The sequence below is a fragment of the Balaenoptera physalus genome (genome assembly GCF_965194825.1).
Source record: "Balaenoptera physalus genome assembly, chromosome: 2".
NCBI classification, from domain to species: domain Eukaryota; kingdom Metazoa; phylum Chordata; class Mammalia; order Artiodactyla; family Balaenopteridae; genus Balaenoptera; species Balaenoptera physalus.
Genome location: NC_138883.1, coordinates 3952128 through 4024216, shown reverse-complemented (window position 1 = coordinate 4024216; position 72089 = coordinate 3952128). Strand labels below are relative to the sequence as shown.

The window sequence follows — 72089 nt, the reverse complement described above, 5'->3', positions numbered from 1 at the left end:
TTCTGCCATAAAAACAAACACTGTAAAACTGGAGTGCTTAGGGCTAAATAAACTAATTCCCTAGCAGTACCTATTAGTGTCATGCTTTGTAGGTAAATTAATTAGTCAGTATTATTTAAACCATGTCATACCACAGCCAAAAAAAACAACAGATGTTTGAGGAATGAAGCGACTGGTGTATACAGGCCTAGACATCACCTTTTTCATTTTCTTTTTTACAAGAGGAAATAGTTCTGTCCAGCCAAGCACATTATTAAGGCATTCATATTTAATAAGTGTGTCCTGACAAATGGAAGAAGCCTTCAAGGCTACTGACTGGCTGTTAATGGATTCTCTATGCTTTCCCCAAAATCATTTGATCTCTAAGAATTAGTTACTTCCTCTGTGTTAAGTCTGTGCTAGAGGCAAGAATATAGAAAAGGAGAGTAAATACACAAAATCATTAACAAATAATACAATACAGTACATAACATGCTAAATTAACTTACGATTTAACTCAGCATTTGTTAAGCTAGACACTGGAAGCACAAATTAAGATATTATGGCTGCCTTAAAGAGCTCGTGGCGCTAAGCAGAATGTAGCAGGGATGCAGGCCCTTAGTAACTGTTTGCTAAACTGAATCAGACCTAGAAAAGTCAATGAGTTTACAGAGATGGTAAAAATTAGTGGTCAAGAAAGCTAAGATCCTTAAATGATGAGTTGGGTTTGGATAGGCATAAATAAAACAAAAGAATAGCCTTAAATATCACCTTTAATTTGGGAGAAAAACAACAGCAACAACAATATTGTTTGAGGTTTTAACAATAACCTGGCTGCCCCTGGGATGGAGAATAAACTCACACTATAGCATGAGGCTTTGCAGGGGATAATGTCTCTTAGGATGTGGCAAATAGGATGAGGATAAAGGATAAGTAAACCATCAACAACAATTTCTACACTCTCAACCAGTGTTCTCAGTGAAAGTCTGGGGGGCATTGTGGATAAGTAGGGGGGAACAATTTTGCAAACAATGTTGTTTGGGAGGGGCTATGTGAATTTTTAACAACCCTGTTGATATAAAATGGACATACAATAAACTGCACAATTTGAGATATATAGATATACATAGATATGCACACACACACACACACACACCTGTGAAACCATCACCACAATGAAGATAATAAAAATATTCATCACCCCCCCCCACGAAAGTTGCCTCGTGTCCCTTTGTAATGCCTCTGTGCCACCCCTCTCTTCCACCATCCTTAGGCAACCACTAATCTGCTTTCTGTCACTGTAGATCAGTTTGTATTTTCTAGAACTTCATGTAAATGAACTCATACTATATGTACTCTGCCTGGCTTCTTTCACTCAGTATAATTAACCTGAAATTTATCCATGTTGTAGCACGTGTTAATAGTCCATTTCTATCTATTGATGCGTAGTACTCCATTGTACGGATATACCACAGTTCATCCATTCACCTATGAAGAGACATTTGGGTTGTTTCTAAATACAGGTAATCACAAATAAAGCTGCTATGAACATTTGTGTACAAGTCTTTGTATGGACATATGTCCATACAGATGTCATTTCTCTTGGGTGGAGTGGAACAGCTGTCTAACTGTTTCCTTTCCAAAGTGGCTTCCTCATTTTACATTCCCACTTGCAGTGTATGAGAGTTCCAGATGCTCCACATCCTTGCCAACACTTGCTATGGTCAGTCTTTTTAATTTATCCATTTTAACAGATGTGTAGTGGTAGCTCATTATGTTTTTAATTTACAGTTCCCTAATGACTAATGATGTTGAGTATCTTTTCATGTCCTTATTTGCCATCCATATATCTTCCTTAGTCAAGTATCTGTTCCTGTGCTTGCCTAATTTTTAATTAGATTATTTGTTTTCTTATCACTGAGTTTTTAAAGTTCTTTATACATTCTGGATACATCTTTTATCAGATACATGACTTACACACACTTTCTCCAGCCTTCTCATTTTCCTAAAAATGTCTCTTGAAGAGTACAAGTGTTTAATTTTGATGAAATCCAATTTATCAACTTGTTCTTTGACGGATCATGCTTTTGTTGTTGGATCTAAGGAATCTTTGCCTAATCCAAGGTCACAAAAGTTTTCTCCTACTTTTCATCTACAAATTCTATAGCTTTAGTTTTATGATTAGGACTAGGATCCACTTTGAGTTAATTTTTTGTACATGCTTGTATCAAAGTCCTAGCACCAACTGTGGAAAAGATTATCCTTTCTCCACTGACAGGCCTTTGAACCTCTGTGGAGTTTTCCATATGTGGGTTTATTTCTAAACTGTATTCTTTTCCACGGATGTATTTGTCTATTTTTAAGCCAATACTGCACTGCCTTCATTGCTGTCATTTTATAATATCTTGAAATCAAATAATGTTTATCTTCATTTTCAAAGTCATTTTGGCTATTCCAGGTCCTTTACATTTCCATAGGAATCTTAGGATCAGCTTGTCAAGTGCTACAAAAGAACTTGCTGAGATTTTTTTGATTGGGATTGCATTTAATCCAAAAGGCAATTTTGGGAGAATTCAAAGGTGAACGATTGACTCTTCTGACCCATGGACAGTGTATGTCTCCATTCCTTTAAGTCTTCCTTGATGGCTTTCAGCAATGTTGCAGTTTTTGGTGTACAGAACCTGCACATCTTTTGTCAAATTTATCCTTAATATAGTTCATATTTTTCATGCTATTATAGAAATATTTCTAAATTTTGACTTATGAGTTTTCATTGTTAATATATAGAAATACAATTGATTATTACGAATTTATTTTGTATCCTTACAACCTTACTACACTAACTTATTAGTTCTAGGAGCTTTTTTGTAGATCCCATCAGATTTTTAAGGGACCATCACATCATCTGTCAGTAAGATCAGTTTTACTTCTTCTTTTCCAAACTAGTTGCCTTTTATTTAATTTTCTTCCCTGACTGCCCTGGCTAGAGCTCCAGTAAAAGAATGAATAGAAGTAGTGAATAGAACGTATCCTTGTCTTGTTCCTGATCTTATAGTAAAAGCATTCAGTTTTCGAAGCTGAAGGTTTTTTGCAGATGCCCTATATAACACTGAGGAAATCTCTTCAATTCATAGATTGCCAAGAATTTTTATAAGGAATGGCTATTAAATTTTGTTAAATGCTTTTTGAAAAGAGAGGAGGAGGGCCTCTACTGAAATGACCATGTGTTTTTTCTTTCTCAGTTGTTAATATAATGTATTACATTAGTTGATTTTCTAAGATTAAATCAAACAATGCATTCCTGGGATAAATCACACAGTGGTCATGATGTGTTATCCTTTTCACATAGAGTTTGAACAATTCGCTAAACATTTGTTTAGAAATTTTGCATCTATGTTCATGAAGGATGTTGGTCTATAATTCTCTTTTACGGTAATGTCTTTGTCTTGTGTTGGTATCAAGGTAGTACGGGCCTCGTAAAATGAGTTGGGAAGTAGCCCCTCCCTTCCCATTTTTAAAAAAATGTTTGTGTAAAACTGGTATTATTTCTTCTTTAAATGTTTGGTAAAATTGACCAGTAAAACCATTTCAGCTTGACATTTTCTTCATGGAAAGGTATTTAACTACAAATTCAATTTCTATAATACATCATAGGGTTATTTAATTAATTAGTGAACACTGGTAATTGGTGTCTCTCAGAGTATTTGTTCATCAAGTTGCAAATTTATTGGCATAAAGTTTTTCATATTAGTCTCTTATTATATTTTAAATGACTGTACAATCTATAATGATGTCACCTCCCTTATTTCTGATATTGGTTATTGTTTCTTCTCTCTTTTTTGCCTCATCAGTCTGCATCATAGCTTATCAGTTTTATTGATTTATTCAAAGAATTAGCTTTTGGTTTTATTGATTTTCTCTATTGTCTTTTGCAGTCTTTTTTGTTGATTCCCATTCTGATCTTTTTATTTCCTTTTTTCTACTTAGTTTCACCTTCTTTTTCACGTTTCTTAAGGCAAAAACTGAGGTCATTAGTTCGAGACCTTCCTTCTTCTCTAAGACAGGAGTTTCACGCAACATTTCCGCCTTACTACTTGATTAGCGGAGTCCCCACGAATTCTGATAAGCAGTATTTTAATTTTACTTCAGTTCAAAATACTTTCTAAGTTCCATTTTTATTTTTTCTTTGCCTCATGGGTTATTCAAAAGTGTGTTATTTCGTTTCCAAATATCTGGGCATTATCCAGGTGTCTTTCTGTTGTTGTCTTCTAACACTCTTCATTAATTTGAAACTTCCCTAATTTACTGAGACTTGCTTGTGGCCCAGAACATGATCTACCTTGGTCAATACGTCCAATTCAAAGAACGCACATTCTTGTATTTTTGGATGGAATGTTCTATAAATGTCAATGAGGTCAAGTTGTCCAAGTCTTATCAATTATTTAGAAAGGTATATTGAAATCCTTGACCATAATTGTGGGTTTTTCTGTTTCTCCTTGTGGGTCTATCAGATGTTGCTTCATTTGTTTTGAGTCCTGTTATTAGGTGCATAAATTGTTAAGATGTCCTCTTGCTGAACTGACTTCTTTCACTGTGAAATGACCTTCTTTATCCCTAGTAATAGTCTTTACTCTGAAATCTACTTTGTCTGACATTAATGTAGCCACTCCAATTTTTTTATTATTATTATCACGGTAAATTTTTTTCCATCTCTTTGTGTTTTCATCTTTAAGGTGTATTTTGTTTTATTTTATTTTTTGTAGGTAGCATAGAGTACTGTTTTTTAAATCCAATCTAACAATCTCTGCCTTTTAATTGGGGCATTTTCACCATTTACATTTTATGTGATTATTGGTATGGCTAGTTTAACTCTATAGACTTATTTGTGTTCTATTCATTTCATCTATTCTTTGTTCTTTTTTCCTTTATTTTTCTCTCCTTTTAAATTAATTGTATTTTTTTGTACTTCTATTTTATCTCTTTTGTTAGCTTATGTCTTTGTTTTGCTATGCTAGCAATGGCTTTGGGACTTATAGTACACATTTTTTTACTTATCACTACCTTCAGCAGATATTATATGACTCTTCATAGAGAATATGAACCTTAAAATAGTAAACTTCCATTCTTCCCCTCTTGACCTTTATGCTATTGTTGTCATTCATTTTACTTTTACACGTGGTATAAAACACTACGCTATTATTTTTTAAAAGTCAGCTATCTTTCAAAGAGATCTAAATAATAAGAATATTATCTTAAATATGTGCCCATGTACTTAGCATTTCCAGTGCTATTCATTCCCATATGTAATCCATATTTCTATATGGTATCAATAGCCTTCTGCCTGAAAGACTTCTTGTAACCTTTCTTACAATGCAGGTCTATTGGTGATGAATTCTTTCAGTTTTTGAATGTGTTTATATTTATCTGACTTTAGAATGTAACTAGACATATACCCAGACAAAACTATAATTCAAAAAGATACATGCACCCTATGTTCATAGCAGCACTATTTACAATAGCCAAGACATGGAAGCTACCTAAATGTCCATTGACAGATGAATGGATAAAGATGTGGTATGTATGTGTGTGTGTGTGTGTATGTGTATTTATATATATATACTTATATATAAATATATATATATTAAAAAATATATATATATATATAATGGAACACTACTCAGCCATAAAAAAGAATGAAATAATGCCATTTGCAGCAACTATGGATGGACCTTGAGATTATCATACCAAGCGAAGTAAGTCAGAAAGAGAAAGACAAATACCATATGATATCACTTATATGTGGAATCTAAAATACGGCACAAAGGAACATATCTCCCAAACAGAAACAGACTCACAGATACAGGGAACAGACTTGTGGTTGCCAGGGGAGAGGGAGGGTGGGGGAGGGATGGGTTGGGAATTTGGGATTAGCAGATGCAAACTAGTATATATAGGATGGATAAACAACAAGGTCCTACTGTATAGCACAGGGAACTATATTCAATATCCTGTGATAAACCATAACACAAAAGAATATGAAAAAGAATATATATATGTAAAACTGAATCACTTTGCTGTACAGCAGAAATTAACACAACATTGTAAATAAACTATACTTCAATAAAAATTTTTAATAATAAAATATAATTATTCTAAGCAAAAATATAAAAATTAAAATGAAAAAAAGAATGTAACTAGAATTAAAACTTTATAATTCTATGAATAAATACAAAGGGTTTGGGGGGTACAGTCTTAATGTAAAATTAATTCTCTAAGAATCTGACTGCTATGTCAATACAGGTAAAATATTACTTTTTGTTTTTCTGAACTCAGCCAAGAATCGATCGCCATTTCAAGAATCACATTACAATGGCAACGCCCTTGTGGTTTGTGATTCACCCCCACTCTAGCAGCCTGCACTTGAAGCAGATGAGTCCGTGGTGATTCTAGGTAACTTCTACTGCATCACTACAACTTCAAGGGTAGTTTGACCTCTAGCATTTGCACATCATTTCCTTACTTTCCTACTTTTCCTTTTGTATTACGATTAAGGTATTAACGTTTTTCTTTTTAATTTTATGCATAGTAGTTCATATAACCTATGACTTTCAAAGAAAACAAAGGATGAGTATCAGTTTTCTATTGGTGCATAACAACTATATGGTATCAATGGCTTTAAACAATAATCATTTTTCTTGCTCATGAGTCTGTGGGTTGGCAGTTTGGGCAGGGCCCAGCTGGGATGGCTCCCCTCTGCTCCACAGCACGCTGGCAGAGTGCACTTTGCCTTTGCCTTAGTTGGCCAATCAGCCCGGGACTGGAGGTCATGATGGCCACGTGTCTGGCAGTTGGCTAGGACTGTCAGCCTGAGCACCTAGCTCTCCTTCCTGCGGCCTCTCCAGGTGGCTAGCTCAGGCTTCCTCACACGGTCACTTGATTCCAAGAGGGAGAAGGTAGAAGCTGCAAAGCCTTTTGAAGCCTTGGCTCTGAAGTCACCCAGTATCACTTCCACGGCATGCTATTGGTCATAGTTAGTCACAAGACCAGCCAGGATGCAAGGGGGTAGAATAACAGACACAACTTCTTGATGAGAGGAGTGGTAACACCACATTGCAAAGGGAGAGCCTTCACGGATGGAGGGAATTTGAGCCATATTTTGTAACTTACCACAGAACATTACAAAATATGTGTTATAAAAGGGACCTCAGGTCTGTGTCCATGGAGAACCACCGCTGTAAACAACATTTTCTCCATTTCACCCCTCACCTGTCCCAAAGGACACACACCCTTTCTCAATTCCTCCTGCAAACAAATAAGAAAAAATTCTGTGTCCTCAAAAGACCCTTACCTCCACTGATGATGGCAGTGGTCTGCTAAGGAACAGGGCAACATCTGTCTGCACCAGTCAGTGTTCTGCACTGAGCACTTCTTAACCTGTCAAAAAGACACAAAGTTAAATGGGGATTAGGTCATTACCTTTTTCTTGCTTTGTTTGGTTTTTGTAGAAATAGATGAGCCAGGACCCTGATAGCCTATAGCAAATTTTCATGTAAGGGGTCTTCATTATTGAGAACTGAAAAATTGATTAGATAAATGACACAATTCTGTTGCACTGGGTGCCACACAGACTTGACCCTGACATTCAGCCAGTGGTACCCCCAGATCCTTCCTCTTGCATTAGGGAAAGCCAGAGACTGGCACCCAGGACAGCAAAGGGCCTGGTCAATGAACACAATGCATGACCCAAGGGATGGGTTTGGTCTGGGGAAGTTCTGGACATTGTGTGCCATGCTATGAGCAGCTGTAGAACTTTGAACTCCTCCAAAAGGACAAACTGACCAGACCCAGATTTTCCTAGCCTGGCCTTTCCTGATACACTTTTCTCACAACCGTGGGTTACAGTACACACAGCAAGAGTGGGTACCAATCACAATGAAAACCAACAGACATCACGCTCAGAGGGCACAAAGTCTCAGTGGTTTTAATTATTTATGCCCAGGGTGGGAGGGCTGGGCACGCCGAGAGTCAGGGTATTTTCTTTTCATTCAGGAAAGTTCTCCTCCCGCTACTGTAATGCCAACAGTCATTTCTGTTCGCATTCACTCCTAGGGAACCTCTCCTCGACTGCCTCCCGACAGGTCCTAGATGCGCAAAATGACTTCAAACCCACACGGAGCCTGCAAAATACTAACAAAAGCAAGTTCATGATCCGTAGTAACCTTGGTGTTCCTGACAACACCTGCTGGCCAAGCAAACATGCCACCCAACCAGAGGCCTGGGGACAGTCTTCCTCAAGACAGCAATCCCATTTGGCTGAACTAGGGCACAACCTATTCCAGGAAATACGTGTGAAATCCTACCAGGCAACAGACAGCAGATACGCTTTCTTCCCGGTTTCCACGTAAGAGGTGACATTTGGGAGGTGCTCATGGCCTATAAAAAGCTGAAATGGTGGCAGCATATAATTGTATAAAAAGAAGTAGAGACCCCCACCCACCCAAAAAAAGCAGCGTACTCCAAATCCTTGGATCTTCCATTGGAATTAACTTAGGGAACAGTTAGGCCTCATTTCACCCTCCAAGAGTGGGGATCTCTGTTAGGGAATCGGAGCTCCATGCAGCAGACTTGGCTAGTAACCCACCCAGAGGCCTTCACCGGGTCAGTGTGCCTGTCTCAGCTCTGTGAGCGCTCGGTGCCCCTAGCTGTCTCCTTCACAGGGTTTCCTCTCTCCACCCCGCAGGAGCCACGCCCCTGAGAGGCAATGCCCCTCCCACAGGGCAGTCCAAAGACAGAGGATACGAGAGCCCTCCCGCCTGCCTCAAGGTAAGACCAGCTCTGGGGGGCAATCCATGCTCACTGAGCAGGGATGCTCCCCCAGATGTTAAACAGAACCACACAGCTGCCCTCGTGCTGTTAGCTTTGCATGCGAAACAGCTAATGTGTTTACTATTCCACTTGACCATGACTTTAAAGATAGGAGCGCCCTAACGTTTAATGTTTGCTGAATATTCCCTACAGCAGGAACTTTCCAGTTTTTTGACAACCACCCCAAATAAATAAGTATACTATTCATGGTAATCTAGGACATACATGCATGCATGTGGGTGTGTGTGTATTCATCTGAGACATACATTCACGACACAGTATTTACCTTTACTACTACTGTTTTCTATTGCATTTTTTAAATGTTGGTCACAACTCACTAAACTGGCTTTACTAAACCCCCCGGTGTGTGTGATACACAGTTTGAGAGTCACTGCCCTGCAACTCCTAGCAAAGTGCCTCATACGTAAGAGGCACTTCATAATATTTGATGAGTGATTTAGTGATTGGCTGGTTATGAGAATGTCCAAGTCACACTCTGGAAGGGCCTGGATCTTTGGCTCTGGGTCCCTGGATCTTTTTAATTTGTTAGACTTAGTGGCAAGTTATATGATTTACCTCCACAAATGGTGAGGTCTCTCAAAGGGGCCCAGGGAGGAGGGGGAATCGATCCAAAGGTACCACTGATGGTGTGTTTACTCAAGTCCTTGGGCTCCTAAACAAATCCTGTAATTTTAGAAATATTTAAATGATTGACAACTTTAAGAGGACGAGCAATGACCGGAGATTAGCTCAAAGGGTGACCTCCAGAAAACAACTGCCAAGAAAGGCTTAAAATGAAAAAAGTGGGAACCATGAACGAAAGCAGAAAAATCAAAAATAATAATAATAAGAATTAAAAACAGGAAGGTACTTTTGAGAGCACTTGGTATCATCTTACTATAAGATTTTGGACTGCCCAAGCCTCGATCTGCAACGCACTCTTTCTCTCTGTGGGTTCCTGCAGAAGACATACAAGGAATCTCAGGCTCCTACCAAATATAAAACAATAAGGTGGTGTGCTATTTTTCAACTAGGTATTGGTTTTCCAAAGATTCTAAAGGAAAAAAAATTCCCCACAGGGAAGGGCAGCAGGGAGCGCTGTGTGCCGGGCCCCGCTGGTGTGCCCGTGGACGCCGTGGGGAACAGCAGCCGCGGCCTTTGGTGCTGCTCACCTTGGCTGACCACCGCACTGGCATCCAAACTGCATCAGTGTCCAGTGCCCTGGCCCGGAGACAAACCTAACCCCTGAGCATCTCTGGCTCTGCCCTTCCTTCATCCCAGTCCCCACGAAGACTTAATTTGACTTTGACCTATTTGTAGCTACGACTTACTGCAAAGGGTCCATGAACTTGACTGGGGAAAAAAAAAAATAGAATATCTTTATTTTCACTACTCTCTAACAGATACTTATAACACTCCCTTCAACTGTGAACTTAGGCATAATCTCAGTATAACACATCAGCAGTTCCTGTGACTTGGCCATCAATAGCAATCACACACATTCCCTTATCACACCAAACGTGCTGCAAGTGTCTCAAACATCGCTTATACTCATTACTGCTCTGAAATTATGGTAGCTGTTCGATTTAGCGGATCTTATTTAAAATATTAATAAAGGAGCACATTTATTGCTCCATCACAAGTTTGGCTTTTAATGCATTGTAACTTTATTTCAATAGAATGGGTTCCCTCTGTAAGCCTATGTATTTTAATTTATTCATTTAAAAACATTAGTCTGAGAAAGGGTCCATGGGCTGCATCAGACCACCAGATGTGGACACCAGACTGGTCCATGGCCCAGGAAAGAACCTCTGATGAGTGCCCCTGCGTGCCAGGCAGTCTGCAACACTTACTTCTTCTCATTTTCAATCACCTTATTTTTTAATTTTTAAAAATATTTATTTACCTATAGTCTCAAATTACAAAAATAACATAAGCCTATTATAACAAGTAAAACAATGCAAGAAAAGATTATACAAAGGCAGGTACTATAATCACCTCCCAAAGAAACCCACCACACCCTTCTTCTTGCTTCTGTAAACACACGAGAGGGCTGATTTGTTGCTTGCCTTTACCAAAATAGATTCATTCTACACACATTATTCTGTAACTTATACTTGCCACTTGGCAACTGACACTGTAACACAGATATTCCTACAAGTCTGTGACTGTATATTTTTCTAGTTTCTTTATGCACATTTATATAAAATTCATGTGAATGAAATCATATCACGCACACTCTGGTTTTTAGTACAGCCTTTTACTTTTTGTCTGCCTTCTCACATCCCTAATTTGTATTAATTATCCATTACTATGTAACAAAGCAACTCAGAACTTAGCAGCTTAATACAAGAATAAACGTTTATTATCTTAGAGATTCTGTTGATCAGGAATTTGGAAGCGCTTAGCTGGGTGGTTCTGGGCAGAGGGTCTCTCATATGAGGGTAGTCAAGAGGGTGGGGCTGCCATCATCTGAAGGCTGGACTGAGGCTGGAACCTCTGGTTCCAAGACGGTGCCTCACGTGGCTGGCAGGCTGGTGTGGGTTGTTGGCAGGAGGCCTGTGTCCCTCACCACATGGACCTTTCTATATCGGGCTCCTTGTGTGTCCTCAAAACATGGCAGCTGGCTTCTCCCAGAGCAAAAACTGAGAGAGCATGGTGGAAGCTACAATGCCTTTCATGAGCTAGCCTCAAAGGTCACACCTCTTCATTTTGTCATACCCTACTGGTTACCCAGGTCATCCCTATTCACGGTGGGTAGGGAATACACAAATGCATGAACACCAGGAGGCAAGGTTTCCTGGATGTTGGCTACCACAGCCTTCAACAACCTCAGCCTGCAAGGGCCACCTCTCCCAGATAATCCACGTTAACAACCTGGTGTGTTCCACACTCATATGAGCATAAGCAAGTCAATCTATACAAGAACCTACAGAGACTACAATTGCCTTATGAGTTAGGCATTATTGAAATTAAAATTTTAAATACTTTTAAATAATATAAATCTCTAATGTATAAATAAATTTTAAAATAAATATTTTTCAACATTTAAAAATAAAGAAACTGAAACTCTAGTCCAAGGTCCTGTGGAGCTGCTGGAAGCACTATTCACAATAGCCAAGATGTGGAAACAACCTAAATGTCCATTGACAGATGAATGGATAAAGAAGATGTGGTACATATATACAATGGAATACTACTCAGCCATAAAAATGAACAAAATAATGCCATTTGCAGCAACATAGATGCAACTAGATTATCATACTAAGCGAAGTAAGTCAGAAAGAGAAAGACAAATACCATATGATATCACTTTTATGTGGAATCTAAAATGTGACAGAAATGAACCTATCTACAAAACAGAAACAGACTCACAGACATAGAGAACAGCCTTGTGGTTGCCAAGCCAGGGGCGGGGGAGGGAGGGATGGATTGGGAGTCTGGGGTTAATAGATGCAAACTGTTACATATACAACAAGGTCTACTGTACAGCACAGGGAACTATATCCAATCTCCTGGGATAAACCATAATGGAAAAGAATATTAAAAAGAATATATTTATGTGTATAACTGAGTCACATTGCTGTATAGCAGAAATTAACACAATGTTGTAAATCAACTATACTTCAATTTTTTAAAAAAAGTGGAGCTTCTGGAATTCAGAGCCAAGACCACCAGACTCCAAAGCCTACACTCTTCCCATGACACTAAGCAACGGACATCACACCATCTCACCAGCCTCCCTCTTGGTGACACCCCTGAGTCTCCGTACAGAGGATGGTCACTCATCCTGATTCCTCATGGAAGTGGAAACTCAAGCCTTCTCTTCCAAGCCCTGTGCTCTCTGCTTGAAGCCCCAGGTGAACACTGGATGCTACCTGCTCAGCCTTGCCAGGTAGCTGAATCTCTGTCTGCTCTGAGCCTCAGTCCATCCCATTACTTCTTTTCCTAATTTTACAATGAAATAAAAATGTTTTATGCTTTTATTCTTGCAAGTGCAAAGAGAGGTAAAGAGTCCTCCAAAGGTACGTGTTTTCCTCTGAGAAAATGGAATGCAGGAAAGAGAGAGCGATTGAACCGGACTAGCTCTGCATATCTTTCTTTCCATTGTCTCCCCTGCTTCTAACCCTCATCACTGTTAGCAGGTCCAAAGTGTGCCTGGGTCCTTGCATGAGCCACCGTGGGACTAGCTATCAACATACAGTAATCAAACGTTTCCTTCCTTGCAGCAGGCACTTTGGGAACACAAAGATGAGACAGGAAAAGCGTCTGTCCTCAAGGAGCGTTCAGACTGTCCTGAAAGCCGGATACACACATCACAACAGACTGTACAACACCACTGATGTGAATAAAGCACCACAGAGCAAGCACAAACAAGGACAGACAGGGCAGATCAGTTGCTAGTGGGCAGCGTTTCTGCTGTGGGTGAACTAAACAGTACTTCTCCTAGGACGCTAGCAGGTGCCCTGTGAAAAGGACTCTGGTCACACCGGATGAGAGAGTGCTGGCTTAAACCAAGGCAAACAGCATTCTCTTAATAGGCTAAAGAGCACCATGAATCTCCAGAGGAGGGGAAATTATATGCAAGGTTTCTGAAACTGACTTGTTCATGAAATCTTTCTCCCCTCCTCCCCAGGAAATATCTTATATTCCGTGGAACATGGTTTGCGAGTTGCTGAAACAGGGTAATCTAAGTTTTGTCCTGACCTCAGCAATGGAAAACATGCAACCAATAAAGGCTGCATCTTTCCTTTTTTTCCTCCTTAGGTCAGTAATGAGATACGAGGTTTCTTTGTCTTGCCAGAATTCTTTATTTACATTAAAAAAGAAAAAAATATATATATATATAATCACCAACAAAGGTTTCACTCTCCTTTGTGCTAACAGACTTCAGACTCAGCTTTTACCTTGCTGGAGGGAGAACTTAATTACTTACAGGTTTTTCTCGAAGAGTCCTCAGTTCAACCCTACCACAGTTTACACTGCAGCCCACATTACAGAATTCCACTGGCATTTGGCTCCTTGGTGTCCGTCTTTAGAGTGGTAACGCTGTGCTTCCAACGATATACACAGAAAAGTTTAGGAAATACCAGCCGCTTGAGAAGGCATGGATCGAATGATGGGCCCCTCTACCCTGAAATTTACAGAAAGCATTTCACCCCCTGCCCACCCGAGAACGATGTCAGGAGGTAAGATTTCCCACTGGCCACGCAAACAAAGCGTGTGTGTCCTCACTCGGATATCAGTGGCCAAAAGGTTAACCCCCGTTAAGTGAATTCCTTTGGGAAATGGTGGCCTCCAGAAGGGGGCCCTGGGATGTGAAAGAAACTGGAAAAGACGACAGATTCTCACTCCCATAAGGAAACGTCAGGACACTGAACATTTCTTTCCAAAATTGCTTTTAAATGGTTAGCCAACAAATTCCGGTTTGTTCATGGTCTATAAATGATCTCGCCAAGTTCAGAAAAAGACAGACTTCTCCGGACAACCTTCGCCCACGCACAAATAATCGGTACCTGCAGCCGGCCGCCCACTTCAGAGGCCGGCTCTGCAAGCGCGCATGCGCATTCAAAACGACGATGGTTCCACGGTTGATGCTTCTGATGGTAAAGCTTAGATAAGCTGACACCCGGCTCTGCCTCCACGTGCTCCCTTCCTCCGTGCAGAGTGGCCCTCCAGTCCCAACCACAGCCCCATGGAGGCCAGACCGCGGCCTCAGAGTGGATGGTGACCGTCCTTCCCTCGCCTGGATGGGCCTCAAAATCAGCGTTTCTAAAGAACACCAGAAACGGAGGCGCCTCCCCCGCAGTGAAAACACTTTTATGGATGACTAATCAGCAATAATGCTGCAAATGACCCGTCTGCAAAACCTCCAGTGCCTGGAGATCTAAATCACTCTCGTCTTTCTCCCCAAAAAATTGGGTATAATAGTATAATTTCAAGTAATGCAAGAGCAATTTCTCCCTTCATTGGATATCAAGCTCAAGATGTTACAGGAAAAATAAATAGCTTTTACCGCTGATATGAGAAATTTAAAAGAGAGACAAGTGTGAGCAAACAAAAGCTGTCACATCAAATACTGTGGGGGAAAAAAAAAATCTAGGGAAAAAATGCCAGAAACGCTCAAGTCTAAATAAAGTCATTTATTTGTTATTTTAACCCCTTCACTGTCAGAGTTACTGGCAGAAGCTAGGTAATTCTCCACAGGTGGGACCGACTGAAGACAGCTCTCTTGCGCTTATAAAAATTGTTGTACTGTGGCATGTTTCTTTTACTTCTCTCATCTCTTAAAGGGTTTCCAAACACAAACAGAATGGCACTGATGCGCCTCTGTGGGTATCCTTTCTTCAGAGAATTCAATCTTGTCCGATTTCTGCCACGTCAAGCAAAGGTTCTAGACCATGAGATCCCAAAGGGCAGCAACCACACGCCGTTTGTGTGTTTCTGGCACATGCTAAGTATTTGGTAGAATGTGGTGGAAACTGTTTCTTGAATTTTGCGTCCTGGGCAGCTAACATGCAACTGAAAGATAAGACGCTTTCCCTACGGGGGGCGGGGGTGGGGGGGGGAGGGGAGACGCTCTATGAAGCCCCTCCCCCCCGTACGGAAGGGAAAGTGGAGAAAACACAGACTGGACAGATCTGGGGGTTCATCCCTTGCTCCTTTTTGGTCAAGTTCATAAGGCTATTTCCTAAGTCAAGATTATGTGCTTTCATTAAAATTGAACAAGATAAGGTTGGTGAAAGAGCATTGCTAATGAAGGTCTATGGAAAGAGAGGAGAGTATTTCCAATTAATTGGGGACTCACTTTGTGCACTAGAGTGGACCCTGGGAGGAGTAAGTCACAGCCGCCATCCTCAAAAATCTACCCCCCTCCACGTCCCACTCACTCCTCTGCCCAACACGGTAAGGCTTCTGTCTCCAATAAATTGCTTTGGCAGTGGTTACAGAGCCTCCCAACTGAGAGAATTCCACAGCCTCGGCTCCCACCACGGTCAGTCCTAACCCCTCAGCGCAGCACACAAAGTCAGTCCCCCAACGCCACCAGGTCCCCCCACCTCTGCAGCCCTGCACCCTTGAGGCCACCCCTTCACCAAACACGATCCTGGTTTCCCACCCCCTCCAGCCCTCAGCCTGCGGCCACTCCACACTCCAGGACTCGCCCCTCTCCTGCTCCAGGGTGCCCGCCCTCCCTGCATTTCCTCCCCTGACCACGATGCACCGGCACTAGCCCAGCCCCTCGTGGTTTATGCATCTGACTGTCCTGCTAGTGATATAAGCACCTTGCAGCAGGAACCCAGCTACTTTGCCTTGGAAGCCCCAGGGCCTAGTACTGGGCGAGAGGCAGGACAGATCCTCAAAATGAGGCTGAGTGAGTGACGCTTAATCTATCTGCTGAAACGAGGTGTTACGATTTTCGGTTTATCACAAACAGGATGAGCGAGCAGAGGCCACCATCCGGAATGACAGACTCCTTGGGCCCATGTGACCATTTCTCCATACTCCACCCCCCCCACCCCCAAGCCCTCCCATCGCCCAGCGCCTTTATTTTAGGACTTTCTTGATCGTTCCTTACCTCATGCAGATTTGCCATGAGCGGAAGAGGCGGTGCCTCTGTGGTCCCGGCTGCCTCGTGGTGACCACCTGCTTCTCCGACGTGCTGCATCTTCAGCCCCTCAGCGTCGCGAAGGAGCCGCCCCGAGGGACCCCTCCCGTGTGCGGAGGGACGCTGGCGAAGCCAGGGAAGGGCGGCCACGTGTTTGCGGCGCAGACATTCTGATGTGGGTTTCTGCGTGGGAGGCCAAACGATGCACACGCTCTCCGAACGTCTAGAATTTGTGGTTTGTGTTATCTCACAACCTCATATTTGGAAGAGGTATTTTAATTTCTTATGAGTTGTGAATAATTATGTAATTCTGCCACCTTCTTAAAACTAAGACGTTTCAAACTGACTCCTGTCCTGCGGGGCTGACAGCCTTAAGGGGACTTGGCTTTCTTCCCTTGGGTTTTGAGCAAGCGTGTGCCAAACAAATTCTTTAGTCCGTTTAGAAGAGTTCATGATGGAGAGCCTTCCTACACAAAAGTGTAAAGGAAACCCCCTCTTCCCCCTCAAAATTAATCCTCAAAAATCACTGCTGAAAAACAAACACGGCTCGCACTCACCGCAGAGCCCGCTTTCTGATTTGTTTCCAATCCGCTGCAGTCTTTAGTGCCGCTGAGTTCCTCCAACATTCTATTTCGCTCTTGTTCGTAAATGAGCCGTGTCTTCTTCGAAATTCCTCCGTGGGTCTTCCTGATTCTTCTGCAGTTGTTTAAGAACCTAGGAAAAGGTTCAATACGATTGCATTATCAGATGTCACTGTGACGTTCTCAATGGTCTACTCATGTATTTTAAATCACTGCCTAAACGGCACTTCTCTATCGAGTGCCTCCCATTCTAGATTCATTCCTGTCAATCATTAAGTCACTTGGTCATCAATAGTTCTGAGCATCTACACCATCCCAGACCCTGTTCGGAGCATTGGGAAGCCAGAGTGAGCAGGCAGACGAAGTCACACATCCCCGAGGGACCATATGAAGTTTATACTCCAATAGTGCCCGTAGCTGACTTCATGACACTCACACCAGAAAGCGATCATTTCATTAGGCACAAAGGATTCTTAGTAGTTAGGATGCGCTTATCTTTTTTTCCAGGGCCTAAGTTTTTTTCTCATATGTATTTCATATTCCTAGCTGGAGGAATATCAAAAGAATCTGAATATCACCATCTGGAAGTTATGCCATGGACTCCAGTGGCAGGATGAGAGCTGAGTTTCTCTTCTTCCTCTAAAAGTCTATTTCTTCTGCTTCGAAATGAGCACAAACAGGTCCGATTCCCTAATGAGACCAACCCGGAGCCTAAGTCACTTACCCATCACCTCCCACCCCCCACCGGCCCAGGTTCTTAGGATCCTCCAATGTAGAGGGGCTGTTGGAGGTGAGGGGTTTCTCCAAGGATATTTGATCGTCAGTGACTTCACTTAACCATTAAATCAAACGTGCTGAAATACACAAATGCCAGAAATGCAGTACCCGGTACCCCCCAAGCAGTGTGTTGGTCTGTCGGGGTCTGGTTTGTGTAAGGAAGCCCCAGGGAGCCGTTCTGGTCTCAACAGCGTGCAGTCGTCAATCAATATTTCATTACATGCTACTGTCCTTTACTAGTATTCCCCAAATTGATGTTTAACTTGTTCCTTTTGAAGCTACTGGTATTCTTAAGAAACGGAGGATTGTTATTTGATAAACGTTCACTTTTTACATCTCCATTATATCACTTGTACATTGATAAGTCTCTTCCTGTCCGTCCAGAAATGTTCTTATTATCTCTTGACTTGGTTCTCTCTCGTGCCAGACCAGCCTGTGAGCTCCTGAAAGAAGACTCTCCCAGCACCTGGCAGGTGAGAGAGCGTGATAAACATAGAATGATTTCTTAGTTAAAATTGTATTTTTAACTCTCCCCTATTAAGTATTTAGCTAACAGTTCTCATGTCTGTAGAGCCTGTATTTATAATATAACATTAGTTCTCCCTTACATTTTCCCAGGACAAATGCAATTTGGAAACATCCTCTGATCGTCAGGCAGTGATTCTGTCCACACTGGGTGAATGTTTCTAAATTCCACAGCTATAACAGGCTGCCTGTCAACAGAAATGTATTTCAAGCAGAAGTTCAAAACACTTGCCATTGTGAAATCTGCCCAGTAGTCCTAATTTACACCCATTCGTAGTTATTATTATAGAGTTGGTAATATGATAAGCTGCCACTGAAAACAAAGAATCCCCAGATTCCTCTTTAATACTGAGAAGCACGCAGGCTCTTGAAGTCTGGCGTCTGGTGTGAATCCCCGCTCAACCGTGGATGAGGCATTTAGCCTCACGGAGCTGCAGTTTCCTCGGCTGTAAAATGGAGATAATAAGAGACCCCATCTCACCAGACGGAGACCGGAAATAAATGAGTCAACACAGGCAAAGCCCTCAGAACAGCATCAGGCACGGCCATTAAGGCCAGCTCTTATTAAATCCCTTTAGCCTCAAGACAAAGTAACTGAAGACACGTATAGAAAGAACTGCAGAAGAGTTTAACGTGAGGTTCTCTTTGAGGGAAAAAATACAAACAGTTTTAATACATCTTATAAAAATGTATCACATAATCCCTCTTCAGAGCTTCAATCAAAAATGTTGTCTTTTCAGGACCTACTGTATAGCACAGGGATCGCTACTTATTATTCTGTAATAACCTATATGGGAAAAGAACCTGAAAAAGAATGGATATATGTATATGTGTAAGTGAATCACTTTGCTGTACACCTGCAATTAACACAACATTGTAAATCAAGTATACTCCAATATAAAATAAAAATAAAAATTTTTAAAAATGTCTTTTCATACACAAGATTCACATTTAGACTCTGTCTACGCACACAAACTAGCGGTAAATATTACCCAGATGAAATCAAACAGCTGATCATTAACAATGTTTCATACAAATTGGTTTACATCTGTGGATCCAATCCTCAACGTTTTTTACCATATTTAAGTTATCTCAGATATGTCATCTGAAAGGTTTTTAGTGCACAGATTTGAACCTAATTCTATAGCTTGAGAGTAAATTAATAGTATACTGTGTGCATTTTCTAAAATAGTAGGTATGTAAGATATTTTAATACTGGGCCTATTCTACTGTCCATAGACAAAGTCCCTCAACATTTACAGTATTATCTAGCACAATTATCCAGAATGAACTGGGTAAGAAAGCACCTGGACTTTAAAAAAAAATGTTCACGCCCTTAATGTGAGAAGTGAGAAGGGCCTTTTGGTGGGGAAGAAATTCACGGTGTGAACTGGCTTTCTCTTCTCTCCAACACAAAGATAACCGCAAGGTAGGAAAAGCTCTTTTGAAAAATTGCACACTCAGCAAAACAGATCTACAGAAGGCAGGACTGGACAAAGTATGTTACCACTTCTATCAGACATCCAACTGTTTTATCCACCTCCAGCACTTAAAGTAAACTACTTCAGAAAGCAGTTGCCTCTTTTCCAGCTAGGATGTGGTATTATTACACCGAGTGGCATCTATCACCTACCCTGCTTCTAAAGGGGGATGGCAGGTTACTGCAACTAATCTGGGTGACATGAGCTAATCCTCACACAATAGAAGGAATGTGAGACTCTGGAAGGTTCCAAGGCTGCCCAAGGCCCAGGAGGGGTCAGATCTGTCCAAGGTCATCTGTGGTCCATGTTCCTATCTTCCACCCTGCTCATGCCTCCCTCTGCCAGGAACTAGCTGGCACCAGAACCACTTGCCAGGTGCACCCGGGGCACTGGCCCCTGGGCCCTGGCTGCCCCTTTCCAACAGGAGGAAGAGGAAGGAAGGCCTCCTCTAGGGGTGCCAGAGGGGAACAGCCTCTGAGCCCCCATCTCCCGAGCCCGCCCTCCACAGCACCCTGCACTTCTGCAGCCTACGGAGAGGCACACGCTCACATACAAGGGCTCTCAATTTTGGTGGTGGTGTTTATGGTCCTTTCCAAGCTGACATTGGTCATTTCCAAGCAGATATGGAGATTATACCAGCCCTGTTATTATCTGACAGCCTACAAAATGTATACAAAATGTATAAAACGGCTGGACACACTGAATGTATATACAAACACACACACACACACACACACACAACCTAATAACTTCCATGGGCAACGAATTTTTAAATATCTTTAGGTCTCCGATATGGAGAATGTACATAATCATATTAACTGATGACAAGCTAGTACTCTTAATATGCCATTTGGAAAAAACACATAGCACTCATAAGACAAATATCCAGCCACCTTCATTTTCCTTGTTTTGTTTTTGTAAAATCCTGTTTTCTCCTTAACGATTGATTCCATACATGATTCCACACGATTACACACATGATTATGTACTGTACTATGTCAGGCACTGCACTTAGTACTTTGTCTGGGTCATCAGGTTAATCCTTACAATAGCTACCTGACGAAGGCACTGATGCCCACATCTTTTGCAGATGAGGAGACCTCGGCATCGAGATGCTTACATGACACAGTAAGTACTTCAAAGGACTTACATGACACAGCTCCAGAGTGAAGAACCCGAGCAAGGTCCGAGGCAGTCAGCTTCTGAAGGGTGGGCTCCCAACTCCTACATGATACCTGTATTCTCATTGAACATCTTTCTCCTTAAAAGCTCCAACAGCTTAGCCGTGTAAGCCGTGTGTTATTTAACTCACCTCCTCCACAATGCTGAAGAGTAGAAACGAGTTAATACTTTCACATAAGGAAGGTGCTTTGCCCCATCCTCCTGATCTATAGGGAACTACATAAAATATAAATGTATATTATAGATTAGTAATCGATCGACATAATACAATTAACTTAAAAATGATTTCAAACGTTAGAGGAACTACTTTCCATCCTCAGTAGATCCAATAATTGTTTGGTTGAAGTTTATTATTGGTCAAAAACACAAGCGTTGGACCCTGGGAGGAAGAGTAAAAAGTACGAGGTCTCCTCTTGTCCCCAGAAATCCAGGTTTGGCCGTACGATAAGCTGCATATTCTAGAAAGTTCTACTTTTCATGAAGACAAATCGATTCAGCACTAGAAGCTCCTTTATCAAAAATGGAGGAAGAGAAGATGAAAGTATTTCTTAGGGGGTAAAAACTACTTGAGGTTTTCATACCCTAAGGGGGTTTCCTTTTCAAGAAAAGGCTAGAGCCACTCAGGACATACAGCGGGAATAAACAGGAACTTGACGGAGGCAAATGGCAGATGCAACTTTACTCGAAGCTAGTAATAGTGCTGATGCTTTACTACTTTTAATATGCTATGAGGGGGTTCCCTGGTGGCGCAGTGGTTGAGAATCTGCCTGCCAATGCAGGGGACACGGGTTTGAGCCCTGGTCTGGGAAGATCCCACATGCCGCAGAGCAACTGGGCCCGTGAGCCACAACTACTGAGCCTGCGCGTCTGGAGCCTGTGCTCCGCAACAAGAGAGGCTGCGATAATGAGAGGCCCACGCACCGCGATGAAGAGTGGCCCCCGCTCGCCGCAACTGGAGAAAGCCCTTGCACAGAAACGAAGACCCAACACAGCCATAAATAAATAAATAATTAAAAGCTGGAAGAAATTAAAAAAAAAAAAATGCTATGAAATGGTTTTTGTCTTTTCAAAAATTTTTCACAGATTAAATTGCACTACATTACAACATTGTAAATCAGCTATATTTCAATAAAAACAAAGTTTTTAATTGCACTGCTTTAAGTTAAACCCGTTGGGGTAGACATTTGTCCTTTTCTTTAGGTGGGCAGCCTTTGAAATCATTTTAAAATCAATGTCTGATTTCTCCAACATCGCAGCTGCTACCCTGGGTTTCTGTCTTTCAGCATGATGAGCCTTGTGCTGAATACTGATTTGAAGTGCGGTTCACCGTGTAGACTTCAATTGTCCTTCCCACAACTTTATCTGAGAAGCCTGACAATGATGGCAATCACAGGACTAGTTTTATTGGGTAAAACTATTCTATCTGCAATTTACTCTGACAGCCTCCACAATTTTTAAGTGCAATTAAATCCTGAAAATTTGCCCAGAAAAAAATAAAAATTCTACCACATTAAAAAAAAATTTTAAAGAGAAAAACAGTTGAATTGAACAACTAATTACTAATCGGTTGGTCTTTAAAAAAGAAAAAAGAGACAGAAAGGAAAGAAAAAGAAAAAGTATTCAGCTGAGCCCACAAATCGATTTCATTGTACAGGCAGGCAGCTCTCTCGGCCTGAGAAGGAGAAACCTGCCAGGGAGTCCCAGGCAGGCTGACCAGCTACTTCGGCCACTGCTGGCATCCACCGCTTTGGAGTAGGAGGCTCTGCCACACACCAGGGAGAAAAATAGGAAACTTGCAGAAAAACCACCCTCAGAAATTGCTATCACCTGATTCCCCTCAGCAAGCGCAGACCAGCTGGCTCCAGAACAGGTGGAAGCGGCTTGCTTCCCGCTGCCATCCTCACGTTTCCTCCTCCTTCCTAATCCCAGAAACGGTACCCAAAGGTACAACACATGTTAAAAAAAAAAAAAAAAAAAGGTACAACACGAGCAGTCATCCCGAGCTACCCAGCTGACCAGACACAGGGCCAGCGGGAGGGAAGTCTTCCTTTGTGATGGTCTGGGGAAACATTCATCAGTGTGACTGGTCTCACCGCCGACCTCTCGTGAAATTCAAGATGCATTTCTAGTCCGCAGCAAGGGTCACTGTTGTCCCAGAAAAGGACCCATGTCCCTACCAGCTCTTGGCATTCCACACTGGAAATCTTTATTCAGCAGGAAGTTTAATCTGACATCGAAATAGCTATCCAGGTGACATTTGGGAAATCAGGTTTTTTCTTTTAAGCGATGTCCAATTATACCTAACGTTGCAGAACATTTTATATAAAATATGAACTTAATTCAGTAGAATATCTTCGATGGGACGACTTCAACCTTCATAATTCTTGTCATCCGGGAGCATGTAATTCAACGACTGCAGACAAGCCCAGGAGAAGCCAGCCCCAGCCATCTGGCTCCGGCCCCTGACCACTGCCAACCCACCCTCTCCCCCAGCCCCCCAAAGGGCATATTGTGCCCCAGAGACAGTCAGCTGTTTGGTGGTCTCCCCTCCTCCTGGAATGCCCCACGCGTAGTATTGAATACTCCCTCCGTGTGCCCCCAAGACCTCTACCACTGCTAACACTCGAATGACCTTCCCTGTCCTTCCCTACCAAGCCCTGAACTCTTTGAGAGCCGGGACCACCTCGCATCTCACAGGGCACCTGGCACACGGCAGGGATCCTGGAGATGTCTGCTGAAGGTTCCTTTCCTTCTGAGCTGCTGAAACAGCAGCCATTGAAGAGCCACTTGAGTCACATGCTGCTGCTGCTATTGTCCTGAAGAGCCTCCCTCTGCAGACTGTAAGCCCCACGAGGGCAGAAACCGCAGCCGTCCGCCCACCATTTACCCCTGCGCCTGGGCCAGCACTCTAGACCCGTCAGACGCTCAACAAAGCTTCACTGAATACGTGAGTTAAAGACAAGACAGACACAGAGATGCTGAGTGTTAAGCCAAAAAGGCCCATGAATCAGTATCTGCAAGCCTCCCTCTACATCGATTGTTGGAAAATTGCCCATCGGGTGTTTCTCTTCTGTGAGTACCTATTAAAGTCTGCAGAACTTGAACTTGCTGCAATCCAGGCCAGATTTAGGCAGATCAAGCTGTAGGGAAAGAGATCACCCCATCGACTTGCGGCTGAGGAACGGAGGCCTGGTGATGGAGAGGGGTCCCCAGGGCCCCGCCTTCCCTTCTCCGGCCGTCCGTTCTCTCTTCCTGGACCATGCCCTTCCGTGCATCACCCCATACCATCCCTAGTCTTGATCAATGCCAGCTCACCCCGTGGGCCTCAGCTCAGGCACCACCTCTCCAAGGATGTGTCCCCTCTTTGCCTGGCCTGGATGATGGGTCCCCCGTAAATGCCCCCTGTTGATGCACCTAACACAATGCCTCTCCCCAGTGGCTCTCACTGGGCCTTGGGTCAGGAAGAGGCAGAGACGATTTCTTCTTTACCTTGAGGGCAGTGACTTCACCCGCTGGCTCAGGCAGTGTCTGGATTTGCTGTCACTCGTCCCTCTGACCCTCTGTGTAACCCAGCTCTCTCTTCTCCTGCCTACACCTTCAGTGTCTCCCCAAATTTTAATCATGCAAAATTGCTTCATCCGTAAAGAGCTCAGTACAACACCTTGAGATCGTCAGGTGAAACAGTGCTAACGTGAGAAATGTTAAGAAGAACTTTAGATGACAACATTGCCACAGGGCAGGCCTGGCCTCTGCTCTTCCGGGGGTGTTCATCTGCCAGCATTTTAAAGCTTTCTGGGGTCGGGCGCTTCCCCGGCAGTGTGAGCTTAAGTATACATGTCAGGACACAAATGCTGGGCCAGTGGGTGAGAGATCAGGCAGGATGCCACCGCTTCAGTCATCTTTTTAAGGCCCATCTTACTACTCTGGGCAGCTCCAAAATATGCACCAGGATAGCTCCTGTCAGGGTTTTCTCCTGGGAGCCACCTGCTGCTTCCCCCTCTGCCCCCTCCCAACCCTATCAAACACAGGGGATGCAGGCCTCCTAACCTTCTCTTCCTCTTTTATGAGTGTCAGCTGCCATCTCCGTGAAGCCAAGACCTCTGCACACTTCCAGAACCCCAAGACCCCCTCAAAAGCTGCATGACTAACACAGGACCATTTTGCTTTGAGCACTGGATGTATTCCTGAAGTGCATGCAAAACTGAACACTGGCCTTGTGGACCGGCCCTCTCCAGGATTTCCACTTTACCTGCACGAGTGCATTCCTGTAGGTGGAATACTTGTGTCCAACACAAGGTAAAATTGAACGGAGACTCCTGACATTTCTGAGAGGGCACACGGCCCATGTGCATTTAATCGGCTCTTACGGGCCTACAAAAACTCAAACAAATTCACAAACAACTCGCAACTTTTCCTATAAAATAAAAATGTCATCATTAAAATGTACATTTCATTCCCATTTAAATTGGAATGCTGGCTGTTTCTGGGCAAAATATGTGTATCTCTTGAAACGGCTGATGTTTACTAGAACTTAACATAGGTCACACCGGCTTACTGAGTCAAAACTGGATGGGACGGTAGGGATTATGCAACCGAGGCTCTACCCCCTGCAGGAGGCCCGTCCACATGCTGGTGGCCAATTTCCATCATTTTAAGGACCTCTTAGTACCTTAGGTTCTATTAGTCATGTACAGTTTATTTTCATTCAAAAGGTCAGAGGCAAATGAAGTCACTTGCTGCTTTTTTCAGCCTGGGAGACTTTCCTGGCAGGCGGAGGAGTGAGACATCGCTATTGGAGGTCACCTGCTGTCCTTGGCGCTCTGTCCAGCCAGCAGGATGCCTCCTGTGGTCACTCTCTTACCTACAGTAGGACACGTCGAAGTGGGCCTCGGAAATGTTAGAACGGGCACTCGTAACACACTAAGCGTGGTCTTTAGTCCATAGGTTTCTGGGAATTCTCTGAAAATATATAAGCATTCTCTAAACAAATAACACTGAAACGCTGATACTACAATTAAAACTGACCCATGGGAAAGGATCTTGAAGGAGCCTGGAATCGGCGCCTTTTTTTTTTTTTTAAGGAAAAGAGTAGGGGTTCTGTAATCCAGGACCACAATTCCTTACGTGCAAGCCCCAAACTCCAAAAAACTCTGAAAACCAAACGTCATTTCCTAAACTTAGCACGTGAGGTTATTTATAGTCTCAATTTTATGCCTCTGAAAGTGAAGATTCATATGTTTACTGTGAAAATGCCCACAGGTTTGATAAAGGAGTGCTTCTGGGCTACCGATTCCATAATACACAGCCTCTACACTGTATTCCCCTTTTATAATATGGGGGAAAAAAATCTTAAGTTCTGAAAAACATCCAGCCCCAAAGGTTGTGTGGAGCGGTACTGTCAAAATCTGATGCAAGGGGCCTGGTGTGTAATTAGGATAAAGAAGCCCCAAAATTACTGTGAATAAGAAGGGTGACCCTTAGGATTAAAACTGATGACCTGGTCTTGACCCAAAGCTGTCCTTCACAAACCCCCAACACACAGCACCGTTCACCGATCGGTGGCCCAAACCCCAATATTAATTCTGTGTTGAACCATAAGTCTAAAGGAGGTATTTTTGCTTTGTTTTGTTTTGTTTCTGTCTCCCCCCACCCCAGAAGTACACTGAGCGAACCAATTTAAAATGAACCTGAACCTACATATGTTCTTAAACGATTGAACTGGAACAAAATCAGAACATGAAACTATTCTCCAAAAATAATGTGAACAGGCTCTGCATTTCATCCAGTCTAAGGCCGTGGTTGAAGAGACACAGGAGAAGAAGGTCAGGGATTTCATGGATGGGAAAGGCTTAAACCACCCAGCCATCTGTTGAAACTTTTCCTCAGGGAGAAAGAGAGGAAGCTTTTCAAAGTTTTTTAAACAGCTCGAAAAGAGTGCCACATGTACGTTTTAACCTGGCGGTCCTCCAAATCCAGCTCTGTGTCTTATATACCTGCTTTTTCTTTTGATTTATCTTACTGTTCCTTGCAAACATGAGCTGAGAATATGATATTCCAGAAGGAAATTCAATGTCTCAGCTGAACATGAAGACTCTCTCAGGATGGCCCCCTTCAGAACCACAGTGCATCTCTAAACGCTAACGCTCCTGGTTTGGTTAACTTGATTAAGGGTTGAGATAAGATACCTTGCTCTCAGATGGATGGTTAACACATTTGCACTGAATTCTAAATGTTAAATGTTCCTCCTTCAAGTTCCTGAGTTATTTTCATCATTTTCATTTCTTCCTGTACCACCGCAATTGCTAATCTCTTTGTTCCCCGAAGAGTTTTCAAGGTGCCTTTGTTCGCGTCATTTTTATCTTGTACTTTAATCATGTGCTATTGACCAGAGTGGAATTCATCATCCTCTTCAGGGCCAGCCCGGTCGGTCGCCAGGTTTTCAGCAGGATCCAGGGTAAGCTACGCTCCTTGAAGAAAGTGCCTGTCTTCAGCCTCTCCGGGCACACGGGGACAGCCCTGGATGGCACTTTTTCTAAAGTACCCAGGACCTGCGGGGGCGTAGGGCCATCTCCTAGAAGACGGCCCGGGCAGCCCTGCACCTGCCACAAGTCAACACTTTTAGAATCTCTTGCTTGTTTCTCAGGAATCTGCTCCTTTTCTTGGGCAAATCAAGACTATCCAAAGCAGACTGAACTGTTCGGATTTCTGGATTTGCTTTTGTTTGGTTTTTCTCCACCTTCTCTTGCAGTCCAACTGAGTCATATTCACTTTTTAAACAATTTAAGCTTCCATTTAATTTAAAGAGTTTTACGTTGTTTGAAAAAGTCCAGGGACAGGTCCTATGAGTTCAGCAAAGAAGCACGTGGACCTTGCTTGCACCTCCGGGGAACGGGCACATTTGTAACCGCCCCTCTCCTTGCTGCCTGCCCAAATGTGATTCTGATTTACACATCCGCATGCGGCTGACGGATGGATGATGGCCTATTTTGTGGGTGCTGGGTGCTGACTGAGCCCCAGGACAGGTGTAAAATGACACCTGCTCTCAAGGAGCCTCCATTGTTTTCTCTTCAACCAGAAACATCCCCAAAGTCAAGCTACACTGTGAGAAGGAAGCACAGGGCAATGAAACGCAGGTGGGAGCACCAAGCCCTCCAAGACGGCCAAGCCGGGAAGACAGTTCCCCGGGAGTCCAAAGCAGGCCACATCGATGTGGTCTGAGCCTGGTTTGAGAGGTGCAGTCCGGACAGGTAGACAGGAAGGTGGAAGGTGTTTCAGGTGAGGAGAGGGTGAGAGGGAAGTCTCGAGGCAGGACAGAGAAAAGCTGGTGAAGGAATCACGAAGAAACTGATATGCTTGAGGCAGGAGATTTTGAAGGCCCGGCTGCAAAGTGTCTGAGGTTGGATTTCGGGGGGCTTGAAGCCTGCTGTCCTTTTCCACTTAGGCTAGCAGAGGTCCGGATGTATCCAAGCAGAGGAGATGCAGAAACCCAGTAGACTGGCTGAGGGCGCAGCGTGCACGCAAAACAAGAGGTCACAGGCCGGGGAGCTGAGCCTGGCGGCAGCAGGGCCAGAAAAAAGCAATAAAACAAGAGAAAAGGGGGCAACTTTGAGAAAAAGTCCCAAATAATTGATGATGAATACAAACTTCAAAAATCAAAAATCCACCTTTTGCAAGCTCATTTTTAACTATCCCCTTATAGATTTAGCAAACAACCCATCTGCCCCAAACTGGTGCTCATTTCACTGCCACCTAAATTATAACTCCTTAATTATGAGCCCATCACCTATTCTCCTTTCCTAAAATCAATCCAGAAACTGCCATATACAAACTTCTATTTAATAAAATGAACAACGGTGATGACACTCCAGGAGCAAAACCCTAATTGTGTTAAACCCAGCATTTTGCTTTGACAACCAAGTACCTGTTTTATTTTTTTAAATACTTTCTCTCTTTAAAGCACCTGCTTTCTTTACATATTGACTTCCAAAGGAAGAGATTAATTTTTATTGGCAAGAACAGAAGTTATTCTCGACAACAACAAAGGAAAAGCTATGTTCTATAGAAGAGTCGCCTGCTACATTAAATAATACACAAGAATATCAACCAAAAACCACAAATCAAACCGGGGCCAGCCCCGTTTTCCCACATGAAAACCAGTGTGATAACCTCACCCCTTTGGAATTAGGCTGCAGTTCTTATTATACGAGTGCGGCCGTACCACCCCAGTTCGGGATGGCTGTATTTCCATTAGAATTGCCTGTCCTTCATTGCCTTTTCCTTCACCCCCCTGTGCCCAAGTCCAGTTATTCAGTGAGTTATAATTTGGCACTAAAATTCAATTAAGCTGAAACTTTGGTCATACATGGTCTTTTTCTCAGCAAAGCATAATTTCTTTGACCCATTTTCCAAACGTCGGCTGATCGATTTGAAAGCAGACAGAGGTAAAAGTTGATTTCAATCGAGCTCACGTTTCTAGAAACTGGCTGGAATTTTTTTTTTTTTTTTAAACTTCAAACAAACAGTCAGGATGGGGAGTTACTTATGAAAGTGCTTGAGGTTTTCATAGCCCTTGTCAAACAGAGACCTCGGACCGCTCGGCAGACTTTAATTAATGTCCACTCCGGCCCTGCAAGCCATTTTCCCAGTGGAAATTCCGATGAGAAAGGAAGGAGTGAGGGGTTCAAGGCCGCACTGTTGTGAGTGGGCTGCGGAACTACGGATTGAAACCCCGCGGTTCCCAATGAGCCGACGAAAGTCTGTCGAAGCACTGAGCACCTCTATTGAGGACTGTGGGAGTTTGGGCCGCTTTAATGGGATTGTGTTCGGTGCTTCAGGCTGTCCTTTAAAAGATTCCATGGCACCAGCGAAGCTCCAATAAAAGGGCCTCCCTAATTGCTTTCTGACTTTCTATGAAACTTTCTAAGCTATACTGACATCCTCGACTACAACGACGGAATTACAAAGCGGAGAAAGGCGAGACAAAGTGGGTGTGCGGAGAGAAAGCGGTTCTCAGAGAAGCGTGTGGGAGGTCGGCGGTAATTCGGGGGAGGGGAGACGGGCCGGGTGTTAAATCGGTGCCGGGGAAAGAAAAATATGAGTGTTCTCTTTTGTGCGAGACCAACAGCCGAGCGCGGGGAGGTCGGGGCCGGGGTCACGCGGCTCCGGGCTGCAGCTGCCGCCGTGGGGCCGGGGTCCTGGGCGGCCCCCGGGCGTCGCGGCCGGCGGCGGGCGGCGGCCCCGGCATCGCGGCGGCGCGGGCGGCCGCTGTCCTCGCACGACCCCGGCCCGTCCAGAGCGCGCCCCGCTCCGACCCTCGAGGAGGAGCGAGGGGAGCGCGGTTCGGGCGCCCGAGCAAGGTAAGCACCCCTGGGGGACCCTCAGCCCTCGACCGCGCGCCCCGGCCGGCTCTCCGCCGCTCTGGGCTGGCGAGCCGACGGGAGGCCGCAGGCCGGCCCCACCGCCCCGGCCTGGTGTTCCCCGCGCGCCTGGGGCCCGACGCCGGAGCCTGGGCCCCCGGAGACCCGCCACCGCGGCGCCCGGCCTGGGCCTGGCCCCGGGGCCCTCGGGGGCTCACTCCGGGCCCGGGAGGCCAGACGGAGCCCAGGAGAGCATCGGTGACCTGCCCACGCCGCCCATGGCGGGGGTCACCCTCCCTCCGAACCACCCCGTGGGCAGGGCCTTACCAGGGTCCCGGCCGGGCGCTCGGCGTCGGCGGGCAGGCGACGCATCCCGGGCGCCCTCCGAGAGCCCCCCGCCGCCCCCTCAAGCGGTCCCCCTGCGCAGGCGCGGGCCGGAGGAGGCCAGGCCTTTCCGGCTTGGGGGGCGCGGGCTCCGGCCCGGACCTGGGTCGCTGCCCTGCCCGGCCACCCGGTCACCCGAGGGCGATGGCATATTGCGGGGGGGGGGGGGCGGGGGGCGTGGAGGGGGCCAAGAGATGGCGGCGTCGGCGAGGCCCAGGCGCCGGCAATCAAAGGCTGGGGATGGCGGCCCGCCGCGTTGCCCCAGGCCAGGCCCGGGGCATGAAAGGCTCTTTATCCTCGAGTGACACGGCCAGCGGTTTCCTCCTGCCTCCCCCGCCCGCGTCCTTAATTGGGGCCGGCTGCTAATGTGATTAAAGGCTAGTTAAATGTTTCTCGGGGCAGACGGTGGGAAGAGGCCGAGACCCCTTCCCCTCCCCGGGGTCACGCCAGGCCCTTGGTCAGGGGGTCGACGGTGGTGCCAACCCCAGGACGGCTTGGCCAGGGGCCCGCCGATTGTTCGCCCCCGGGAAGGGAGGCCGCGGGCGGGCTGCTGGGGCTTTATGTAAGCCGGTGGGCTTCGGGCCCGGCCGGATTTGGGGATTCTTTTCGCACAGTTTCCATTTTCTGGCCGTTGGAACAGCGCCCCGGGCCCTCGGGGCCCTCCCCCTCCGGTGCCTGGCGCCTGCGGGGCCCAGCCGCCGAGGCCGGCCTGGGGTTGCGGGGCGTTGGGGCTCTGGCGGGCTCGGAGCAGGTCGGCTTGGGGGTCTCCCCACCGAGGACGGGGACTCGGGATGGTGGTGCGGGACTGGGGAGTGGTGGCCAGGCAGAGCCCCCGACCCGCAGCGCCCCCGGGCCTCGGCCGCGGCCGGCCGGGTTCCCAGGTCGGCGGCGGCGTGGGTGGTCGCACCCTCCCCGAAGGGTAGCCTCCCGGGTCGCGGGCCGACAGCAAGTGTCTGCACCGCGCTGCCCCACCGCGCCCGCTTCCGATGACGCCCGCGGGCTCCTGCCCCGCGCGCAGAAGTCCTGGGGACCCGTCCTCCAGCCTGCCCGACCTGGCGGAGGCAGTGCGCCCCGGGACAGCGCCGTGGCGCCCCGCGCAGGGAAGTCCGGGCCAGTGCCTAGGGCAGCGGAGGGCGAGCTGCGAGCCCCGGCCTCATAGCTCGCTCCCTGCCCATGGCCCTGTTCCCCACCCCCCCCCCCGAGGCCCCGCAGGACCGGCCGTGCGCTTGCGGGGGAGGGGGTCATTGTTGGGGGAGGGGTCCCCGAGAGGCCAAGAGCGCGACCCAGCTGAGTCCCCGCGCCTCTGAAGTTGCAAATCTGGAACCAGTTAGGATGAGGGAGGCAGATGAAAGCCCAGTGGAAGCCAGGCGGAGAAATGAGCTCGGGGTGTCCGTCAAGCGGCCTTGGCCGTGCGCTTCGGCGGTGGCGACTCAGGCGCACGGGGCCCGGCCCAGCAGGTGGAACGGGCCGCGCACCTTCCTCCAGCCCCTGCGGGGGTCTCTCCCCCGCCTCCGTGCGCCGCAGAAAAGGAAAATGCTAGCAAACCCGAAGGCCGCGCCGTGCCCAGGCCGCGGGACAGCAGGAGCGCGCCCAGGGGCTGCGGGCCGAGCCGGCCTCCGGGCAAGGACGAGGTCGTCGGGCGCCGTCGCCGCGCCGCCTCCGAGAACCAGGACCCGCGCCGGGGCAGCTGCCCCGCCGTGCCCGTGAGCGACGCTTGCCATTTTAAACACAACACGACGTTTTAAACTAATGTTACCTAAGCAAGCGTGCTTCCGTGGAAATTTTACATATCGATTGTTTACTTTATTCCAAATATTCTCTGAAATAGTCTGCAGAACTTTTCATATCTAACAAATGTCAGATTGAACAGATCAGAAGATATGAAATGAAAAGAATGACATTTTAATGTAAGTGGAGTGAGAGTAGACGATATTTTTTAATAATATTTTTGTCAAAATGTATGGTGGCTCTAAAATTTTGTCATGTTCAAAATCTATAATTATTTGATATTTAAAATACACATTTTGTACATTTTTCAACCCAAAAAAAAACCCAGTACAAAATAAAAGCTGGAAACCAAGAAGAGCCTAAAGAGAAAATGGGCAGCGAGGAACCAAAGCCTTTGCCCCGATATCCTGTTTTCTTCTTTTCTTCCCTAAGAGCCTGGAGGAAAATACAGTGAAAATAAAATAATTTCATTTTAAACTAACACGTAGATGTAATTAATTTCGTTCCAGATGGGTCTAAGGGACCTGGCTGTTGTAGTGTGCTCAGAAAATGCTAGACTCAAGGTGATTTTCCTTCCTTCGGCTGCTCAGAGAACTAACTGTAAGGAAAAATCATGAGCTCCAGCCTCATGATTTTTTTTTTAATCTGCTTTTTGAACACAGATAAAATTAGAATTATGTTCCACTTGAGATAGAAGTTGCACAGGCAAAATCACCAATGTTTTTAACTGAAAGAATATCTGGCTTTGTTTTGTACAAAACAGCACTATTTCACTATTATGTAACAAACTGATTGACCTTGGGTTTGTCTGAACTACAACTGCCCTTAAGTCAGTAACCCCAATGGTGGTAAAAAAAAAAAAAAAAAAAAAAAGAAAACAAACCATTTTTCAACTCATCTACCATTTGTACTGAAATGGCTTTTCCAGTGATATCGTTTCAATAAGTGAGTAGCACAGAGTAAAAGAAATAATCAGTGTGTTCCTGGTAAATAATTTTCTGTTTCAAAAAATCAAAAATAAGTTGGCTGTTGCTTTTTAGGAATAACCTTTAAACTGGACGGGAAAGGGGAAAATACGTTTTTGTTGATACTTGGAAACCCGGGAGCAGAGCTGAGATACAGCTAGTTTCACTATAGTATGAGGGGAAACAACGTTCCACACCGTGGGACTACGGTGGGGCTTATTGGAATGCCAGGCTCGGATGTTTGTTTATATCTATGCAGACACGCCTGAGACCCCTTACATGTGTGAGGATGTGATGAAAGGAAGCCAGAGGGTTGCATGTGCGTGGGAGTGCAGGGGGTGCCCTGGGCGTGCAGATCGGACCCACACCCGGCCTGGCAGCCTGGGCACCTCGCATCCTGCTCCCCCCGTGTCCGTGTTTTGGTCCCATCCGGAGGGTCCTCCTCCATTTTATGATGCTTTCTCTCTTTTAAAAACTCCCCAGCGGCCCACTCAGCAGCCTCGTTGGGGGTCCACTGGTCATTTTCACAAAAACAAGTGACCAAAGTGTGGACCAAAACTTGGGATCCGAGGAATCCCTGGGCTCCCTTGGCACATCGAGAGGTCCAGCCCGAAGAGCAAGGCAGCCAGGGGACATCTTTGTTCGCATCGTACGAAGCCGGGCGACGGTGCTTCCAACCTCAGTCCTGGTTATGGACACGGTCCCATTTATATGTGTGAGAGCGTTTGGGATTTTTTTTCGTTTCTGTTTTCATTTTGTTCTGTTCTTCTGGGAAAACAAACGTCCCCTCTGTGGCACCTGGGCTGGCCAGTGTAGCAAACGGGAAAGCCAGCCAGGGCAGGAGGAGGATGTGGCCTCGCGCTGGAATGCCAGCTTGCTTTGTGCGTCTTTATTAGAACTGAAGGTTTCAAGGGGCCTAGAGCTGCCCAAACCTCAGGCCTGTTCCCAGGAAGAGAAGGAACACTTCACTGCCGCAAGGAAACCCCTGCAGACTTGGTGTCTGAAGATTCTGCCCAGCCTTCCTCAGGGAGGTCGGCCCCCAGCACCCTCCAAGGATCAAAACAGCCAACTCACGTGTTCTGAACATCAGAATGTTCAAGGATATTTAGAAAACTAGACGGCTGGCCTCTGGTGTCGGAGACCTTAAAAGTAGATGGCGGTAATAAACAAAAGGAGTGACGGTGTCTGGGAATGCCCAAAGGAGAGGAGAAGGCTTCACCTGAAAATGGACCCGCTGGGGTTTTCGCCCACGTCCGGGGCTCCCAGCACATGCCTGGCCTTTCTCTGGTTGGAGCAGGACCGTTTGGAGAAAGTCAGATCCATGGGGCCAGACCCCCACTCCAGCCAGACTGTGTGACCCGATTGGAGAATGAATCTGATCACCGCAAAGCCTTCCTCCAGGTGCCCACTGCTGGCCGGAGGGAGCTCAGACTCCTTCCCCAGCAGGCCTCCCAGCCCGGCCTGGCATTTCTTGGCCCCTGCCCTCCCATCACCCAGACCTCCCTTTCCACCCCAAGACACTCTGCTGTCTGTCACTTACACGGCCCCGGGACAGGAGAGCTCTCACTCTACCCACTCCCTGTGACCACACGGGCGTCAGTGCCTCTCAGCGCCTCTCCTGGTGGAGCAGCTTTGGGACTTTGGTTTGGGGACCTTGGGGGCACCCCTGGGCCGCAGGTGGGAACTCGATGGAACTCACAGAGGGAAGACAACATTGCCTGTCAGGCCCAGGGCCAGGGTCTTGGGACGCCCCCCGCCTCAGCCATTCAGCTGCAGTCAGACATCAACACCCTGAGTGCTCGGACCCCGCACAGCGGTGCCGCCACCTTGCTGAGCCAGCCGTGCTGGCATGCGGGCAGGGCCTCGGGACGGAAACCCCCCAGCATGTCCTGGCTCCTGTGCTGTGCCCGGCGCTGGCGTTCTTGTTCAGAGAACAAAGGCCCGGAGGCCCCTGCAGAACAGAGAAAGGCTGAAAGCAGTGGCTTTCAAAGCTTGCTGACCGTGGCCAGGGTAAGAAAGACACCGTCCATCTCATCCCAGTGCCCACATAACGGCTTCATGTTAAATAAGTAACGAGCTCTTGATGCACATATAACTGAGAAGTCTTCCACAAAAGAAGACTTCTCTAACTGTGCATCGTGAATTCTGACGTTTGGTACCCTATTTCTTTTCTGCCCAGTGATGGCTGCCACCTGCTAAAGTGATCCCATGAGCTCCGTGGGTCGCAGCTTGGAGTTTGCAGCTCACTGTTTTCAGAGCTGCGGGGCGGGGTGCGGAGTCAGGACTCAGCCCCACCATCCCCACCTGCTACTCTTGCTTCCCCCAGTTCCAGCCCCGGACTCAGACCATCCCGCTGAGGTTCGGGCCACCACTTCCCAGCACCGTGGCACTGGGGAAGTCACCTCCCTTCAGCGAGCTTCCTGTCATAGTGGGGACGACAGCAGCCGCCTTCTAGGGTGGGATCAAATGAGATCGTGCGGGGCTTGGCTTCCCGGGGCTCCCTGCCGCACCTCTGGTCCTGCCCAGGATGCCTGCCCCCAGATCAGCCTCCCACTAAAACCCTTCTCCCGCCGCCAGCTCGGCTCCAGGCTTCCCTTCAGGCACCTCCTGGGTCCCCACTGCAGATTTCGGGACTCGTGGACCCGTGCCGTCCAGGGCAGCAGCAGCAGAGCCCGGATTAAGTCATGCTGCCCCCGTAGAACTCCAAGGCACGTGGGGGCGGGTGCTCTACCACCCAGGCCGGCATCTGCGGACAATCTGTCTGCCGGGTGCCTCAGCGCCAGGCCCTGACAGCAGCACGGGAGATGTGGGAGCTGCTCTAACCCCTGTGTGGCCCAGAGAGGGTGGTCACGTGACTGTGGGTCACACAGCAAGGGGCAGAGCTGGGGTTAGGCCTTCCTCTAGGGAAGAGGCGCTGAGCGCCTGAGTTCCATGGGGAGGCCCCCAGAAGACAGGGAGGAGAGCTAGTCCCTGGCTGCCCACCTTCACCTCCCAGGCCCTGGGAGAGCTGAGTTCATTTTCCTCTGACTGCTTCTGAATGGCCGCCCTCAGGGGCAGAACCACAGCTCTCCTGCTCCAGCCTCAGGGGGCCCTCCCGCCGCCTCAGTGATTGTCAGACACGTGGCCAGGAAGGGTTGCCCCTGAGTCCTCTGTACACACATGCGCACACACACAGGTGTACATGCACTCGTGCACACACACCTACGCACACGCGCACATGCTCTCATGCACATACACACACACTAGCGCACAGGTACACACACGTGCACACACACACACGCTTCCCTTGTGTCTTTTAGTTGGCAGATTGCTTTCATACTCTTTAACCTTTCTAGCCTTTCTGTAAGCAAGAAATAAAAAGTAGGATATGGGGGCTTCCCTGGTGGTGCAGTGGTTGAGAATCTGCCTGCCAATGCAGAGGACACGGGTTCAAGCCCTGGTCTGGGAAGATCCCACATGCCGCGGAGCAACTGGGCCCGTGAGCCACAACTACTGAGCCTGCGCGTCTGGAGCCTGTGCTCCGCAACAAAAGAGGCCGCGATAGTGAGAGGCCCGCGCACCGTGATGAAGAGTGGCCCCCACTTGCCGCAACTAGAGAAAGCCCTCACACAGAAACGAAGACCCAACACAGCCAAAAATAAATAATAAATAAATAAATAAATTTAAATTATTAAAAAAAAAAAGTAGGATATGGATCGCTAACTTACTCTTGGGGCGAGTAATAGAATTGGGGGCAACATGGAATCTGGTGGGAGTGTTCTGTGACTGGATCTTTCCCCTCAAGCCTGTTTCTGGCTCCGTGAGTCTCCGGTGGCCCTAGGATAGGAGACGCCATGCAGGGAAGCTCCGTGCCCACCGGACGTGGCCGGAAGCCTGCTGTAGGCCCAGCCCTGCTCTCGACGCCGGGTCCCTGCCCGTGGAGCTAACTTCCTAGTGGGAGATGGACAGGCGGTGCAGGGGGTAGAGCGGAGACGGACCACGTCTGGAGCAGGTGGCCAGGGAAGGTGGTGCTGAAGAGGAAAGTGCCAGTGAGGCTCTGCAGGAAGGTTCTGGCACCTGTATGTGCAAAGGCCTGATCCAGGACCTGGCTCAGCACCAGAGATGCAGGAAGGGGCAAGTGACAGGAGAAGAAAGGGAAAGGAATGGTGGGGTCTTTTTGGCCCCTCCAACCCAGAATATTCCACCTCCCCCACCCCAGAGACCAAGGGTGCTGAGGGGCCCTCCTAGGGCACCCATTGAGCTGTGGACCTGCTCTGTGCAGCCAATCCCATCTGTGTGGGTTTTAAAACTGTCCTGAGTTGATATTCCCCTTTACTTGGTTTTGTTGATCTGACAGCCTTTTTATAACTTTGAAGTTGCTCTTGTATGATCCAGCTTCTACCCTGCCCATCAACAGATGAATGGATAAAGAAGATATGGTATGTATATATGCAATGGAATATTACCCAGCCATAAAAAAGAGTAAAATATTGCCATTTGCAGCAACATGGATGGACATAGAGATGATCATACTAAGTGAAGTAAGTCAGACAGAGAAAGACAAATATACGATATCACTTATATGTGGAATCTAAAACATAATACAAATGAATCTATGTACAAAACAGAAACAGACTCACAGACATAGAAAACAAACTAATGGTTACCAAAGGGGAAAGGGAGGGGGGGAGGAATAAATTAGGAGTATGGGATTAATAGATACATACTCCTATATACAGAACAAACAAGGACTTACTGTATAGCACAGGGAACTATATTCAATATCTAGTAATAACCTATAATAGAAAATAATCTGAAAAAATAACTGAATCACTTTGCTGTACACCTGAAACTAACACAATACTGAAACTCAACTATATTTCAAAAAAAATAAAGGGGCTTCCCTGGTCCATGCTTCCACTGCAGGGGGCTCGGGTTTGGTCCCTGGTTGGGGAACTAAGATTCCCCAAGCGGCGCAGCATGGCCAAAAATTAGAGAAAAAAAAAATACATACACTTACTCTGTCAGTTCTGGAGGCCAGGAGTCTGAAACTAAGGTGTGGGCAGGGCCCTGCTTCCTCTGGAGGCCCTGGGGGAGCTTCCTTCCTGCCTCCCGCCTCTGGTGGCCCCAGGCATTCCTTGGCTTGTGGCCGCATCACTACAATCTCTTCCTCCTGGGTCGCTTGCCATCCTCTCCCTGTGTCTCTGTGTCTCTCCTCCACTACTTATAAGGACACCCATCACTGGATTTAGGGCTCACCCTAATCCAGTATGACCTCATCTTAACTGATTACATTTGCAAAGACCGCATATCCAAATAAGGTCACGTTCTGAGGTTCTGGGTGGACATGAGTTTGAGGGGATGTGGCTCAACCCCATACAACCCCCCTGCCCCGAGCTCTCTAAAGAGAGAAGGCTCTTGGACGGCCGGGGTCGCTGTGGTGTGAGACAGAGTTTGCTTCTAGACTAAGGTGGGCGCCACAGAAGCCGCTGGGAATTTCCTGACCAGCTGGGCCAGGGGTGTTCACGTCGCTTCTGCCGTGTCAAGTCGGGGGCAGTGACGGTATGCGGGCAAGCCAGCAACGAGTGGGAGACCAAGGGCCTGCGGAAGACGCTGTGGGCAGGAGGACGGGGAGGAGCGGAGACAGAGCCCCAGGCGGGGAGCAGCTGCCTGGCCCCGTGGTGTGTGCCCTTTCCAGGCTGGCTGTTCCTCCAAAGCCCTCTTTTTACGGCACGTATGGTAAACATCTACGGTTCTGTTGGCCCGACATCCCAGGGTTTACCTTCGCCGCTGTGGATCTTACAGTTCGGGTGGAGATGGAGCAACAGGGCCCCAGCTGGACACGTGACCCATGCCTGGACCAGCAGCGTGTCCCATCCCTCTGGACGCTGTGACTGACCACTCAGGAGCGGACACAGGGCAGAGTTGGGCCAAATCAGAGTCAAGTCAGGAGCTGAGCGGGAGCTGAGATTGTTGACGGGTAGAATGACCCGAAGACCTGACAGCCACCCTGCACCTTGTGGGGGGGGCCCACTGGACAGAGAAGATGACCTGGAGGAGAGCTGACCTCAGACAGACAGGCGTGGTGACGTCATTTAAGCCACTGGGTCCAGCTGGACTTGAACTCCTTGATCAGAAGAACCAGTAAATTTACCTTTAAGCCAGTTTGAGTGGCATTTCTATGCTGGCTGGCCGTGTCCGTACCCCCCGCCATGCCCTGCATACCTGCAGGACAGGAAGGGTTTCACAGAAAGTGTGTCCAAGCCGGGAACCGAGTCTACACACAAAGCTCTGTCCACACTCCAGTGGGACATCCTGGGGAGGGATTTGGCCATGCCCCAGGGGCAGAAAGGCTGAAACCAGGTCCCAAGTGTGACCGAGAGGAGACGTGCCCCAGGGCTCCGCACAGATGACCAAGACCAAGTCTGCGTTCTCACCCTGGGGCACCAGGCCCGGCCCGCCATCACTCTGTGGGCAGGCTGGGCTGTGCACACGCTTCAAGGGGAATCTTGGCCCCCAGTCTCTGGGCATGGAGGACCCCCGGCTGCTGCATCTAAGGCCTCCCTTGTAATGTGGCAGCTAGGAGGCCAGGCTCAGGGACATGAGGACTGGGGCTTGGGGCCCGTGTAGAGGCAGAAGACCCCCTTTGCAGGCGGACACTCATGGGGAAGGAAGGTCGCTGATGGGGATGGGGTTGCATTGCTCTTCAGCCTCGGGGGTAAGGGGCCTCAAACCAGCACTCAGGGGCTGCCTTCACAGTTCCTCCACAGCCTAGTTTTCTCCTCTGTAAGGTGAGGGCCTTTGTCTTTTGGGGTACCTCCATTTCTAATGTTCCAGAGCTCTAAAAATCAAGGTAACACACCAGTAGGAGGCCTGTGTCTGGAGCCCACCGTTTCCTGACGTGACCCTCAGGAGACTGGCCCGAGAGAGAGCGTGAGCTGGTCTCCATGGAGACAGGACCAGTATCCCAGAGGCCCGCTGGTCCAGCCTTCCTCTGACCTGAAGCAGGAGCAATGCCATGTGCTGGCATCTGCCACCGTCTTAAAGGCCTGAGGTCATCTAAGCCACTCCTATTGTTTTACATATGGGGAAACTGAGACCAGGGGAGGGGAAGCTTCTGGCGAGATCACAGAGCTGGTCAGGGGCAGAGCTGGACGCCTGCCACGCCGAGGCTCCTCCGTCGCCCCTGGAAACCTGGCCCTCGTTGGAGCCTGAAGTAGGCTTTCAGCACAGGCTGCCGAGACACCTGTGGTCACCAATGGCAACATTACCCTCTCGACAGCCATGCGAGTTACAGAGCAACGGCCTCAAGCTCAAGTGCGCGCTGGATTCAGAGACCAGACGAGACGAGCAAGGCAGCCACTTGGGGGCCAAATGGTCTTTCAATTCTGTCCTGGACTAAATATAGTTCCTGGGCAGGTTTGATCTTGGTTATCAGGCAACTGTGGCACAGAAATAACTGGTCTCATCTTTCCCAGCCCCAGTTCAGGGTGGCAGGGCAGCCGTGTGGGCCTGGCGTGGGTGCCAGATGGACCCCCTGTGATTCCTAGAGCAAGGTAGCCCCTTCCCTCGGCTCCCCCCCCCACCTTGCCCACTTTGGGCTAGAGCTCATGCAGGATTCTCCCACGTCCCACATTCTGGAAATCATGGGAAATAGCTATTTCCATAAGCAAGCGCCCAGGGACCCCACCAAGATTGGGGGTCACTTGCTGGAGTCCTGGTTTTTTCTTTTTTCTTTATTCTTTTTTTTTAAATTTTTATTGGAGTATAGTTGATCTACAGTGTTGTGTTAGTTTCTGCTGTACAGCAAAGTGAGTCAGTTATACATATATCCACTCTTTTATAGATTCTTTTCCCATATAGGTCATTAGAGTGTTGAGTAGAGTTCCCTGTGCTATACAGTAGGTCCTTATTAGTTATCTATTTTATATATAGTAGCGTGTACATGTCAACCCCAATCTCCCAAGTCCTAGTTTTTTCTTCAGTTCTCTTCCTAGAGACAGTATTCTCTCTTTTGGGGGAGGGGGGAGTGAGTTTTTAAAATGACATGACTGTGTTTGCCTCTTTAATACAGAGAAGCACAATAAAGGAGTTAAAGGCTTATTACCTCTTTCCAGGATACCCTGTGACATTTTCTCAAATAGAGTCACATACTCAGCTGGGAAGAAAATGCAGGGGACACAAAGGTAAACAAGGAGAACTGAAAGCGCCCGCCCCGCCCCTCTCCAGCTGATCCCGAGGCACACAGGGGCCAGGGGCTCAGGCTCCGGTCCCCGCACCCTCCTTACCTCCCCGGGCCTCGGTTTCTTCATCTGCAAAGTAGGTAGGATGGTAACACCCACCTCCTGGGATCTTCTAAGGACCCAATGAGCTAACAGCGTGCAGAGACCGGGGAGCTGGGTCTTGGTAACCGGGGCCCACGTGCCCACCGCCGGAGTTCATCCAGAGCACAGACCTCCATCTATTGCATTATCTTTTTTTAACTCAAAAATGGATCACACTTTGTTTGGCATCCTGCTTTTTTCACCTTATTTTAGAGACCCGTCCGTCCCAGCACACGCAGGCAGACACACCTCCCTCTTTCTTAAGAGCCTTTAGATGCCCGTGTCACATCCTGTATGGTTACCGACACCAGGACACCAGGATGTTAGATACCCAGAAACGTCGATTCTGGCCCAAACTGTATGCACTTTCAACTTGGCTGGATTTACATTTCCGTCGACCAGGATGTGCTTCCCGTCTCCGCACACCCCTACCAGCCCGGGGGCGTCCCCACTGTTGGGTAGTGTGCAGTCTGACCCCAGGAACCCAGATGGGGTCAGCCTTGTGAGGCGTGCAGGGACCACGAAGGCCATGGTGATGGGGCAGAGAGGTAGGGCGTGGGCCCCAGGGCTCTGGGTCACCTCAGGGCCCCTGGAAGGGTGGGCTGGAGCCCCAACACATTCGTCTCCCAGGACCTTTGCAGAATGAAGTGCCTGCCTTTGGGCCGGGAAGTTAGCTGGGACGTTGTCAACCAACTTCCTCTAGGCCCTTCCTGAGGAACCCTCTGCAGCCCTGGAGCTGGCGGAGACGCCTGCCCAGTGGCCCTTTGGGGGCAGCCCAGAGACACGGCCCATCTTGGAGTGTCCTCGGAGGTTCAGCTCCAAACTCAGAGAGCCGGCGACTTGTGGAAACAGCCAGATCCATTCTGAGCCAAGCCCAGCAGAGCTGCTGCCGGGGCCAACCCAGGTCACCCACACGAGTGGCCACAAAGCAAGGAAGCATGGCTGCCCCCGGACCGTCACTTGCTTAGAGAAAGTTCTATAGGAGAAGCTGCAAATCTGTTTCCAGTGATGGTGGCATTGCTGGGTGAGGAGGGGGCTCACCGGGAGAGGCTGAAGTTTAGCACATTGGACAAAATATTCCCGTGCTGAGTCCGACCCTCAGCTGAGAAGGGGGTCGGCCGCAGCCACCAAGCTCAGCCCATGTCCGTGGCTTCGCACACCTGCCACGTCCGCCCCGCCTGGCCCTCCGTAGCTCCTTCTCCTTCCCGTGGCCCACGAGCCACCACCTCATCATGCAGCCACTTTCTGTCTCCTTGTCCACCTCCCCTATCCCAGTACCCAGATTATGAGCCTCTAGAGACCAGAGGTCACGTCTTCCCACGTCTGTGTCTCCATAGCACAAAGCAGCGTGGTAGGGATTTCGTAAGTCAGGGATGGAGGAAGACAGGATGTGGAATAGCCCTTGGAGGAGGGCGTCCAAAGACCTGGTGCGTTGGGTCCTGGGCTGACCACCAGAGCTGTGATCTTGAACCTCAGTTTCCTAGTCTGTGAAAGGGGGTTGGAATGACAGTTAGCAAGGGTCCCTTCTGATTCTGTAATTTATGAGTTTACTCACGGCAGGAGCCGGGATGAGGGGAGGCCGAGAAAGCCCCCGGCTCTGTGCCCCACGCACACTGGAGGAAAGCCTACCCCACAGCCACGCCGGCTGCCCGCCGTCCCCCCAGGATCGTTCCCCAGCTCCACGGTGTCCCGGGGAAGGCAGCAGAGGTAGACAGGAGGGCATGGGAGGACACGCTTTCCTGACCATCCAGCCCAGCAAAGCTAGAAACCATCAAAAAGTAAAAATTCCATTTGTAAACAAGATCGAATTATTTGATTGTGAAACCTGGGTCCATGGAATTTAAAATAATTTAATATGAAACAATATCATTTGAAATGCTGGCCAGCCAAGGACCCGGGGGCAGGACGGGTTCTAGCCTCCTGTGGCCAGACACGTGGAACCCAGCCTTAGGGAATAATAACAAGTCATCATTCAACAAGCATGGCTGAGAGTCAGCTACATGGCCACGCTGGGCCAGGCACGGGGCAGCCAGCCCATGGCTCCCGTACCCCTGGGGTTCACAGCCTGGATGGGCAAGCGTGACATAGACAATTAAAAAGCAGTGCCGGAGAGCAGGAGAGGGGTGGTTAAGTGGCATACAATCCAAGCCAAAAGGGAGGCCGAGATGGAGCCAAGGGCAAGCGCCGTGGGCCACAGCGGGCACTGTCAGGGGAGTCTCTGGGAGCTTCGGGATTGTGGTGAGAAACTGAGGCATCGCCCTGAGAGGAGGGGACACAGAGCAGGAACATTAGGATAGAAATGGAGATCATTTTCAACCCCAGCTTTATCTTGTGCTGCCCGTGTGACCTTGGGCAAGCGAGTCACTTCCAAGCCTCAGTTTTGTCATCTGCAGAATGGGAATAATTAAGCCTGGTCCCCACTCCCTGGCTGCAGCAAGCGTCAGAAATCATTCACATGCAGGCCCCGGAAGCTGACGTCACCAATGGACAGAGGCGCTCCAGGTGAGGCAGGGATGCAGTTGGCTCCTGCAGCAGATGCCGTGCAGGGGTGAGGCGGTGGGCAGGTGCCCTGGAGGCCCAGCGCCTGTTCAGTGGGCTCTGTGCTGGGCTCCTCAGGATCCCGCTGGTGCTTTGCAGAAGGATGGTGGAGCCGGGGCCCAGCCGATCCTGGTACAGCAGCACTCTGCCTCCACAGCTCCTGCCTCAACATAAACACAATTGGGAGTATTTCAGGGCCGTAAGGGCAAGATAAACAAACCCAGGGAACCCAGACAAAGAGCACGCAAATGCTCACTTTCATGTCACATCCAGAAACCACATGTTCATCAAGCCACCTGCGGGCTTGTAGCTCCATGGGGAAGTGCAGGCTTGTTGTGTTTAGAAAACCAAACTCGCCCGTACAGCTGCGGGGGACGTCCGGGTGCCGCCTCCCCCCATCCTGCCAAACACAGCTCCAGCCACAGAGCAGCCCTTGAGGCAACCGGAGGATTTCAGGGGGTCCCGGTGCTGCTGGGTTTGAAATCACCTGCGAGGCAGTGGGCACTTCTCATCACTGCGGTGCCACCTGGGGCACGTCCCCTAACCTCTGTGTGCACAGCAGGGTCTGGAAAATGCCCAAGGTCACCTGGCCAGTAAGTGACTTACCTAGGACTCAAACCGGGCCCCCCAGCTCCCCAGTCCCCCTCTCTCCCCATCACCCCTGAGTTCAACTGCCGAAGGCAGCCAGAACGTGGCCAGGACTGAGGAGAGGAGACCAGCACACACAACCAACTACCTGTGTGCTCGGGGAGGGCTCCAGATCCCTCCTACCCTTTGAGGCGGCTATGCTGAGAAGCGTTATTTTTATTCCTCCCCAAGCCTTGCCAGATTACACTGTCAAGGCCAGCACTTGGGAGATATTTCCTTGGTTTCGCAATTCACGCGGTGACTAACACATGTTACATTTTGAAAACCTCTCTTGGTAAAAATTTAAGCTGAATTGTAAATACATAAAAGTCTCAGTGTTAATGGGGTGCACGATTTCTCAGTGGCTGTTTTGTAATCCCAAGATTCAGAAGGGATGTGGAATTCTGTAAAAATGGATAACGAACACCTGTCCGGAGCCACCCTTTGGGCAGCAGCCCTAACATCTGTCCATCGTTATGTAAGTTACAAAACCCCTTCGTGTTCCCTGTCTCATGGGGTGCCCAGAGCAGGGGTTGCAGAAGTTCACGACGGGTGATGGATTCCCTCCGTGGGACAGAAGTGCACGCACCCACCCCGCACTGCCAGGGGCTGGACATACCCTACCTCATTTCGGTGCCATTCGGTATCGGGTTACGGTGACAAAGCTGAGGCACAGAGAAGTTAAGACTTGCTCAAATTCGTAACCCTGATAGGGGACGGAGCAGGACTCGATCCCAGGCTTCATGCCTCTCCGCAGCATGGCATGCCCGGGCACACCACAGCCCCTGCTGCCGGGCACCCGTGTCCCAGGCGAGTCATCCACTCTGCACCGGCCTCAGCTGATCGCACCAGGGTGGTACCCACCTGGGACAGCCGATGCATAGGCTGGACAACGGGTGTCTCTGTCTGAGCATCTGAAGTAAGAAACGAAAGAGAGTGGGACAGTTGGCAAGGCGCCCTGATGTCATGTGCATGCCAGAACCACGGGGCCATGTTGGAGTTGGCGTGGGAAGGTGACGGGGAGAGGAAGGAGGAAGGAGAAGAGCTCAGAGCGGTGGAGGAGAGACCATCCACCATGAGAGAGGCGAGTCAGGAGAGGCCGGACCACTGGCGGCTCCAGCTAGGTACCAAGTGGCCAGAGCGCGGGCAGCAGCCTGTCTGCCTGCAGCCCCTCCCAGCCCTGCCCCCGCCTCCGTCACACCCCTGATTTATTGCTTAGTCGATAACACTTATCAGTCTGCAGTTTGTCTCGTTTACCTGTGCAGCGTCGATCTCCACACTGGACTGTAGACTCGGTGCTTTAAGTGGCCCGTCTGGCCGGCTCCCCGCGGCATCACCGGAGCCTGGCCCAGCATCTGCGCGTAGCAGCTGGGTGACTATTTGTTGAATTCATGCCCCCCTGGAAGATGGAGGAGCCACCCCGCTCCGCCCCGCTGCAGTGGGTGATCCGAGTGGGTTTTACCACCACAAGGAACCCCGGCGGACATAAGGTCTCCGGGCCACACAGGGGTAGGGCGGGCAGCTCTCTAATCGGCAGAGTGGTCATGGTTGGGCGGGGAAGGAGGAGCCCGGAGGTGGCCATGCAACCAGGGACGCGTTTATGATGCAGTAAACTCCGGGACGAGTATTGATTTTTCTTCAAAGTCCAGGGCCTGTCTGGGCTCCTCTTGGCTCCCTGCCCACCATCGGCACCCGAGCTGCCTGACAAGCCCAGACTCGGGCCATCAAGGCACAAGTCTCCTGGGTGCGGGTCCCCCCGCCAAGGCGTCCTCGCCAACATTCCGGTAGCTTGGACCTTCCAACCCCATGGCCTTTGCAGTCCACTAGATTCTAGCAGCCAGAAGATGTGTCCATCCAAAGATAAAACGTTGAGAGGGTGCTTGCTGAAGAAATTATGGCTATGGAGGAAGGGGTATAAACTCAGTTTGGGAAGTGTCATACACGCTTCTGTTCTGTGATCCCTGAGCGGGCAAGATGTGGTCTGAGCTCTCAAGAAACACACACGTTTGGGGGATAAACGGGGCGCGGAGAGACCGAGAGATAATCACAATACAGTGTGATAAGCTCAAAAGTAAAAGTGTGTCCAGGGCCCACAAGGGAAGGACCAGATCTAAATGGGGGGTCAGCAAGGGCTCCCCAAGGAAAGGAAATTTCCATTGTCTCTTGCGATTTTAATTCGACGTCCCCAGAATGCCTGTTATATTAGAGCCAACAGGGCCCTTAATGGAATTACTCAGCTTTCAGTAATAACGAGTTTGTCTAGGTCATGTAGGGAAGTACTTTAACGTTATTCTTTCTTCTTTTCTATGATTGCAATGACGTACAGTGCTTGAAAAGACATTTTCCTTAATTCAATTACCAAGTGAGCTAAATGCATTTGCTGGAGATAATTAAGAATCTTTATAAATATAAAACAATTATCCCATCAAAATACAGTGCTAGATGTTATTATTCAAGCTAGCTTCTCAATCAGAAACCCCCTTTTTCAAAGCAATTCCAAATCACTCAATGCTAATCTCCCCAGACAGAGCTGCCGGTGTCCGGCTTGCAGTGCCCAGGCTGCTCTGTCCTGCAAGCATCTCACCGAGATGCAAGTGCTGGCCCACATCCGCCCACCCCGAGCTGCCTGCAGCCAAAGCTCTCCTCACTCACCTCTCGGGTCCTAGCCTTGGCCCAGAGCAGGTATCAGAAAACACCGGGACAGAGGCCGGAGGAGACTGAGGGGCTGAGATGACAGAATGCAGTGTGGCACCCTGGCTGCCATCCTGGCGCACAGAGGACATTAGTGGGAAAATTAGCAAAGTCCAAACAAAGCCTGGAGTCGAGTTAACAATCATGGACCGATGTCAGTTTCTGGTGCCGGCAAAGGTACCCCAGTAACGCACGATGTCTACAAGGGGAAGGGGTGGATGGGACTCTCTGTACTATCTTTGCAGCTTCTGTGCATCTGAAATTATTCTAAAGTAAAATCTGTATTTAAAAAACAAAAACAAAGGTGACTGGCTGGGCAAACGGGAGGGCAGAACCTCCCTACAGCTCAGGAGTAAAGCCCCTCCACCCCTGCCACCAGCAGGTTAACCTCCAGGTGACGTAGTGTGGGCCATCCAGTAAAAGGGGGTCCCCTCCGGGGCACCTCATATGTTAGCACTTTTTTGGTAAATATTTACAGCAATTTTATTTGTAAGCAGATAGCACTTTTAATAGAAGTGTGTTTGATGTCAGGTTACGGGAACCACCACAGCCCTGCAGGAGCACGCTACACCCACACGCTTTTCTTGACCCCCGAGAGTCTGGGATTCCACTTAGAAACCCTCGGAGATGTGCTGTGACTTCCATGGGCCCCTCACACCCTAATAATATCTATATTAAAAAAAAATGTGTATAAGCCTTCAAATACTTGAACATTATTTGTCTGCTTTAGGCAAAATTGAGCAGATGTTCATCGGCCCCTAAAAAAAATCGTGTTGAGACAGGCATTCTTGCACCACGTCTGCCGCGTCTAATGGAGAAGAGGATCCCCGGGCCACACTTACCAGCTAAGTGACCTGGGGCGAGTTACTTAACCAGCACATCTTCGATCCCTCTTCTGAAAACCAGGGATAATGATACCTGTTTGCAGGCTTTTACGAGGAGTGCCTAAGCTAATGGGTGTGAAAGCACTAATTTGAGCCTGGCCCCCAGGAGGAAATCAATAAAGAGCGGCTTCTGTAAAGCATCCTAGCCATCCGAGCAGACCACGATATTTCTGTCTTCTAAAACGCTCCCGAGAGAGCCTCGGCTTGATTCTGCAAATAAGACCTCTGGATTTCATTCTGCAAGCTTCAATCTATTCAGCTCTCTCCCTACCGGAAACTCAAAGTACTTAAACAGGGTCTGAAGCCCCTACACCTGGCCCCGAGTCCTGTCTGAGCCCCTCACGTCTCACCTAAGGCCCACTCTGCTAGGTTTCCCATTGACATTTGCCTCGGTGGGCTTTTCTGGATCTAGTCCTTCCTCCAGGCCCGGGGCTCAAGTTCCCTCATTGTAATAAATATGAGGGAGGGTGTTTATGAAGGAACGGGGAGTTCAGTGAAGTCCAGGCTGAACTTGGCCTTGCCCTCTGTTTGCTTTCTCCTCCTCCCGGGCAGGCTGGTGGTACGGGCCTGGGGCCCTCACTCAACCAGCCTGGAAGTGCCAGGGATTCTACCCAGAGCTGCAGACAAAGGCTCCAGCGTCTCCACTTCCACCTTGGGTCCCCTCTGAGTCTTATTTCGCTAATGAGATCAGACAGGCTTGTAATTTTAGGTAACTGCAATTGCTAAGACTGGAAGGGAGACTCATTCCCTGGCATTTCCACAAGTCCTTCCCAGTTTGTTTAGCTTGGGAAATTAGGCAAGAGCAGGTAGAAAAACTCCGGGTCAAACACAAGCCATCGCAAGAGTCTGATTCAGGCTTTACCGACAACATTATTCATCCTCTCGTTCCTCTTGTGGGCTATTTATTTATTCATTTATTCAGCAAATATTTATGAAGCGGCTAACATGTGTCCCGACCTTGTCACACCCTCAGGCTTCTCTGCCTGGTGTGGGTCACAGCCACACCCCAGTACCCCAACCTCGTATCCTCCCAGACCTGGTCGAAGGTTACCTCCTCTGGAAAGTCTGCACCCGACTTCTATGCCAGACACACTTCCTGCCTCTCCCAAGGAAGGCCAGCAGGAGCGCTGGGGTCACACAGGCCTGGCTGAGAAGCAAGGCTCCAGGTCATCCCTCGTGTGTGTCCTTGGGCAGGTTACCGAAGCTTTTACCCTGTTTCCCCATCTATAAAATGTGGACGGTGTTAATAATGATACTTACCCCCTAAAACGAAATGCCTGGGAATGCTACATAAAATATAATAAACATCGTTTGCAATGTGCAACCGAGCTCGCAAGAAAGTGAAGGAGTCACCCAGAACTGAGGGGAGGGCTGAAGGTGGGTGATGGGTTAGCTGGTCCTGATGCTGAAGGGACCCCAGGCCTTCAGGCAGACCCAGTGCCCTCACAATGTGGGTCTCAATTGTCACTGGAGACAGGAGAGGGCCTAGGGCACATGCAAGGTGGGATGTTGGGACCAGCATCCTTGCCCAAAGCCAGGATCTCAGGGGGCTCCCAGTACAGGTACGGGCAACTAGGGCAGATCCACCTTCTGGAGCAGGAGAGACATCCAGTGCCCCCCAGAGTCAGTCCTCTTTCTCCAGGCACAGATGGACACATTCCCTGCCCCTTTCCAATTGGCCTGGCCTTGGGACTGGTTCTGGCCAGTGGGTGCTGAGAAGAAGAGACATGAATCACTTCTAGACCAAAGCAATGAACAGCCAGCACCAGATTCTCCAGGCCATGCGTCAAGATGGCAAAGCTGTGTTGGGATTGGGGCAACCTGGGTCGCTGAGTTGTTCTATGTGGGACAGTGGCCAGGAGAGTTGCTCAGATTCCCTGCAAACTTTGCAAGAGCAGGAAATAAGCCTTTGTTGGGTTTAGCCAGTGAGAGGGATTGTTTGTTACTGAAGCAGGGCTTATGCTATTCTGACTAATGCAGCTGGCAAAGGAGATGACAAGCAAACTTGCTGTCTCCACCTGGGATCTAGGTGGAGACAAACCATCTCCTCTGTTTTTACTTCACAGGAGTTTGGGGGTCACATTTATACTACCTTTTGGTCCAGGAAACCCCAAACTGTAAAATTAACTTAAAGATATTTCCAATAAGGTTGTACTGCTAGAAACAAACTCAAATCCCCCTGCAACCTGGCGTCACAGGATCCCCACAAATATAAACCCACCAAAGAGGCAATCACAGCCCCGAGTTCATCAAACAAATGCAACTACTAATTAGGGAACTTAAGTACACTTTTTTTTTTAATGTTTTAAGAAATGAAATTGGAAACCAAAATTATGGGGAATTAGCAAAGTACTATCAAAAAAAGACCAAATAAATTTGAAAAAGAACCAAAGAACTGACTATGAAAATCTTACTCATGGTATTAAAACCTTAATACTCAGTAAAACAGCATATTAGACCTACCTGTAAACAGAATTTGTGAAATAAAAGGTAGAATGAAAGAAATTACCTAGTGACATACAGAGAAAAAAAGAGGTCAGAAAAAAAGAAAGTGGTTAAGAGACACAAGAATCGAATTAATAGTATAATGTCATCTAATTGACGTTCTAGAAGAAGGCAATAGAAAGAACAGGACTGAAAGGTGAACTACATGAAGATATAATGACTAAGAATTTCCCAGAATTGATAATAGATGGGAATCTTTAGATTCAAGATGCCTGGTGAGTCTGTAGCAGGATAAATAAAAATGAATTCATGCCTGACATATCAAAGTAAAGCTGCAGGAGACCAAAAACAAAACAAAAGCATAAAAGCAGCCATTTATTCATTCACCCATGTATAAAAGAGATATTTTTTGAACGCCTACTAGATGTCAGGCACTCATGTAGACGTTTGGGATACATCAGTGAAAAAAATACACAGAATTCTTGCTCATTCTCACAGGGGAGATAGATAATGAACAATAAGCATAATTAAGTAAATTTTACAGTGTGTTAGAAAGTGATGGACGTGCTATGAGAAAAAAAGAACAAAATGGGGGGATTTGGAATATGTGTGCAGTGGGGAGAAGTTGGGGCAGAGTGCAGTATTTAATAAAATGTCAGGGGAGGCCTCTTTGAGAAGGTAAAGTCTGAGCAAAGACTTGCAGTAGAGGACGGAGTTAGTGATACAGAAAGAGGGGGTGGCATTTCAGGCAGAGGGAAACAGCTAAAGGGTCCCTTGGCTGCGTAGCTTCTTCTGTAAAGTATTTGTTCAAAGCTTTTGTCCAATATTTTAATTGCATTGTTTGTGCTTTTATTACTGAGTTGTAAGAATGTTTTTATATATTCTGCTTAAGTCCCTTATCAGATTGTAAATTACAGATCTATTCTCCCAAGCTGGCTCGTCTGTCCAGTGTCTTAACGGGTCATTTGAAAGGCAGATTTTGTTCATTTTGATGACATCCATTTTTATCAAGTTTTACTTTCATGTTTTGTGGTGGTTTGGGTCTTATTAAGAACACTTTGCCTGCCCCAGGGTCACAAATAATTTGTCTATTTTCTAGAAATTTTATATTTTTGGCGTTTATGTTTAGGTCTGTGATCCATTTCAAGTTAACTTTTGTGTGTGATGTGAGGTAGGGGTTGAGGTTTATATTTTTATGTATGTTTATCAATATTTGTTTTAAAGACTTTATTTCTCCCAATGATTTACCTTGGCCCATTTTTAAAAAATCAATTGGCCATATACACATGGTTCTATTTCTGGGTTCTCTATTCTGTTCCATTGATCTAGATGTCTATCCTTACACCAATACCATACTATTGCTTCATAGTAGGTCTTAAAATTCAGCGGTATAAATCCTCCCACTTTGTTGTTTTTCAGAATTGCTTTGGCTATTCTCGGTCCTTGAATTTTCATATAAATTTTAGAATCACCTTATCAACTGCCACAAAAAGACAGGTGTCATTATAATTGAGATTCCCACTGAATCTATAGATTATTGAGGGCAAAACTGACATCTAACAATATCAAGTCTTTGGATCCATGAAGAGGATATATCTCTTTATTTCTTTATGCCATCTTTAATTTCTCTCAGCAGTGTTTTATAGTTTTTAGAGTACACAGGTCTGGTACATATTGTGTGAAATTTATCCCTAGGCACTCATGTATTTTATGCTATTGTAAATAGTATTGTTTTTTAAGCTTTTTTTTTCAAAACAAACAACTTTTTATTGACGTATAGTTGATTTACAATGTTGTGTTAGTTTCAGGTGTACAGCAAAGTGAGTCAGTTTATATACATACATATGTCGGGTAGAGAGTTACCTTATACCCTTCACTCACCTTTTCTAATGATAACACCTAAGTCATGGAACAGTTATGAAAACTAAGAAATTAACACTGGTAAAGTGCTATTAACTAAACTACAAATTTTATTTGGATTTTACCAGTTTTTCCACCAACGTTCCTTTTCATTTCCAGGATCCAACCCAGGATCCCACACTGCCCTTAGTCGGCGCCCTCCTTAGCCCACTACAGTCGGTGCATTTGCTCAGTGTTTCTGTCTTTCAGGACTTGGCACTCTTGAAGAGTAGAGGTCAGGTGTTTCCTAGAACATCCCTCAATTTCTGTTTGTCTCACGCCTTCTCATAATTATTTGAGGTTCTGCATCACTAAGAAGAATACCACGGGAGTAACGTGAGCTATATCAGTGAGTCCCCGGTGCTACCGTGTCTTATTACTGGTGACACGAACTTTCATCACTTGGTAAAGATGGTGTCTGTCAGATTCCTCCACTCTATAGCCACTATTTTTCTTTTTGTAATTCGTAACTTTAGGGCAGGGAGATACTTTGAGACAATGCAAAGGTTTTGTTTCCTCTTAAACTTTTGTCCACTAGTTTTAGCATCCATTAGTGTACCTTGCCTCCATGGTTTCTGTGGAATTCTAACAGTGATTCTTCTATTCCCCCCTCACTCCTTTTCACATGTATTGATTGGATTTCTTCTGTAAGGAGGTATCGTTCTTTGTCCCCTATTTATTTATTTATTACATTATTAATTTATATTTCTGTAGACTAAAATATATTTACTTTATTATTTGGGTTATAATCCAATACTATCATTGTTTATTCTGTTGCTAATATTATTACAGCTTTGGCCATTGGGAGCTCTTTCAGATTGGCTCCTATGCCTTTTCAGTATTCCCCCATCCTTTTGCTTTTTGTTTATATAACACATTTATAATACAGCATTTTAAATTTTCAATTACCAACTGTTCTTTGCTAGTATGTGGACAAACAATTGACTTTTGTATATTTAAAATGGGTTTCTTTTCTTTTTTTTTAACATCTTTATTGGAGTATAGTTGCTTTACAATGGTGTGTTAGTTTCTGCTTTATAACAAAGTGAATCAGCTATACATATACATATATCCCCATATCTCCTCCCTCAAGCATCTCCCTCCCACCCTCCCACCCTCCCTATCCCACCCCTCTAGGTGGTCACAAAGCACTGAGCTGATCTCCCTGTGCTATGCGGCTGCTTCCCACTAGCTATCTATTTTACATTTGGTAGTGTATATATGTCCATTCCACTCTCTCACTTCGTCCCAGCTTACCTTTCTCCCTCCCCGTGTCCTCAAGTCCATTCTCTACGTCTGCGTCTTTATTCCTGTCCTGCCCCTAGGTTCTTCAGAACTGTTATATTTGTTTGTTTGTTTTTTAGATTCCATATATATGTGTTAGCATACGATATTTGTTTTTCTTCTTCTGACTTACTTCACTCTGTATGACAGACTCTAGGTCCATCCACCTCACTACAAATAACCCAATTTCATTTCTTTTTATGGCTGAGTAATATTCCATTGTATATATGTGCCACATCCTCTTTATCCATTCATCTGTCGATGGATGCTTAGGTTGCTTCCATGACCTGGCTATTGTAAATAGTGCTGCAATGAACATTGTGGTACATGACTCATTTTGAATTATGGTTTTCTCAGGGTATATGCCCAGTAGTGGGATTGCTGGGTTGTATGGTAGTTCTATTTTTAGTTTTTTAAGGAACCTCCATACCGTTCTCCATAGTGGCTGTATCAATTTACATTCCCACCAACAGTGCAAGAGGGTTCCCTTTTCTCCACACCCTGTCCAGAATTTGTTTGTAGGTTTTTTGGTGATGGCCATTCTGACTGGTGTGAGGTGATACCTCATTGTAGCTTTGATTTGCATTTCTCTAATGATTAGTGATGTTGAGCATCCTTTCATGTGTTTGTTGGCAATCTGTATATCTTCTTTGGAGAAATGTCTATTTACGTCTTCTGCCCATTTTTGCATTGGGTTGTTTGTTTTTTTCATATTGAGGTGCATGAGCTGCTTGTATATTTTGGAGATTAATCCTTTGTCAGTTGCTTCATTTGCAAATATTTTCTCCCTAAAATGGGTTTCTTATAAGCAACAAATAGCTGAGTCTTGCTTTTTTATCCAGTGTCACAGTCTCAGCCTTTTATTGAAGAAGTTAGACCTTTACATTTAATATAATTATCAGCATCATTTGGTATAGGTCTGCCATAATTTCATTTGTTTCTTATTTGTCCCATCTGTCTTTTGCTCCTTTTTTCCTTTCTTCTTTGCAATTAGTTGTGTTTTTTTAATTCCATTTTCTCCACAGATATCTAATAAACTGTATCTCTTTGTTCTAATTTTTAGGAGTAGCTCCAGGATTTAAAATATACATAGCTAATTTATCACAGTCTACCTTCAACTGTTGTAAGTCACATACGACGTAAGTATCCTACAACAATATTCTTTCATTTAATTCTCTTATCCTATGTGCTATTGTTGTTTTTACCTTTCAATATGTAGTAAGCCCCAGAGTATATTGTTGATATTTTGTAGATTTTACCTTTCAATATATAGTAAGCCCCAGAGTATATTGTTGATATTTTGTTTTAAATGGTCAGTTGTCTTAAAATTTTTCTTTTAATAAGTGTTTTTAAATGCAGTTAGCAGAATAATGTTAAACATTTCATGTAAAATAAAAAATTATATTACATCTATGTTTGTATATTTTAATGTTTCGTATACAAAATGTATAGAAGGTTGACAATCAAACATTACTTCTTTCAGGGAATAGATTGAAGAGTTTATTATTATTAAGTTTCTATTTGTATCAAAATGAAATGAGTATACATGACATCTATAATTTAGCTATATTAATTCAAGTTTTTAAATAACACTTATGAACTGCCAGAATGCCACAAGTATCATTGTGAATAATCACTCTTAAAATGAGCTTTTGTTTATTTAAAAATTTTCTTTTACATTTCTCTACATATTTGCCACTTCTAATACTCTTGCCTCTTTTTTTGTAGATCCAGTTTTCCATCTGATATCATTTTCTTTCTGCTTCCTTTATTATTAACTACCTTTAATATTTCTTGTAGTACCAGTCTGCTGGCGCCATTAAAACTCTTTATTTTGCCTTCATTTTTGAAAGATATCTTTGCAGAATATAGAATTCTAGATGAACAGTTTCTTTCTTCCTTTCTCTATTTTAAAGCTGTTACCCCATTGACTTCCGGCTTACACTGTTTTCAAAAAGAATACTACTGTCATTTGTATATTGTTTCTCTATATGTCTCATTCTTCTCTGCCTGCATTTAGGATTTTTTCTTTCACTCTGGTTTCAGAAAATTGCTTATGATATACCTTGGTGTGGTTTTCTTTGTATTTATTCTACTTCATATTTGTTGAACTTCTCAGATTTGTAGGTTTATAGTTTTTATCAAATTTGGGTGTGGCATTTCAGCTGAGCTTCCCAGAAAGAACTCTTCTGTCGTTGAGAATAAAGGCCAACTGATGTGTTATTAATGACCTGGTAACCACTCTCCTCAGACTGCTGCCCAGGAGCCTGAACAAAGCGGTCCCAGTTTGGTGTTAACAGTGCTGTGGTGTGGGTTGGAATCTGGTGAGAATCTGAGGTTCTCTCAGCTCCTTGGAGAGCTGGGACGGCACTGCCACCACCTTTGGGCTTGGCTGTGGTGATGGATACACCACATGCTGCCCAGGATACAGGAAGGGCAGGAGTCCTTTGGAAAAGGGGAGCGGTTTGAGCTTGGGGAGTGGGCCTCTCCAGCAGACGCATCCACTGGGCAAGTCAACGACTGGTGGGGTGGGGGGTGAGTCTGCACTGTCTCTGGGGTCTTCCTCCCCAGGAAGGATCCGGACCGGCCAGGCACACATCCTCGAGCCTCCCTGAGAGGTTGGCATTGCTGAGCACCCGACTCCTCCAGGTCTCCTCTGCGTCCCCATCCTTAGCACCACATTTGCAGCTGTTGCTTTACCTCCCCCAGGGCTTGGCCCAAGCATGGAACTCAACCCTTTTCCCTTCTTTTCTCTAATAAACCACACGTGGGAGGCTCCTGCTGGAGTGGAGGGGCTGCTACGTGGCAGCCATGAGAACACCAGGGGTCACACCTTCCTCAGCCCTCTGCCTTGCCCTTCCCACCCGGCCCCCGCACCCCGCTCCCCCTCATCTGCCCTTCTCCCACCCTGCGGGTCTCCCTCCCCTCCAGGAACTTTCCTCCCCCAGAGAACCAGGGCTGGAACTAGGGTGAGGCAAATGAGGCACTCACTTCAAGCAAAACTTAAGGAAACACCAAAAAGCTCAGCAATGAAGATAAGTCACATTTAATGCAATATTTTTCAAAGTCAAAAGTTATGCAAAAAAAGCTCAACAACAACGAAAAATAAACAGCTCAATTCAAAAATGGGCAAAGGACTTGAACAGACATGTCTCCAAAGAAGTTACAGGAATGGCCAGCAAGCACATGAAAAGACGCTCAACATCATTAGTCATTAGGGAGATGCAAATCATAACCACAGTGAGATACCACTTCACACCCACTGGGATGGCTACACTTTTTTTTATTTATTTATTTTTTAAAATAAATTTATTTATTTATTTACTTATGGCTGTGTTGGGTCTTCGTTTCTGTGCGAGGGCTTTCTCTAGTTGCGGCAAGTGGGGGCCACTCTTCATCGCGGTGCGCGGGCCTTTCACTGTCGCGGCCTCTCTTGTTGCGGGGCACAGGCTCCAGACGCGCAGGCTCAGTAGTTGTGGCTCACGGGCCCAGTTGCTCCGCGGCATGTGGGATCTTCCCAGACCAGGGCTCGAACCCGTGTCCCCTGCATTGGCAGGCAGATTCTCAACCACTGCGCCACCAGGGAAGCCCCAATTTGTTTTTATTTTAATGGAAAATAGGAAGTGTTGGAAAGGATGTAGTGAAACTGAAACTCTTGTGCATTGCTGGTGGGAAAAAAAAAATGTTGCAGCTACCATGGAAAACAGTTTGGCATGTCCTCAAAAAGCTAAACACAGAATTACCATATAATCCGGGAATTCTACTTCTAAAAGAATTGAAGTCAGGGACTCAGAAAAATACTTGTACAACAGTGTTCATAGCAGCCCTATTCACAATGGCCAAAGGGTGGAAACAAACCCAAAAGTTCATCAACAGATGAATGGATAAACAAGATGTGGTCTATTCATACAGTGGAATGTTATTCAGTCATAAAACGGAAGAAAATTCTGACACTGTCTACAGCGTGGATGAACCTGGAGGACATTATGCTGAGTGAAATAAGTCAGTCACAAAAGAACAAATATTTGTGATTTCAATTCTATGAGTTACCTAGAGTAGTCAAATTCATAGAGACAGAAAGTAGAAGGGGAGTTTCCGGGAGCTGGGGGAGGGAGAATAAGGAGTTTGTGTTTAATGGGGACAGAGTTTCAGTTTGGGAAGATGGGAAAGTTCTGGGGATGGATGGTGGTGACGGTTGCTCAACAATATGAATGTATTTAATGCCACTGAATTGTACACCTAAATGTGGTTCAAATGATAAGTTTTATGTTATGTATATTTGACCACAACTTAAACAAAAATAGTGCAAAAAATCCATGATGAACAGAATACCAAAATTTAAAATAAAGACAAGATCTGTGCTATGACAGCCCTTCCTGGAGCCTGAGACAAAGAGAAAAACCACTAAGACTAATCCTGTCTTCACTTCAAATTTTGGTACTTTGTTCATCACAGATTTTTTGCATTACTTTGATTTTGTTAAATACTGCAGTAAAATGGGATTTATCTGGATAATTGAGATTGCGGATGCCCCCTGAAATTTTGCACGCAATGCCAGTGCCTCACCCTAGTTCCGGCCCTGAGGAATTCCATTTCAGCTACTGAAGTGATGAAGTCTCCCTCAATCCTCCCCCAGAGTCAGCCTCAGCAACTCCATCCCACCCGCCCCCTGCGGAGGCCACTCCCACGTCCCTTCTGGCAGCTGGATCAGGGCCAACCCCACTTTCTCTCTTTGAATTCCCCACTGCCATCCCTCCACAGAATAAAACCAAAGGCCTCTCGGAATATTATTCAGCCTTAAAAAGGAAGGAAAATCTGACTTATTCTATCACATGGCTGAACCTTGAGAACATTATTTTGAGTGAAATAAGCCCGACCCAAAAGGACAAATAGCATTCCACATAATGAGGTACTCAGAAAAGTCAAATTCATAGAGACAGGAAGTAGAAGGGTGGGTGCCAGGGGCTGGGGGAGGGGATAGGGTGTTGTTTAATGGCCACAGAGTTTCGGTTTAGGGAAGATCAAAGAGTTCTAGAAATGGATGGTGGTGATGGTTGTACAACAATGTGAATGGACTTAATGCCACTTGACTAAGCACTTAAAAATTATTAAAATGGTATATAATATGCTATGTAGATTTTACCACAATTTTTTCTAAAGGTGAAGTACAAACAAAAAACAGTGCCACCCTTGGTATATCCAAGGTAGTCTGACACAATGAGAGTTCACGGTGGAGCTTCCTTCCCCACTTTGTCCTCTGAACTCCGTGGACCAAAGTCACCGTCTCATCTGGCCAGAGGCCACTGCTTGTAAAACAGCAAAGATAAATATTTTCTACCTCGACTTGGGTAGGAGAATATAAACAGAAAGGATCCAGATGGATTTTTAAAGTCATCACGTTTTGTCCCCAAACACTTTTTCCAGCCCTGATATTGTCAACCGTCCTTAATTTGGAAAATGCACCTGGGACCACTCCTCCAGCCTGTGCCGTGAGTCACGCACTAGTCACAGCTCCTCTGGGACTGCAGACTGTCCTCACACAAGAGACGCCCTTGGCTGCTGTGACAAAGCATTTCTGTGCTCATCGTAACCACGCACACAGGGGCTGCAGCGGTGAACACGCACGATTTACATCTGAGGGACGGGACATGAGCCCAGAGTGGCCAAGTGACTTGCCCAAGGTCACACAGCTGGCCGAACCTTGGGCTGTGGGCTCTGGCCCCTCCCCCAGCACCCCTCCACCTTCCAGACACAGGACACGTCCTTGGGCATCTTAACGACAGCCGTGGGTGGACCTGGTTCAAGCCCATCTCCCCACCAGGCTCCCCAGCCCCATGGCAATTAATGCACGCAAATCGGAGGCCACAGGCCCCAGCCTGGCACAGCCAGGACCAGTCAGTCCTCTCAGGGCCTGCCTGTTTCCTCCTGCAAATGACGTTGGGGGCGTTCGTGGCGGGGGGCAGAACCCCCTGATAATGAGGCTTGATTGGACCGAGATGTTTCTGCCGAGGCCAGGGTGGCGCCTTGGCCAGAGCAAGTTCCCGGGCCGGCCTTTCCCAGACGGCCCCCATCTCTGCTTGGTATGCGACAAGGGTCTGAGCTGGGGTCCAGCTGCCTTCCCAGGCCATTCAAGTCAACTCCCGCAAAGGCTTTCTGTTGTTATTACCACCCTCTGCCATTGCCAGGGGCCGTTTTTGTCTTCCCAAATGGGAAAGTATCTTTTACTTTTCTCTTTTGACACTGACTATTTGGCCTAAAGCAGGGACCAATTAAACTAATTAATCCCCAGGCGCTTTGCCGATGGAGAGGCTAGGCTCTCACACTTCGGGTCATTCGAGTGGGAGTGAGCGAACTTGAGCATCCTTTGTGTGACTCTGACCTTTGGGCTGGACAGGCTTTGGCATGGCCTCCCCGGGCCGCCAGGGGTGCGTGTCCTGAGTCTCCCCGCCCCCCCTACCTGCCCCACTGGGGGGCACCAGGCCCTCCCAGCGGCTCTCACATCTTCACCTCGGACTCAAGCCAGGCTGCAGCTCCCAGGGGGACTGTTTCCCACTCCCATGCACAATTAGCACTTTCTCCTAGAAGGGGAATAAAGACCCCCAAACCTGGGAGAGCACGGTCAGCTAAAGGGAGGTTGCTCCGGGTAGAGTTCAAAGACCCCTGGGGTGGGAGCGCCCCGTCTTCAAGGCAGCTCAGCCCCCGGTTAACGGGTCCCTCGTCAAACGCGTTTTCTTCATGGACGACAGCAGACTTTCTTTGGCTCCGACAGGGGAGAGCAGCTGCCCACACTGTTTACTCAAATACCATTCTGGCAATATTCAGAGTGTGTTTTTTCTCTTCCCTGCAGGATCTGAAACCATCCGTGGGGCGGTTGGACGCACGCGTCCACACGTGGCTTTCCGGGGTGGCGTCTTTGCTGAGCGCAGAAATCCTGTTCCCCAGAGCCCTTCGCCGTGTTCCGCTGGGCCTACCCACCCCCGCTCCGCCCACTCCCGCTAATGGGCATGTTTCCGTGAACACTGAAGACGAAAAACATGCAATTTTGAATGTGTCTCTTTCACCGTCACACATTTCTTTTTATTGTGCGTCTTGGCTGTGCCCCACTTCAGAATTCCCAGGGACCCTCCCCAGCTCGGCTTTCAGAGGGTTTCGCACGTTTGACAACCCCCTCCCCAGAAAGCCAGAGGACACTGGACGCGGACTTTTGTAGGGTGTCTCCGAAAGCACTTTCAATAAAAGGCTCCGCGTCTTTGCCTCTGGTTTCCCTTTGCTGCTGGAGCTCTGGGCTTGCAGACCCAAGATCCGTTCCGCGGCCCTGCACACCCGGGTACATCTTGACAAGCACCGGCTTCCAGAACTTTGCACAACACTGCGACCACAAGCACTCAGGATATGTGAGGCCGCGTTTCCCAGTTGCCTTCTGACACTCCGGTCATTTCCTGGCCCAGAGGCATCTCCATGGGCTTGAACACCATCCCAGCGGGTCTCTCTTCCTCCAAATTAAGTACAAGCCCCTCAGTGGGGTTGTTCAGGGCCCCTCCAACATGCCCCCCGCCTTCCTGGCCGGCCTCCCCATGGAGCCCCTCCCTGCATCCCACATGCTGGTCTGAGAGGCTGCTTACCATTCAGCAAAGAGCCCGCACGCTCCTTCTGGGCCTTTCCTTGTGTGCTTCCTCCCGGCCCACTGGTTCTCCCTTTGTCCGCATCTCGGCCAGCTGCGATCCCACTGAGTCCCAACACCCCCGGCCCCTCACATATCTGCCTCTTGTTACAAATCATCACAAACTTCGTGGCTGAAAACTACACAAATGTATACCCTTACAGTTGGTCAGGAGTCCAGAATGGTCTCACCGGGCTAAAATCAAGGTGTGGGCAGGGCTGGCTCCTTCTGGAAGCTCCAGGGGAGAATCTGCGTCCTTGCCCTGTCCAGCTTCTACAGGCCACCAGAACGCCTTGGTCGTGGCCCTTTTCTCTGTCTTCCCAGGGCATCGCCATGACCTCTGTGTCCATCACTGCATCCTCTTTTCTCCGACTCTGACCCCACCATTTCCCTCTTTCCCTTATAAGGACCCGCGAGGTTGCGCTGGGCCCACCCGGGTAATCCAGGACCATCTTCCCATCTCAAGTCCCTTAGCTTCATCCCATCTGCAAAGTCCCTTCGGGGTCCCTCGTTCAGCCACGCGCAGGGCACAGCGCCCGGCCCGTTCCAGCTGACGGCCTTTCGCCTCCAGCCTCCCGTTTGATTTCCCAAAGCAACGTGGGAAGTAACAGGACAAAAGCATTAACCCCACGTTACAGGTGAAAAGAAAAATGAGGCGCACACAGCAGGCAACATGAGAGCAAGGCAGGGAAGGAAGGTGGGGCTCGGCGGCCCTGCCAGGTCTGCGGCGCGCGCCAGCAAGCGCTCACCCACAAGCTGGCCGGCTCACAGCTGCTCGGGCAGCGGGCATCCCGGGCCTCGAGGGCAGATGACCACAATGCACAAGGCAGGTCAGCAAGTCATTCCATGCCCTGGGTTCCCACTTCTGATCGCAGGCATTTCACGGTTGGAATGGAGAATCTCGCTTCTCTCCCAGACCTGCTTCTTTCCAGTGTAGCTGCTTGAAGAAAGAGCACTGGACGAAGGGGTAGAGAGACCTGGGCAATACAACAGCTGACGCGGACACGTGCACACACACACACACACACACACACACACACACACACACACACGCACACAAGCAACGGGGCATCCTGAGCCTCAGATCCCTCCTCGCTGCGGGATGTAAGGAGACTGACGTGTACATTCCAGGCCCTGGGCTTGAGAGGAAGGGGCGGGGCGTGTCCTCCTCTTCCTCTTCTCTCCTTGGCCCTGGCAGGAATGCAGATGGGATAGAGGGAGCTGCAGCAGCCATCTTAGGCCATGAGCTCAAAGTTTCTTTTTGAGGCCAGTAGACCTGTAGCCTACGTGTCTAGATTCCTGATGTTGTGGTGTCACCATATCATCCTGAACCATTTGGACTGTAACATGAGATAGAAAGAAACTCCCATCATGTTTAAGCCACTTTGGGGAGGGGGGGTTTGGGGGAAGATGTTTGTTCTAGCAGCCAAGCTAGTATCCTGACCATTACAGATGTGGGTACACAGACATGGTGGGGCTAAGGGCACTGCTACAATAAACCCAGACCTCCAAGGTCTGACCTCCAGAGTCCAGGACTCAGATTTTGTGAGCTGGAAAGCTGCTGACACTTGTGCTGCGGAAATCCTGTCATAAAAACGCTCCCTGTGACGCTTGGAAAGCTGAACACATCCTGAGGGCCCCTGGAACTTTAGAACTGGCTTGAAAGACTCATTGCAGGTGTGTGTTGGCTGCTGCGTGCTGCCTTCAGGAAGTGATACAGGAAAGTTCTGGAGATGGCTTTGGAGGTGCAGTCCTGGTGGAGGAAAGAGGTGGCCCGATCCCTTCCCAGCTCGTCCCAGGAAGAATCCTCAGCCGGGCAAGGGGAGCCAGCCTGGGGGCCCTGGTATGAATGAGGCACTGTCTCCCCACCCAAGCCTGTGGTTCAGATAACATCAAGGTAGCTGCTATGAAATGGGCTGAGAACAGGGGACTGGAAACAAAAGACCAGCTTCATAAGACTAAAAAGCCAGGTCTGGACGAGGTCTTTAGGTGAAGTCACATGCAACATGGAACTACCAGATGCAAACAAACCAGATGCGAAGAAACCTACTAAGTTTTAGAGGGAATTGTGTCGCCAGGTAAAACCACGGTCCAGCTCTCCAGAGCTTGCTGTTTTTCGAGCGCCCCCCAGAGAGATCCCTGGACCCCAGACGTGTAGACACAGCCCGAGTTATGCTGAGCAGGTTTGGCGGCCACCAGGAAGGGCATAGTCGGCAATGCCCAGTCCTGGGGTGGGAAAGGAGGGCGCTCCCAGAGGACCAGAGGGGACGAAGGGGGACAGTGGACACGGCGCCCCTCCCAGCTAGCAGAGGCAGGGTGACCAAAGGGGTCAGCCGTGGCAGAGTGGTGGCGATACCTGCCCAGCCGAGTGTGACCGTGGTCCTGGGCCAGCACCAGCTGCATTGTCCGAGCTCATCTCTTCAGCAGTTCTGCTGTTCCTGCCCCCTAATCACCCAAGGGGGGCTATAAACCACTCGTCTTTTTCATTTAGAGCTTCCCTGTTCTTGAGGCATCTCATCTGGCCTTGATAGGACGACTGTGCATCACCTTCAGACCCCGGACGTGGCCAGAGGCAGCGCCTGGGCGGGACTTCAGGGTTGTTCCAAAGAGAAGGGGCTGAGTGTGTCCGGGGTCTTGAAGGTAGAGTCTGCATGGAAACCAGGGGGCCCAAAGGGGCGGACTGTGGCATAGACTGTTAGCTGTTCCCCAATGTCCCTTTGCCCCTTCATCCCTTAATAACAGAGCCCTTTAAGTTTGAGCTAGGAACGGAGCCACCCACCTAAGGTGATGTCCCCCTTTTCCCTGGCAGCTAGGAGTGGCCATGTGACCAACTTCCAGTGAATGCGATGTGAGCAAAGGTAACGCATGCAGCTCCTTAAGGAAAGGGCCATATGCTCCACTCTCTTTCCCCTCTTTCCCTGGCTGCACTGGGGTCTGACTGTAGGCACGGCCTTCTTGAGCTACGAGGTGAAAGGTACTTGAAGGCATCAGAAGTGGGGTAGAAGGAGCCCGTGCCCCAGGAGCCGGGAAGCTGAGGTATCGGCCCTGTGTGGCTTGTATTGAAAGGAAGAAATAGAAACATCCTTATTTTGCACACTGTGATGTTGGCATCTCTGTTACGGCCACCAGCCCTGTAACTAACTAATAGAGCAGCAGTGTCTCTCCGTGCAGGCCCCAAAGTGCAGGCTGGGGAGGAAGGGCGGGGACCTTGCCATGTTTTTGTTTATCTTTTTAACCAGGAATTCACTGTAGTGTGACTGTCAGTTACTCCTAGGCCTACCTCTCAGAGGGAAAGGCTGCATCCTCCGTCTCCATAGCAATGTAGAAAAGTACTTTGTAAACATGAAAACACTATTCCACGTGTCTGAAATTACTGTTGTTATAGCTCAATTCCCATTCCCCCAGCTATCATGTGGGGTTAAGTCGATGGTTGGATTTCTCGGGAAATACTGGACTCACTGTGTGTCGTCCGGTAATTTATTCACCTGGGTCTCAGTTTTGTCATCTGTGAAAACGGAAATCACCGTGGTTGCTGCCTGCCAGGGCTGTTGTTGGGATTCAACGAGGTGGTGAGGGTAAAGCCCTCGGCGCTGTGCCTGGCATTCAGCCAGCTCTCAGGGACGTTTGCCAACTGCGTTATAATCCGCGTGCCAGGGTCCTGGGACCCCAGAGTCAGAAGGCAGCCAAGATGCTGCTGGTCCAGGAGCAGTGGGGCCAGCACCTGAGATGGGCACCAAAAGAGCCCAGGCAGCTAGGGGGGCACGTGAGAAGCTTAGGAGGGACACACGTAGGGTGAGATGCCTGGAGGTCCCCGACAGGTAACTGGACCACACAAGAGGGGCCTGAAGATGCCAGAGTGGAGAAGCACACGGCGTCCATGGTGGTGAAGACGCCGTCTGTGAAGATGTGGGCTGAGTGAGATCAGCTAGAAGAAAGGTGGGAAGAGCAGAGGTGTCTGGCCCAGCCCTGGAGAGCCGTGACCTTGGGAAGAGGAGGAGGGGCCAGACAGCTGATGGGAGCAGCCGTGAGTCCAGGGTGATGTCCAGTCCCCTGGTGCACTCAGATCCCCCCGTCGCTGCATCCTGGCAGGACCCCCGTGGGTTTCAGACGAGCAGGGTCTGCATATGAGCCATCTCTCTCTCCTCTGGGGTCTACACCCCTTCAGCATCACCTTCATCCATCTCCCCACCAGCATGCATGGCGAGGCGATCCTGTCACTTCTTTGCTCAGAGCCCTCTCATGCCCCTGCATCACATGGTGGGTGCTTAGGAAATGTTTGGTGGGGGGAGGGTCTGGCACACAGTAGGTGCACAGTCTACATCTGACAAATGAATATAGTAGGTGCTCGATAAATGTTTGGTAGGAGAGGGGCTGACACACAGTAGGTGCTTTTACATTGGCCCAATCGGCCCTTGGGTCTCATGCCCTGAGTGGGTCTGGGCGCTCCCGGGCATGACCCACTGTGCTCCTGACCCACTGTGCGCCCACCCCTGGGAGATCTTGGTTGCCAGGCTTCTCCTTGGCCACTTCTGCCAGGATCTGGGTGTCCTCAGGAGACCCACAGAACTGGGAGGCAGTGTTCCTTTCCATCTTCCCATCGGGCTAAGACTCGAAACAAAACTGTCAGATTTCAGAACATTTCACAGCGGCAAAAATAACTGCACTTGGGGAAAAAACACACAGACATTTCTCAAAGTCATCTAGTGCTTCAACAATGTGCCAAAAAGCTTCTGGAATGGACAGGTTCGGTTTGCCACGCACCAACTGCGCCTACCCTGCCAGCCTCGTCTCCTGAGGCCCCCGAGGCCCCCCTGCGCCAAAAGCTCGGCACAGACAAGGCAATGAGGGAGATGCTGCAGAACCACCTTTGTCTGGCCCTACTAAGTGCTGATTCCATAACAGTACCCAGGATTCACTAGCCACAGATGCCAAATCCCAGGTGATGGGGGCAGGGATGGGAAGGAGAAAGGCAACACTGGAGAAGCACCTGATGGGGTTCAGAGCACTCACGCACCATTTACCGTCTCATCGGATCCTCACAGCCCCCCACCCCGTTTTATAGATGGGCATCGAGGCTCAGAGAGCTTACTCAGGGTAGGGGCAGACCATGCTTTCCTGGGAAGGAATTCCGGCTGTCCTCCATTTTTCTTTGCCCTTCTTCTGTAGTAATAGAAGAGTTGGCACACGACCACCCAGCCTAACACAATATTTCCCAGCCTCTTTGGCAGCCAGGTGTGGTCACGTAAGGAAGCTTGGTCCATGGCCGTGAGCAGGACTGTGTCCACCTTCCTGGTCGCACTCACCCTCCCTTTCTCCCCTGCCCACCGGGATGGCAGGACCTCAAACAACCACCTTAGACCCACGAGAACTGCAGAGCCACAAGACGGAAGGAGCCTGGGCCGCTGACACTGAGGAGCTGCGTGGGAGCCTGGACGTGTCCCCCGAGTCAGCAGGTAAAAGGGGGACTAACTCCCACCCGAAGTTAAGCATCTGGCAACAGAGGTTTGTTGCTGCAGCCGTTTCTGTGGGAGCCTTGTAGATGCTGAGGAGTCTGGATTTTATCCCAGGGGGACGGGACGGGAGTGGAGACGATGGCTCTAAGCAGGGCAGCGATTAGATTCCATTCGTGTCTTTCAAAGGTCCTGCTGGCTGTTATTGTCTAAGTGGATTGAAGCGGGCAGTTTGGTCCCTGAAGCATGAGAGATGACAGTGCTTAGACTAGGAGGGTGGTGGAGAGAAGGAGAGAAGTGGTCAGATCCCAGACACGTTCCAGAGGAGGGAGGGCTCAAGAATCGTGGACAGCAGGAGCCGCGGAGCGCTGAAACTCATCTGGCCCCAGAGACTGCAGGTGGAAGAGCCAGCTCAGCAGTGTGGGGGGAGTGGGGGTCCAGGGCTCAGCCCAGGCAGTTAAGTCTGAGGGGTCTGGGGGTGTCCAAGGGGAGATTTCCAGCAGGCAGGTCGGGATTTCAGAAGATGGCACGGAGATGCAAGTGGGGCTATTATCAGCTTATAGTTGGTAGTAAATGCTGAAGGAGGAAATGAGACCAGCTAAGGAGAGAGCAAGGAGGGCATCAGAAAGGGGGTCTAAGGAACAATGTTTCAAGGTTGGTAGAAGCGGGGGTCCTCAGAGGAGCCTGGAGGCAAGTATCCAGAGAAAAGAGGGGATGCCACAGGAGTGCGGGGCCCAGAAGTCCTGAGAGAGAGCAGCCAGCTGTGTCAGTGCAGCCAACAGATCTTCCCAAAGGAGGCCACTGGACCTCCTTGAAGAGTGGCGCTAGACCACTAAGATGGCGGCCTCTGCAGGTGGAGGGAGCAGAGGTCAGACTGCACAGGGTGTGAGAGATGGAGATACAGAGGGGGTCATTCTTTGCAGGCGTTTTCCCTGAGACAGAATGGGGTGCGGAGAGCTGGCCAGAGGTTGGGGTCCAGGGAGAGGGCTTTGAGATGGGAGGTATCAGGGCACGCGGGGATGCAGATAGAGCCCGAGGGTCCAGGAGGGAGGAGGGTTGACGGAGGTGGCTCGTACAACACTCGGTTTTCTCCCAAGTCCCTGATTTTTTGTCATCCTCCAATCAAGACCACATTTTTACTTCATATCATTCTTAAATTCAATCCTAAATAGTTTCGCTTCTTAAGCCTTGATTTTCTCCTAGGCAATATTCTCAGTGAAATCCCAGATTTGATGGGGTAACTTGTTTTCTAATGTACAATTATGTAAAAGTCCATCCACGCACCTCTAACACGGTCTTGGGATCCACCGGGTCTCCTATACTTTTTTTTTTTTTTTCACACACACACACTTTATTTTATTTTTACAAGGGATAAATAGACTGACACCAAGCATTGTACATGGATGACCACAACAAAAGCAACAATGATTACAATTACCAAACATGAAACACACTCATATCCTATACTTTTTTAAGTGGGGAGGGGGAGAGGCCCCAAGGGCAGTCTGCAGAGTCCGGTGACCCTGGGGCGGACCTCCACGGCGTGACCTCAGGCACGTGATGGAAACTCTCCGAGCTCCTCTCTCCACCTCCATCATATGAAGGTGGCGCTCTGTCCAAGCTGGGTGTGAGGATGGAGATAATAAACCACACAGAGCCCATAGGAGACAGTCAGCACTCGGCTAACCTAATAAGTGCTGGATGCAGCAGGATGGTCACCGTGACTGTTTATTAAGATTGGGGCGAGCCGCGATCCCGCAGGACGTCCTGGTGCCTGTATCCAGCCGGGCCCCGCCAGGGTTGTAATTTGCTCCCGCAAGACTCTGGAATATATTACACACCACGAGCTTCAGAGCCTCCCTGCCAAACACGAGCAGAGGAAGAGCCTATATGTGTGCCAGTCCGTGCCACCCCTACCCCGGGCAACATCCAGTTTCTTTGAGGACCGACCAGGGGAAGATGCTGTAGACAGGCAGACGGGCCCTGCCCATCCGGGGGTGGGTGAGGGCAGTGGGTAAACAGCTCGGCACGGAGGCTGCCGTCGTTCCCTGTGTGCAGGCTAGAAACATTCCATCGCGCCCATTTATCACCATTTTAAAATTTGCTTCTCTTCAAGCTACCGGGATCTGCCAATCAAATCTCACACTTCTTTTCTGAAGCTGCTTCCTGAAGTATCTCCTTTTACATGTGGGCAACTGAGGCAGAGAACGTCACATGACAATATTTTAGAGCAGGATGGGACTCTAAAGGACAATCAGCCTGACCCCCCCCATTTGACAGATGGGGAAACTGAGGCCCAGTAGGGCAAGTGACTCAATGCCGTCACCCAGCCGTAAAGAGGTTGATGGCTTGCCTTGCTGCCACAGGCTCAGGAAATCACTTTCCTGGGGACTTTTCTCCCCAGGTAATACCTTATCACCGTGCAAAAGGGGATACAGGGGTCTCATTTCTCTCTCTGCAAAGTTCCCAACCTACCCGTGGAAGCCAGGCAGCCTGGCCGGGTGGCAGCTGTCTGGGGAGAGCAGAAACCAGCTGCGTTCGGGGTCAGAGCCGGGATTGGGCTGGGCAAACACACGCCTTTCTACACTGGCTGAGCACTTGGCAAAGGGCACTGAATTCTGACCACAGAGGAGGCCAGGCGGGTCCCCTCCTCCTTTACTCTCAGCAGCGGGACCCAGGCCAAGCCAACGACACCCCGAGGGGCCAGCTCTCCTGCACAGATAAGAAGTGCCTGTGATTAGCGTGAGGTCATTTGCCCCAGGATACCTGGCTCTACAGGGCCAGGGACGCCCCTCTGTCTTCCAGGGCCTCAGGGGGCAAAGGTGAGCCCCACCCAAGCCTGTTTAAATTACTCCAAATTCTAAACGCGCAAAGTCCAAAGAGCAGACCTGAACGCACTGCTATAAAAATGTGTTTGAAAAGAACATTCTCCGCTCATGCTGGCACTCTGCCTGCTTCCACTTTGGGGTTCTGGGCAGACTTTTAGAAACAAACTTCTCACCAATTACCAAGAGCAAAACAACTCCCAGAAGATCTCAGCTGGTGCCAGACGGAGCCAGGAACAAGCCCCCTTTGCAAAGAGTTTCTGCTCAGTCTCTGGAAATCCCAGGAGATGCCCGTCACGCTGGCACAGCTGACCCGGTCCCTTCTTCCCCCTGCCCCCGCCCACTCCCTGCCCCTAGCCATCTGCAGCCCTCCCCCTCAACCCCTGGACCAACAGGAGCGCCCCAGCTGCCAACAGCCAGCTCTGAGCAACTCCCCTCCCCGACCCACAGGTCCAGGAGCACCAAACAGAGGGGGGCAGGGAAGCCAGGCCAGGCTCCCCTGACACCGACCCTCTGAGATTCAGTCAGCTCCTTCCCAGCCTCGTCACTGCAGGTCCTTGGCGTTGTGGGCAGGGACAGGCCGGGCTCACTTCTATGCCTCACAAGGGCGCTGCATACCTTGGGATGAGGCCTTGGATGTGGCCAGAGGCTGCCAAGGAGAGAAGGGCTCTGGGGGGCTCATCTCTCCTCATCTCCAACCACCCCGTTGCCAGGAAAAGCGGGAGGGAAAAAGGGAAAAGGGAAAAGCAGGAGAAAGGAGCTTCAGACGTGCTCTGCGCGTGGCCAGGCCTGGTGAAGTGGGCCTCGCCGTGTCCCGGAATGATCCCAGTGTGCTCAGAGCTGGGCCTTCCTGGAGCGGATTGGAAAATCCCCCAGAGCGGGCGGGGGCCTTGCCAGCCGCTTGGGAAAATGTCTTTCCAGAGCTTAAGAGCGTCATCTCCTCGCTTCCCTCTCATTCAGGCTGTGGGCTGCGCTGCCCTGGGCTGCAGGCTGGAGGCTGGGGCCCCAGAGAGGAATCCAGCACGGCCCCTGGCCTTGCTTGCAAAGCCTCCACCTGGAGCAGGAGACAGTCCTGGCAAAAGACGGCAGCGATCTTGCAGAATAACCTAATGGGCCGTGCGCTGTGCTGGGGAGGGAATCAGAGAAGGCTTCCTGGAGGAGGCGACTCCCGAGGACCAAGTAGAAATTAACCAGAAAACAAATGGAGGACGAGCATCCCAGGGGGGCAGGAACAGAGGAGCAAAGGCCTCGAGGGGGGGAGCAGAAGCGCCCTGGGAGCAGAGCCACCACAGAGTATGTGCGACAGTGAGGGCCAGAGCAGCTGGAGCCTGTGGAGAGGTGGGTCTAGGAAAGATGGTGGATGGACCCTGCCCGGATGCAGCGTCTGTGCCAGTGAAGGAGTGTGGGCTTCAGCGCAGTGGGGAGCCACAGAGGGCTTCGATCCCATGGTGACACAGCCTGAGTTTATGTTTTGGAAAGTTGACTCTGGTCGTCCACCAGGCACAGGGCAGCGTGAAGAAGGCACGCTTCCAGAGAACTTGGAATGTCCTTTCTGGATCCTCAGCAGAGTATTCCCAGCCCTCCCCACCGGCCCCTTCTCCAGCCTCCCAGTCCCTCAAAGTCGCCAGGATTCCCCTGCCTCTGAACATTTGCCTATGCTGTTCCCTCTGTGTGTGTGCCCTCCCTTGCCTTCTGACTGCAGGACACGTGCTCGGAGGCAGCCAGGGCGCCCGTCCTGGTGTGCCTCCCCGTCTACCCCTCTGCTGGGAAGACTTCATTGCTCCTCCAGATGGTTCTGGCGGGGCCTGGCCACGCCCCCGGTGCAACAATCCTCTAGTCAGGAGTCGACCTCCCCTCCAGGCTGGGGTCAGGGCTGTGCCTGGGGCCCCTCTGGGTCCTGAGCCCTCAAGCAGGCAGGCTCAAGGGAAAGACTGGCAGGGTGTCCTGGGGGGCCTGGCTGTGAGGTCCCCTAGCTCACCGTGAGCAGTGCAACCCGACGTGGGCGAGCTCACTTTATTCGCCCTGAATCCCTTGGAGCAGAGACCAGCTGGGTT

At 48.4% G+C, this 72089-nt stretch overlaps 1 long non-coding RNA gene across 1 annotated transcript; it reads left to right on the top strand.

Annotated features, from left to right (window-relative positions):
- The first annotated feature begins 30247 nt into the window (after positions 1 to 30247).
- Positions 30248 to 62770, top strand: LOC309654825. The gene is made up of 3 exons (XR_014260461.1): positions 30248 to 30352; positions 55164 to 55239; positions 60948 to 62770. It is a non-coding gene; the product is annotated as an uncharacterized lncRNA (long non-coding RNA).
- The last annotated feature ends 9319 nt before the right edge of the window (positions 62771 to 72089 follow it).